This window comes from Argiope bruennichi, chromosome 2, assembly GCF_947563725.1.
Source record: "Argiope bruennichi chromosome 2, qqArgBrue1.1, whole genome shotgun sequence".
Lineage (NCBI taxonomy): Eukaryota > Metazoa > Arthropoda > Arachnida > Araneae > Araneidae > Argiope > Argiope bruennichi.
Genome location: NC_079152.1, coordinates 109,575,762 through 109,647,850, shown reverse-complemented (window position 1 = coordinate 109,647,850; position 72,089 = coordinate 109,575,762). Strand labels below are relative to the sequence as shown.

The 72,089-nt window shown below is 28.6% G+C and overlaps 2 protein-coding genes across 2 annotated transcripts in view; both read left to right on the top strand.

The window, feature by feature from the left end:
• The first annotated feature begins 20,129 nt into the window (after window positions 1-20,129).
• Window positions 20,130-30,677, top strand: LOC129962106 (nucleolar protein 3-like). Its single transcript, XM_056075833.1, has 4 exons — window positions 20,130-20,243; window positions 22,707-22,824; window positions 26,352-26,470; window positions 30,252-30,677. The coding sequence occupies exons 1-4, from the start codon at window positions 20,202-20,204 to the stop codon at window positions 30,447-30,449; spliced, it is 477 nt and encodes a 158-aa protein (XP_055931808.1). The 5' UTR covers window positions 20,130-20,201; the 3' UTR covers window positions 30,450-30,677.
• A 31,692-nt stretch (window positions 30,678-62,369) lies between these two features.
• The window catches only part of LOC129961869 (venom protein 164-like), a 9,767-nt gene continuing 47 nt past the window's right edge, over window positions 62,370-72,089 (top strand). Inside the window, exons 1-4 of the mRNA XM_056075479.1 lie at window positions 62,370-62,508; window positions 65,776-65,893; window positions 69,553-69,656; window positions 71,837-72,089. The exon at window positions 71,837-72,089 is cut by the window's right edge and continues 47 nt beyond it. Of these exons, the coding sequence (XP_055931454.1) occupies window positions 62,467-62,508; window positions 65,776-65,893; window positions 69,553-69,656; window positions 71,837-72,040 (468 nt within the window). The 5' untranslated portion in view covers window positions 62,370-62,466 and the 3' untranslated portion in view covers window positions 72,041-72,089. The remainder of the gene's footprint in view (window positions 62,509-65,775; window positions 65,894-69,552; window positions 69,657-71,836) is intronic.

The following is a 72,089-nucleotide window of genomic DNA, read 5'->3' as shown; positions in this document are numbered from 1 at the left end:
TCCTATTATGAAGCAGTACTCCAGACACTTTTAAATGAAGAATAAAGTGATTTTAGTGATAAGGATAATTGTACAGAAGAGTTGTTCGATGAAAGTTCGCATTCAACTGATTTTGATATGTATGTTCAAACATAATTAATTTTTCTAATGATAATGTATTTTAAAAAATTTATAAAATATATTAATATACCAAGTAATACAAATACAAAATTTATAGGTTGATTTTTATACTAGTTCTTAACCTGTATATTTAAAATGCCCTAGAAAACCGTGCTATGAAAATCACACAAGCCAATTAAAAAAGGGCCAATTTTACCCATTGTCATTTTTTTATTTTTCATATAATTGTAGAATTTTACATTATATTGTCATCTATATACCTTCATATACTGTAAAAATAAATATGATTTAAAAAGTAAAAAGTAATATGCTTTTTCAAGAATATCATTTATTGTAACCTGTAATTTGAGAAGAAAATGTATGTTCCAACGCATTTACTTTTTTCAATGATAATATATTTTGGAAAATTTCTAAAACATATCTATATGTCAAGAAAAATTTCTGCAAAATATATTGGCAGTTTTTCATACTAATACATTCATTAGAAAATTTAATTTGAGTGTAAATGAAATGCGGTCTCGTAGACCGCACCACCCCAGTTAAGTCCTAAAATTTAACCTCCCCAGTTAAGGGTTAATTGAGAGCTTCACTATTATTTCTATTAAATTATATTTTCATACTATTTATTACATTGGATTAAATCGATCGTAATCGTGATTTTCATATAATCAACCTAAATTCCAAGCTTCAATATCTTCAGTTATATAAATGATTGGAAGAAAATATTTAATCTCGAATAGGATGACTGAAACCTTATTATTATTAAAACGATGCCTAATACCTATTTAGGTATCATTTAACTAGTTAGGTATTAGATAATTCTTATTGATTCTTTTAATTCTTAACGTAAATCAATACATTTTCCTTTAAGCTGAAATAAGAAATTATGTGGAGTTCTAAAACTATGATGTAGATTCATTATTCTGAAAGTAATTGATAAACACTCTCTATCTGTCTTTGATATTAAGAAATAAAAATGAAGAATTTAAACACATCGAAATGATTAATCAATGAGAACATTGTGGCATTTGGTAAATATTCATTAACTAATCAAAATTATGAGTTTAAAATCAATTCTTTATAAAATTACAAACGAACGGTTTTTTTAAACATTATGCTCTAAAGTTATTTGTGGTCCATCAGTGATATATATATATACATATATATATATATATATATATATATATATATATATATATATATATATATATATATATATATATATATATATATATATATATATATATATATATATATATATATATTCATTTGCTGTCGTATAGCCAGGTCTACACCTAAGTTAAGATTTCATTCTTCCACTGAAATGACTCCTTCGATAGATAATTTATCACATTTTTGGCCACTTCGGGACTTTGATGTTTTAGTGTTTCGCCTGTCAGGATTATCACGTATTATTGATTACCAGGCTGATAAGCAATACAATTGGGTTTCACCTATTTTCCTTCACCATTCACCTATTTCAGCTCTCAAAATTGAATTACATTAAATTTGGCAATAATAATAACTCCAAATAAAAAATATTCAAGCAATTTTTGGGATTAAACTTTTAAATTTTAAATTTTTTTCTAAAATATAAAATTTAACTAACCTGTTTTTTAAAAAACGAAATCTCTGAAAGAGAAGCAAAATTTAGAAAATAAAAAAAAAAGAAATTAATTTTGTTTATTCAAACTCATTGCTTGCTCGTTACTCATTCATTGCCATTTGTTTGGTGCAGTATAACCAGAAGTGGTTTTTAGAAAAAAAAAAACGAATTTATTTATTAATAAAAATATTATTACTACTCGAACTATAATAGTATGAAGATGGAAACCGTCAGTTTTAGAAATGATATTTTTACATATTTTTACAAAACTGTTGATTGGTAGGTTCTTATAGAACAGCGGCCTTCAACTCCTGAAGAGCGAGAATGATGCAATCTCTGATAATTGTATACTTCTTTCGAAGTATGAGGCATCTATTTTAAAGATTTTATTGTAATAGGACGCGAAATAACTAATTCGTTTTTATTTCTTAATCCTCTCATTTCAAAGAACTTTCGAGTTCAAATATCTCCGAATGCTAGACCGGCCTAATTCCATGCTCACTTATAAGAAAAATCCTCTGCCTTCTCAAAACCTGTGTTTTTAAAGATTGATAAGCAATAGAGGACGCTTCTGCCCCTTCCCCGTGCTTAGTTGGTGACTATTAAATAAATACTTGCTGGTATATATTTTTTAGAGTTCTCAGAAAACTTGACTTTTCCTCAAAACCATCTGAATGAGCATCTTTAACTAATAAAGCATGCGCCACGAGCATTCAATCAATCACACTTAATGAAGCAGGGAGAAATTTCACAGGGATGTTCAGGCTTCTCAGCTGTTCATCGTAATTTCGTTGAATGTTAGTTTGTAGCCTGTCAGTATTGATAGATTTAAAGAAAATTTCCCCTTTCTTTTCTTCTAAAATAATACTATCCCGTAGCTCCTGATCTTAACTTCTTTGTTATTTGAGGAAATATGGAATACATTTTAATTTACGATAAAGTAATTACAAACAATTTGTTTCGAGAAAATGCGAATATTGATTTTAACTATTTGACTGTTTTGGTTTATCTTTTAACTTATCAAATAGCATCTTTCCTCTCAAGAATCATTTCCCCAATTAATTCAATAAGACAAAAACCACAGAGCAAATCTATAGAACAATTGATTTTCACATTTTCTCAGGACGATATATTTTTGTTGATTAACGTATATGAAATTTAGTTCTTAATATTTTTAATAATTTTCATATTTTTAAATAATTAAAATAAAATAAATAAATAAAAATTTATACCTTATAACATATAAGGAAATCGAGTTATTGATATTGATCCATGTTTCTTCCGATCTCAAAAAATGTGTGATAAAATTATCCTTTGGAGTAAAAAAGGTCATATTGATCCAAAAAAAATTAATCATATAAACATTCAGAAAGATGTTCAGCTCTATGTCTTATTTTTTTTTCTAAACAAATTTTTTAACAGCGAAATTTTAGTTCTTTATTTAATTAAGTTCACATTATATGTACGAAGTAAACAAAATTCAATTGATACATTGTAAAAGTTAATCTTGTTTTTTCACAGTAAAAAGATACATTTTTACAAATTTATAATGATAATTCCCAGCAATGGTATCATAAGGAAGATAATTTTACGAACAACTCTTATGTATACTGAACGGATAATGAATTGATCACTCTGGCTTGAATTTATGAATTGATGCTTTGCAAGAAACGTGGCGACAGTTTTGGCGAATTTTCCGACAATATGGTTCCAGAGTCTCCAGAAATTTTGGCGATTGGTCCATTAGGATGTGATTGAGAACCTTCTCTGCCCCTTCTCGGAAGCTATATAAATCTAAGAGACCTATCTGTTGTCAATCAGTTGAGTGGAGCACAAGCAATGAGTCAGTTGAGTTTAAGAGATTAGTGTATCGAGTATTGTAGTCGTGTGCTGACTCTTGTAGTCAAGTATTGACGTAGCAACGAGTCGTGTTCTGAATAGACAATCGTATAATCGAGTTCCGGTCAATCGAGTAGACAGTGGTAATCAACAGACATTTGAGGGACGTGAATAATATTTAAAAGCTCCTTTTTCTGTGGAGGACTCTGACCGCTCTGAGCTGTTACAGATGTTTACTACCGATTTGGTGCTTGTGTGCTGCTGCATACTGGAAGTGCGTTTTTTGTGTACACTTGGCTTTGTTTTACTTTTTCTGTGTTCTTGTCTCGAATTGAATAAACGTTTTTAATTGTTATTGAGCCTATTGCATTGTTTCTTCGTACATCAACAAAAACGGATTGATTATCATTGACTTTGTTTTTTGGAGAATTTTTTTGAAAAAAAATGTATATATTACAGTTTTTGAAAATCATAAATAAATAATTTTTATTATGATAATGGAATAAATGAATACTCATGTGATACACACTAAAAGCACTATACCTTAAGAATTTTTTCATTCAAGATGTTATGACTAGGCAAATATCAAAACACAGGCAATCTAATTTCATGTTATCTTCAATATAACAACCTTTTTCCTTTAAAAATGCACAATTGATTGAAAATTATATTTACTGACGTCCATTATCGTGAATTACATAAATATTTCGTATATTTAATCCATTATGCATTTTTTAAAGGAAAAAATTATTTGCACCTTCATAAATTAAGAAAAAAAAACTTAGATGCTGAACGATTATCTCTGTTACTTTTAACAAATTTGATAGTGATAGTATGCAAGTTGCTTATTTTTTTTAAGGATTACAGAAAGCATGAAATAGTCCAATGGGAAAAATATTATATAATTCTCAAGAAATAAATAAAAAAAGTTGAGTGTTTTGCTTCATGTAAAATTTAAATACTGTTCTAGATGGTAATCAAAACTTTATGAGAATAGTATAGATATTATTTAAATAGCCTATCATCCTTAACGGAATTTTAATAATTTTTACTTTCTTTCCTATACATAGTATAAAACAAGTATAGTACTAGTAAAAAAAATCGTACTCGAGATTTTTGGAAAATGTGCGTCTGTATATTTATTTGTCTGTGACAAAGATGACTGAGAAACGATTTGACCTAGGCAGTTGAAATTTGGTATACGGTCTTTAAAACAAATTTTCAGATTTCCTTCAAGTTTTGAATAAAATCTGTTCAGAGGAAGTCCGTCTATCCGGCTGTTCGAATATAAATTAACACGATGGTACGAATCACGATAAAACGAAAAGAGCAAAGCAGATAAAATTTGGTGCACTAATTTAACACCTAACATGTAGCCATCTGACAAATTTTGAGCTAAATGCAACTACGGATTGACTGTTTGTTGGTGCGTACGTTCAAAAACATGTAAACGCGATAATTCAAAAACGCAATGGCTTAAATATATCATATTTGGTATGCGAATTTGCAACTACAAGTGCAGTTTTTTGTGTCAAATGCTTTTTTCAATCGAATGAGACAAATGCTTCTAGAACCCATATTCGAAATTTCGATACTATTAACGCATGTAAGATTAATCGCTAAATAACTAATAATAAATAATAGCTAAACAATATGACTCAATTGAATCAGTAAAAATTATGACTTTACGAAAACAGTTAATATTTCGTAACTATTGTATTCCAGTTTCACGACAACTGTATTAGAGGGCATGCGAGAAAGTTTTTGGGAGACTACTTCCGCTGGTTTTAGATAGCCATTTTTTATAATTTTTTTTCAGTTTTTTTTTCTTTTCAATACGATGATTCTTCTCTAAAAGATTAAAAAGATTAAAGAGGCACATAGCAAAAAAATCCTTTGTTCTGAGAAACAAACCATCATCTACTATTTTGTAAATTCAAGAATGGTTTCTCATTTGTATTCTTCTCGTTCTTGCCGATGTGATCAAGCACATAAAGGAAACGGAAAGCAAATAATCCGAACTACACGATCTGTATCTTAGTGGGTGGATAATTTCTCCGCCAAAGGAGATTGTGCTGTCTTGAGAAGAGTTGGATCATCGATAGAAAATAATTTGTAGAAGGATTTGAATTTTTTGAAAGTCTAACATTGAAAATTTGGAAGTGAATTGATTTAACCGAATTCAAACAAACCTGAAAACTAATTTGTAAAATTTTATATACAACGGTTGACAGTCTTATGAACATATATATATCATCAATCATTTGAAATGTTTTCAAATATATAATCAATTTAATTTATTTTTATTTTAGAAGTAATTTTTTTCTAATGAAGGCTTTAAATAATTAATATATATGTTTTCATATTATAATAATTCATATTTAATAAATATTGTTCCATTTCTTTATTAAGCCAGTTCTTAACATCCCATTCTTTTTGGGGCAGATTAAAACAATTTTTTAAACAAAATCTAAGAAAAAAAGCATCAAAAATTCAGAATTGTTGAAATTAGAAGGGTTAAGCATGTGATAGCCACAATATCCTCACAAAATACTGATAACGTATTTAAGAAGTTTGTATTTAGTTCCAATCTGTTGACACTCAGTTTGGTGTTCTATTATTTCTTATTTCTAGCTTATTTTAGCACAAAATGGAAAATATATGGCTGTATAAGGTAATTCTACACTTCTTATACATGACAGCAATTTTATATTTATAAGCAAGAGTTTTAATTATTTGTATATAGATTCGTTATAAGAATAAAGATATAAGCTTGGAAAATATTCACTGTTAAAATTGTTCGTTAATTAACTGTTAGTTAATAGATCCCTCAGCCTGTTTATGTAAAGATGTATGAGTATAGCATGGATTACCAAAATAAATAAATAAAATGATTTGCTAGAATTTTACACTTATATTGTATATGCATTTGTTTGTTTATAGACGTTTTAGAAATAACAAAACGCTTTAAACTTGTTATTTCTAATTTCAAAAAAAAAATATCCGAGTGATCTCTTTGGTAACTAGATTAAAACGTAGCAATGAACAATATATAAAATGCATTAATATTAAGAATAATATTAAAATAAATTAATATTGGATATAATAACAAAATAAATTATAATTGCATGATCTCTGACTACAATAAGGATCTGCTTTCCTAACAGAGAATATTATGTGCTATTTTTAAAGATAACGAACAAAATCCCTGTGATAGAAATAATATTTTGATTTAGTGTTTTGATGTGATAGGTCATTCAAACACAGATTTCGTTGCAAATTTATCAGTACTACTATGGGTAAAATAGCCAAAAGCCAATAAATAGAAAAAATGTGAAGAATAATATATTAGAAAAAAATGTACATTAGTCAGGAAGCTGAAAGATACTTTTTTCTTGCAGTTTACATATGCTTTGCAAATTAAAGCTTTATCTATCATTAATACATATTAAAATTAATTAAAGCAAAATAAATTCAGGGGCTTATCACTATATTTAATAAGTATGCTTCTAAATGAAGTTTCAGGGAATAATATATGAAAAATAAATGCATTTTAAATCAATAAATTCCCGATTACTTCCAAAACCATCATGCAATTATTTTTCCTTCCTAAAGCATGCCAAATTTTCTGTAATCTTTTTCTCACGTTAATGATACTGTGACAGCTTCGACGCTTTCCGTTTCGTTAAATGATTACTGCTTTTTTGGAGATATCCTTTCTGCTAAGAGAAAAAAAAAGATCTTACCTCTTTTCGGGTTCTTCTTATTTCCACCTCATTTATAAACCATTAGCAGAAGATAGCATTTGCTGAAGGTAGAGTCATTTGAGTGGAAAGTAGAACTACCCTTCTTTTGGGCTCAATATTTAGAGCTCTTACAGAAAAATACCACCATTTCAAGAGTACTCAAGTAGATATACTATAGATTTTCTGAAAGAAAAATTCAGGTACATAACGATATTTAATAAGTAAAGAGAAATATTGTTTTTCTGTTATACTGTGTACATACAAATAATTTTTAAAAAATTTAGATTGGCATAATGTTACAGAAAATCAGCTTTTCAACTTCAAAACAGAAATAACCATCAGAACTTTTATAAGTTACTGAGTACATTCTTTCAGATCCTAATAATGACAATTCATATAGAGAAGAGGCTCTTAAGAAATATCATTATCAGATTCATCTTTATTTATTGTGTCATTATTATTTATTGTGTGTTCTTTTTTCATTTTTTTCTGAGTGTTTATGATGACTATTCTCAAAAAATAGATGTTCTCACGAAGTTATATAGTATGGTTTAATTGGTGTTTACTCATCATGTAGAAAATAATAATGTAATGTAATATAAATAATCCATATCAAAAAATATTAAGGTCATTTTGCAACTAAATAACACATCTCTACTACTTAAAATGTGTTATATCTATGTTTATTGACATTCTACAGTGCTAAACTTTAAAAGTAGGAAATTTGATATAGATATAATTTGAGGGTGTAGAAATGTGCACATAGATGCAACTTTTTCAAAATTTTATTAAGAAACATATATTAAATGTATATTAAATAATTAATATTTTAATTAATTAATAATTAACAACATTTTGGAATTTTTTGCTGATGACTACAAAAATTATTATAATACAAAAATTTGTTATTTCATCTTTTAATAAAAATCTATTTGATGATGTCAATTTAATAACTTTGAAAAATTTCTCTGGAAGTTTTACAATTTTTTAAAAAAATATTTAGACATTGTTGCTCTGAAATGAAAGCCGTTTTCATTGTTTCATCAAATATTTAATCGCATCTTCTTCCTCTCTTGTAGAAAGTTAAAGAAAGCGGGATTAGTTTAATATCTTTGTAGTTTGCGTAACAAGTAAGAAAGTGAAGTTACAGTACCATGAAATTTAGAATATAAATGAACCAGTTAATTTCCTTTGTTAGGACTAAAGTGTTATGGGAATTGACTTTAGTCGAATGGTTTACTCACATACCGGACAAAAGAAGGATTAAACTTTTAAGCTAAAACAGTTTAAATTTCTAAAAATTTAATCGCCCCAATTTAATACTTATAAATATTTTTTGAGGTTATCATGAATATTAAATTACGCACGAGAGATTTAATTGAAATTAAAAACAACCAAAATTCTAAACCAACTAAATGGGCACCAAAGGCATCTGGTAGAAAATAAATCTCAATAGAAAAGAGAACTTGGTGAAACTTTTATTCCATTTTTCAGAAACTGGAGGTATGATTTTAAGATGTATCCTCAAATGATCCATGTTCTTTTAGAATTTTAAATCTGCGAAATCAGGAAATCTAAGGTGGGATATTTTTCTTTTGATATGGGCATTTAAAACGTCTTTCTAAAGATATTAACCTTTTTCAGGTCGCAAGAACAAAAAAAATCTTCCCCTTAACTGTGTACTCATCACCTTAATGTTCTGTTCTGTTTTATTCTAAGAGATAACCCGTTGTATAGGTAACAAAGTAATATACACAAAGCGGAACTTGCGATAAACCGTAGTAAAAAAGCAACAAGTCCGTACGCTGTTACAGTAGCTTATTAGCTACTGCAACAACGTATGAAATTCTCAGATTAATACAACAAAGAAAGACAGCACAAATACTGGTTTGAGCTCAATACAGCATAGATAATTCTCAGATTAATACAACAAAGAAAGACACGTTCACATACTGGCTTGAGATCAAAACAACTACAGACTACTCAATACTGACAAATTCTAGTCTATATAGTACTGTCTTTATAGTTCTCGAGACAAGACATCGAATGTTCTACTCTTATCCTGATGGAGCTATCACCATGAATGACGAATAGTTTGTATTTTTCCCTTTTCTCATAAATTCTTCAGATGATTGCCAAGTTTATCGCCAAAGCTAGTGATCATCACTTGGTATTTATTTAACAGCCATTACTTATCTATAAAGCTATATTCCTTACTAAAAAAACTTACTGTGCATGGTAAAATTACAAATTCATGACAATATTTACCAGAGAACATTTCATAGAAAGAGAGCTCATAAAATGTGATTTCTTTTTGTGATTCACAAAAAGAAATCACACCTTCAAAGACATTTATATAGGCTACTCATTTGAGACGGGAAAATTGAAAGATTTGACAGTATAACAATTTCATTTGACTGTTTTTTAAAAGCAACGGTTATATTTCAAGGCAAAATGTTCATGTGAATTCCGCCTTACTAAAAAATTCTAATATATAGTAAAAGAGAAGCCACATCGAATTAAAAATAGTTTTGAAATAACCCTTCAATGGAATTTAAATCGAATTTTGAAGATAGCACAATTTTTCGTTATTTTCTTAATTTTCTCGAGAAGTATGGAATTCGTTTCTAATCGTACACAAACGGAAGTAATTGAGATTCAATGCTGTTAAGTACTACAGTTTTCTTCCTACTTCCCAGATTCGAAGATAGAGTTCAGCATTTCAGCCTAAATATCAGCAATATTTACAAACCAGATTTGGTGACCTTCGGGACTTGACATACAAAATGATTTCGAAGTTGGTATATACTTATCGGCATATTGAACAGTTTTCAGTTATGAAACAAAATAAGTCGTTAATCAGATTCACAAAACTTGGTATTTTTCTTGAGTTAGCATTTAAGGCAATCATTGGGAACAGTTCTTCGAAGTGGAAAAGTGAGTACCACTGAAAGATATTAATTATTATGAAAAAAAAACTTTATTGATTTTCTTATTATAAGGTGTTTTAAAAAATAAATTTATTAAATTTTATTAAAATTTAAATATATTTATATAAAAAAATTAGTTTTTTTTTCTGCTGTCTATGTAAGTTAAGACATTGTTTACTTGGATTTTCATAGAATTTGAATGATTTATATAGAGTTCTTGACATTCTATCAAAAGGATTTTCTTTAAATAATAAGTATTTTGTGCAAATTAGGGAAGCAATTCTTATTTGTTTTTGAAATTTCAGAAATTATATATATATATATATATATATATATATATATATATATATATATATATATATATATATATATATATATATATAAGGTGTTTTAAAGGTGACCCTTGAAAAAGTCTTCAGGCCGGATTCTTTTTTAATATTTTTTTAATAATTTTTTTGGTTTGATTTTTGTTTTTCCTATTAACTTGATTCTAATACTTTAGTGTATATATATATATATATATATATATATATATATATATATATATATATATATATATATATATATATATATATATATATATATATATATATATATATATATATATATATATATATATATATATATATATATATATATATATATATATATATAATATTTAGCAAAATTTAACCTTTAAGAAACAATACAACTAAAATATGCATGTTTTTTCACACATTTTATAATTATTTTTCAAAGTGTTATTTTATAAAAATTTAGTTAACTATTCTATGTATCGTTAGCTACTATAATAAATTAATTTACAGTATCTGAATTTCATTAATTTTTTTATATAATATAAAAATAAAAAATAGTTTTTCCGTTTTGATGGTATAAAAATTTATTAAATCTTCACTGAACGAAACAGTTATGAATATATTAGATAATTTAAATGAAAAATAGCGATATTATTCTATTATCAAAATTATAGGGGAATTGTTTTTCAGATAAATTTATTATCATTATCAATCTGTTTGATTTTTATAATTCGAAAATGACAAAAATGAAATGACAAAACCTAAACTATCTGAAAGATTATTTAGAAACAATTTTTCAAAATCTGCTGAAATTTTGCGAATTTTAGTTGTAGATTTTCTTAGATAAAAAGCAAATGTAACCCTTGCGTAAAGAAAAAACATTAATGAAGATATAAAATAAATACGAAATCCTCAACTTTTGATAGAAAATGCTGTAATCTTCAAGATTACAAGATTAGTGACATTAGATGATAAATTCGATAATTATTTATTTATGTAAGATAAATTTCATTAGAAAAAAGAACATAATAGTATCTATTTATTCAGCTGAAGTCGTTCTCATAGATTAGATCATATTTGCGACAATAGTCACTGCATTACGGTAAAAAGCAATATCATCTTTCTTTCTTTCAATTTAAGGATACCTACGAAGAAAAAAATATGTGCAGCTTTTGAAAATTTATCTTTTTTCTCCAAATAAGAAAATAATATAAATTAAATGAATGCAATTTGAACAGGATATTAATTAATACCAAATTATGGGACCTATTTATTATTGAAACTGGCATTTTGGTCTTTAGATAACTTTGATCCAGAAAAATGTTCAATTGCTCTCAATACCAAGCTTATTTTGCATTTTAAATAATTTTTCATTGTTGATACGAGATTTTCAGAAGATGTTAGTTCATTCAGATGGCATATAATATTTATATAAAGTAATATAATAGCAAGTTCTACATGGCATATAATATACGTATTTTTAAATTTCTGTACTTTTCTAAAATAAAATTTAAATTTTTTGACGGTGCCGTGCAGACATTTTTAATATTTTGGTACAAATTTGAAGTTGGAGTATACAGAAACATTCCACTTCTGCAAAAGAACACGGGATTCCACCAAAGGACCCTGTAAATATGAACTTTGTTCAGATAATTCTCAACTACCAGTAGCATAACACCTTTATCTTGAACGTCAGATTAGCGTTCCCCAGATTCACATACAAGGGGATCGGTAAAGTCCTTTTACGCCATGTAAATTCAAAACGATGTCTCGTATGGACAGAAAAGTTACTATTGTTGCTTTTATTGAAATGAGATTACAGTTTCCTTAGAGATAAAAAAGAAAGTTAAAAATTACTACAAAAAAAAAGACGATCGCCAAAAAGTCCAGATAAAAATGTACGTTATGTCATGAAAAACACAAGAAAATATTTTATGAAGTTTAGTCATGAAATTGGCGAAGACATTTCAGCCTAAAATGATGAATTTTCCATGGCAAACAAAAGGGCCTGTCCCATATATATATATATATATATATATATATATATATATATATATATATATATATATATATATATATATATATATATATATATATATATATATATATATATATATATATATATATATATATATGTATATAAATTTAATTTAAATGTTAATTAATTTCCTAGTTTTTACTTCATTTTCCTGACCCGTATCCTATTTTTGTATTTAATTATTTCCAACACGCGCTCTAAACTAATAGGGATATAAATATCCTGCCCCTATATATATATATACATAAATAGAGCGTAATTATAAAAATGATAGCGCGACAACACCGCAATTATCATACGTTTCACAGGAACTGAATAAAATTTTAGTTCAAGGTATTTTGAGGTATGTGCTCAAGAATCATATGAAGAACAGCAGTTAAGCTCTGACAGTTACGGTTACAATGACAGAATTTCAAAATTTTCAAATGGCACCGTCAACTCTTTTTAAAGCAAAAAATAATAAATTGAGTTGGAACGATATCTGTAGCATGAAAATAACGAGCGCCAAAAAAACTAAAAGAACGAGAACTTTTTGTAGAAGTTGTACACTATATCTTCATAATTTTTATTTTAATAATACTGAGAGAAATTATAGAAAAAAAATTATAGAAAATTTGAAAATTAAGAATATAATTGGATTCAGATAATACATTCCATATATCTTCTTTGGTATGAGGTAAACTTCATAGAAAACCAATTAATTTCTAAAAATTAGTATTTGTTTACACAGCTGAAGTAATTCTCACGAAATAGAAATAGATAAACGTTACGTTGACCGCGTCGATATTATGAAAAATATGACATCCATGCACTTGTAATCAACCATAAATGGATCTAGAGGAACGGAAATTCATTACGTTGGATTGTTTTTTTAGAAAATAATCCATCATTTTTTTAATAAATGAAATCACACTTCTCCACGAAGCAATAAGAAAAAAATAACGTAAAAGGATTGTTGTAGTTCATTATTAACTAAGAAATAAAAATATTTATTCAATTTTGTTAATGCCAATTTATATATCTGCGGACGAAATTTTTTTTTATTAGAGATTTATTTTAGTAATTTTCAGTATAAAGTTATACTGCACTGCAACAATTAGTTAGTAATTGAAATGATACATTAAAAAAAGTTAGAGAATGTGCGCGCAACTTAAAATATATAAACTGAAAATTTATATTTCGCTTAGTTATATATATATATATATATATATTATCTAGTATAATATATATTATATATATTCATTTTTTTTATTGAATTTTAAAGAGTTTTCTTTTTTTATTTCTTGAAAATCTTTTTATCTCTTTAGAGTAAGAATAAATAAAACCGTGTCTAAATAACAGTAAATTACAAATACTTTTACTACGGAAGAACCAAAACATAAGTTTTAAACAAGTGTTTTTATAGTCATAAGGAAAAAAACTCATATATTTAAATGTATATAAAGTGAATGTCATTATTAAATTTTAGAATTTTTATGTTTAAGTAAAACTATAAAAAATCAATTCACTTTACTTAGAAATAGAGTAGAAGACACGCATCCAATTGATACAGAATATATTTACAAATTATACGAATGATGCTTCAGAAATATAATGAATGAATAGAATATGATTTTTTTTTCATAATTCGGAATTTAATGCATGCTCAGTTTAGAATTTCGGAAATGCAGACGACAGAAATTTTATTGATACATATAATTTTTTTTTCTTTGCATATTTAAATATTACAATTTATTTGCGCTTTATTTCTTTTTAATATAGCTATATTTATTCATAAAAAAGTAATTTTTTAATTTGTTGGATATTACTAATTGGTATCACTTAATAAATAAGCAATAAATTGTTTCACGACAACCAAAATAGGAATTACTTGAATTTTATTTTTTTTACTAAGAAGGAATAAGTATCCAATTGACTAGAAACTATTTCAATCTTATATTTAGGTGTAAGCAGCCATTTTAAATGTATTTATCATATTAATAAATGGCTGAGATTTCACAAAGTCACCCCTTAAATAATGTTATTTTAATTCACAGTATCGTGATTTAAAAAACTATAAAAAGGAAATGAAGTGTAAGAAATTCTAACTTCTCATTTTGCATTAGAATTTATCATTTTTATCGTTTTTTATAAACATATCATTCTTTACGAATTTTTTTCAATATTTTGTGCATTAAAGACTATCTAAATATGAACGCATTGTTCAGCAAGAATTATCAGAGATATTTCTATTTCATACAAATCAAACGGAAATAAATTTTTAATATGTTGTGCATCTACAGATAAACACCATTAATTTCAATATTCTTTTAATATTCATATATTATATATAAGAATATATATAGTAATATTCTCTTTTATGCTTGTGAGATGATGACTCGTTCTGAATAGTACGAACCGATTGCGCTATTTAAAAGGAACAACGATCGTGCTCATAAGATTAAAAATTTTGATCAATTTAAATGTTTGAACTCAGTCGGTAGATTAAAAGAATTTCAAAATGGATATTATATTCGGTTTGCAGCATAATAAAACAAAATGCAATCGTTACAATATTATGCACGGGGAAATACTTCCAAAGCCTAGATATATTATCAGCATTCTGCGTAAGTAAATATGTTGTTATATACTATCACACAGCTCATACTGGGAATTAACTTTATGTATTATATATCACTATCGCGAACAAGAAATAAATCATAATTTATGTTACAGATCATAATAAATAGGTAAATCATAATGATAATTTATCAAATTAAAATAATTATTAGAAATAAATATTAAGTTTACAACCAAAGAATCAAAAAGAAATACATAATGAATCCGGCCTGAAGACTTTCTAAAGGGTCACCCTCAGGCCAGGATTCCAACCAGAGATTTTTTGTTTGAGGGGTCTGACTTTCGTCCAACAAACTGACCCCTCGTGACCCGAAAATCCCAGGAAATTGAGGTTTTGGTTAAATATAGTATCACAAAATTAAAAATTATTATAGAATAACAAGCAAAATCATTTCCAATTTTTTTAATCCAAATAAGAACACAACAAAACCAAACAACAAAAGACCATAAAAATAGAACCAAATTCATTAAAATATTAAAGCAAAACACTTACCAATTGAAAGTATAATTCCAAAAGACAGTGTGAGGAAAAAACAACCTACACTTCGTTACATTAAACTAAATTTAATTTTTCCGCGTATACACCTACCATGTTTCATCATAATGCATCGTCATCATAAGGAATAAATGAAACGCCATATATTGAGTTAAAATTCAAAATGAATAAACTGGAGGAGGTCAGAAATTAGATAAACTTTCTCTTATTAAAACTTCTATATTGCAGAAGATTTTGGGAAATTCATTAGTAGTCAAGTTTTTAATGAGATTGTTTGTTGCTTCAATATAACAAATTTTATTATTACAATCCTGTTAATTTGTGAGAATATCAAATTTTTGAAAATTTTTTGAGTTTAAATTAGAATGGTAATTGCTAAGTTTACTTATTTTAAAGTTAAATTCATCCTTTTTATCATAAATACTTATTAAAGTTTTTCCATTAGAAATTTCTATATTTAAATCTAAATAGGTAGCTTTAAATTGATTTTCATTTGTTTGAAAACTATATCTTTTGGGTAACAATTAATAACAACAATAGTATTATCCAAGTTTAACAAAATTAAGTCATCAATATATCTTCAGCCTTTTATTAAGTTGTGTTTAATTATTTCTTTCTCATAATAATGTTCGAAAATATTGGTTAAAGCACTTGAAAAAGCTGTTCCCATTGGAATTCCCTTTACTTGTTTATAAAAATTAATTCCGTTAAAAACGTAGTTTTCTTTATATTAAATTTACATAACTTTAGTCAATTACTTTTTGTATATTTAATAATATTTAAACGAATATTGTATATTTAATAATATTTAACGAATATTTAAATCTCTATTTAAATATTCGTCATACATAATAATACAAATATCTATTAATTTTTCAGGAGGTAGATTAGTGTACAAATTTTTAAAATCATAAGTATTAAGCTTATTAATATTGTTATCTTTTAGAAAATGCAAAAAATCTTTGTTACTATTGATTATAAAGTTATCTTCATCTTTAATTTTATCTAGGATAATTTTCAAGTATTTTAAGAAATGTTTCCCCGTATAGTGCTTCAAGTTACTAATCTAAATTTTATTGGTTTTTTTTATGAAATTTTACTGTTGGGAAGAAGTAAGGATAGTTTAAAGAGCAAGTCTTAATTTTAGTTTTTTTTGGCGAAAGATAGCATCCTTTTATCCAACTCCCTTTTTCCGGTGCTTTTTAATTTGTAAGTCGAATTAGAGTTATATTCATTAATTAAAAGTTCTTTATAATAATATTTATAAATTAAACCGAAATTATTTGCCGATTTATCTATTGCTGCAATAATGAACCTCTCTTTTAAGTTTTTTATTTCTTTTTTCAATGATTTTTTAAAATAAATTCCCCGTTCATTAGTTCTGACGTTATCTGCATTAAATTTTGTTTTAATTTCTTCCAAAATCCTTACTTTCCATTCTTTGAAACCCTCTGGGTACCAATGGTATTCTCTAGATAATTTAGAAATAAAAATATCCAAATCTTGTCCGGTAGAAATTAAGATTTTTTTAATATTTACTTTTTCTCTCAATCTAAGTTTTGTTCCCCTTTCCATTAGATTTCTTAAAGAGTTGGAATCTATAATTTTCAAATTCCCTCTTATAATATGTCCTTAGTTAGCATCTACATAATCTTTATAAATTTTTTGTTACAATTACAATCTGTTTTGTTTATCTTATTTAAATTTTGGCTATAGTAATTATAGTCACAATTTCTTTTCCTTAAAGTTGCTGAATAACTAAATGCTATTGAATTATCCTTTAAAGGAAACCATTCTTTACTGTTGTGCATAATTTAGGTAACTTGTGGTTTTCGAAGCAAATATCCAAAAATCTTACCACACAGTACTCTTTATTTAAATTAAATCCGACCTGAGAAAATCTTCAGGTCGGATTCATTATATCGTTCTTTTTGATTCTTTGGCTGTAAACTTAATATTTAGTTCTAATAATTATTCTAATTTGACTAAGTTCATTTGTGTTTTAGTTGCAGCAGCATTAGTGCTTTCTAAATACAATGTACGTTTTATTATATAGATTCAGGAAATATTTTATAGGTGAATTTTCATATTGATTGTTTTTGGATTAATAGTTTCTTAATGGTAATTTACGTTGTTTCAGTGGATAAATGTACTTCTAAACAAATCACAAAGTCTAAATTTTTAAATAATTCCATAAATCTATTAGTCATATTTATAAAAAATGCTGTTAAAAATTAACATTTTAAATGAAAAAAGTTCTTTCAGTTGTTTGGCGGATATTCATCAAGGAGGCCACTTTGTGCTTGAGATTGAAATAAAAAAATTAATATTAGTGAGGAAATAAGTGGAGCTCAACTATTCATAAAAGGGGAAAATAAAGGGAAAAAAAACGAAAATATTTGTGATTTTAAATGCAAACGATAATTATGTCTAGTTAATCATCATTAAACTGTCAATGAGCAAACGAGAATTTATTCTATTTTTGTAGAATTGCTGCTTGGGACAATATGTTATTATTATTGTTTTTTTCTTTAAAATAAAGAACATAATTTCCATTTGAGCTTGCTAATTTAAAAATTTAAGGCTTTATTTTTATTTTTAACACTTTTTTAAGTTAAAAGGTGTCTGTGTGTTAACAGTTTTGTTACTGTTATTTGCATTTTGTCTGCTTGGCCATATACTTAGCTAAAATTAATTATAGAACTTAAATGATCTTAAATTTAAACAATTCTTAATGATTTAAAAATTACTTTTATTTTATGTCTTTCAAATCATTAATTATAATTATATTTTAAATATCACTTTACTTTGTAAGAAAGGATTTAATTTTTCAACATATTTTTTATAGAACAAAACGCACATAAATAATAATAAAACATAATACTTTTTATTTAATATATGAATCAATAAAATTAAAAAATGGCATTTTTAATTTGATCAAGATTTTTCTTTTTCAAATTTTCCTTAAAACAAATTTGTAAATGATCCTTTTTTGGTTAAGCAAATATGGCTTACTTAGTTTTAGTCATAAAAAAACGATAGTTTATCTTTGAATCTATGTTTGGAACTGTCAACAATTTCTTACTTAACATGAATTATAGTTCAAAGGTGCAATGTTTTTATAAATATATTTATTGATTTCAACAATCTAAAATATTATTCTGCCCATTATTTAAAACATTTCTCCTACTTGAGTTATTTCAATCTCTAACGATGGGTCAAAATCATCTAATCATGTCTCTTTCGCTGTTGTCTTACCAGATACAGTCATTTCTTTTACACTTCATTCCTTTTGTTCAATTTTTACGGCAGAAATAACTGCGGTTTTATATGCATTAGAAGAAATTTCAGAGAGACAGACAAAAAAGTTTATTATTTATACCGACTGTCTAGGTGTGTTACAATCGCTAAAATCATTTTATCTTCGTCGTCATAATCATCCTTTGGTTTTCAAAATTCTAGATATTTTTAACAAACTGACTTCTCGGGATTTTATTATTTTATTCTGTTGGGTACCCTCTCATGTAGGAATTCTGGGCAATGAAGAGGCAAACAAGGCTGCTAAATTGGCAAGTATTCCAGCGTTCACATCTATTCCTGTAAGCGACTTAAATAAGCACACTAAAAGGCTTCTTTATTCCAAATGGCAAGCTCAATGGGACCTTGAAACTAACAATAAACTACATACTATTAAACCTCATGTACAACCGTGGCCTTCATTACCTAATCGAAAAGCAGACACAGTATTAACCCGTTTACGTATTGCACATACGAGATTCACCCATCGCCACTTGTTACTAGGTGAACAACCACCTCTATGTTCCCAGTGTGACTGTCAAATGTCTGTTAAACATATATTGTGAGAATGTCCAAATTTCAATGCTCAACGTATGCACTTCTTTCAAAATACGAATACTCCATTACCTTTCTTACTTGGTAAGACACCACATGTTCAAATTTTTGCATTTTTGAAATCAATAGGTTTTTATCCACATATTTAAGTTTTCTTCATCTTTCTCAAAAGTTTTCATTTTTAATAGCTGAAATTTTATAATTTAATCCTGAAAAACACAGTTTGGCGCAGCATAGCCAATATCATGGCTCTTGTGCCAATAAAATCCACAAAATCCACAAATTCCTCTAACGATGTAGAAATTTGCTATTGGGTGATGATTAAAATGGATGATTAGACTGCATATTGCTTCAAAATTAGAAATAGGTAATATTTTTAATATTGTTTTTTATTATTTTCCAAACGTCCGGGTTAAAAGATTACAATAATCTCATTCATGTATGCTTCTATCTTTTTTGTAGTTTTATTGTTTTGGATTAAAAAATTTCCCACGTGTCTTCAGATAGATGAAGTTCAAACGTCAGCTTACGTAAATGCTATTTAATCTACAGGTGAAAATATTCCCATGAAAATGGATGATGCTATAAAAGAATTTTACATATATAAGGCAAAATGTTTTTGATATACGTAGACTCCAACTTTGGTTAGAAAGTTAAAGATGAAGCTCTTGGTTTTTGTCGCCGTATTTGCTATTTTTTTGGTAAGAGTTCTAATTAATTTATCATGAATTACATTAAATATTAACAAAGATAACATTTATTTTTAGATTAAAAATAGTTCATTATGATTAATTTCGATTGTAATTCCATATTCAATAAAGTATGCGATAACATTGAAATAATACTTCTATTTCTTATAAATATTATGAAGATTTATCTTAAAAAAATAGAATTAATTATATATTCATAAAAGAACATCTTTGTTTCAAATTTGCCTCTAACCTTTTTGAATTCTAACTAGGAGAATTGAAGCATAAGAATTAATGTCATAAGACATTGTGCTTTCTCAGGTAAATATTAAAAATATCATTGGAATAATATTTGATTGAATCTCCCCTTTAAAATTTTATACATAAATATTTTTAAATAGTTAATCTTCCATTTATTGATTCATTTTGAGTATTGTTCGAATTCGCATAGATTTTTCAATTCAAGTTGGAGTCCATACTGGAATATTTCTAAAATAAATAATTAAGAAGTTCTTTTAATACTTATAATTTACTTAATGACAATAATATTTATTAAATATAAGTTTCAAGACATCATCAAATTATTCAAGAAATCATAAAATCTAATCTACAAAAAGTTTTTTCGTAAAACTAAAATGAGTGGTTTCAATTTTTCAAAATCTTATAGTGATGTGATTAAACCGTATTGTATTACATTTGAGTCAACGGAAAATACATGTACGTAAAATAGGAAAATGAATCATTATGTACTTCATTATAAACCTAATTATTCAGAATTTTCTGAAAAGCTTTAATTCTTAATATATAGGAAAGTCAAAATATCTATGTCAAAATTCTTATAGAAAAATATTATTTTCTGTTCTGACATTCTATTAAATTTATTTTCCAAAATGCAGTGCTTATTAATCCACTAATGTTTATTTATATATATATTTATTTTATAAATTATTTAATAAATTCTTTAAAACGTTGAAAATGTTCAGCAAATGAGGAATTAATATTAATCCTATCTTTTTTTGATAAAATTCCTAAAATCATTTAAATTTTTTTCGAGGATTTGAATTCTTATTTATAAAATAGTAAATGATAAGATATGTATCTGCATACATATCCAGCTCTATTTCTGTTTTGTAACAAAAAAAACTCAATCTAAATTTGAAGAGAAAAAGACTTTATTATATTATTTTGGGTATGGAATATATTTCTTTTCTTTGAATAATGCATGTTATTTTAAGGTAACTGCAAAAAATTTAATAAAATGTATTATAGCTTTAAGCAGTAGCTTGTAGTATATTGTAGCTTTTTTTTTATAAAATTTACTGTAGCTATTTTCAGTGAAAATTGAAGAAATATTCTAGTTTCTCTCCTACTAAAACATGTTTTCTTAAATGAATATTTGAAATATTGATGACTATACTGATAAAAAAATATTTTCCTTTAATAAGCAAGTAAAATAAGCCCTCGTGATAAGTTTACTTCAAAAAGGCATACTATCGCTTCATTATTTAGGAAATTTAACTACTTTTTGTATTTACTTTTAAATATAAATAGTTTTTGTTTTTCAAAATATAAAAAATGTTCCTATCAGTTTAATTTATACTTAAAACGGGAGGAAATAGTCTCCCAAAACATTTTTGCCTACTCTCTAATAAGGGTATTAAACACATAGATTGCATTGGTGTACAATAATTATGAGACATTAAGGTTTAACGTGAATTTAGACATTTCATTGGACATATCGTGTGATCCTTCGTGAAAATTTTGGTTATTAATTTCTGGTATGCAGATATAAGTATACAAAAATCAAATTTGGGCTTTAGACAAATTAGACCGATTGCAATTTGTGACAAAACTACACTTGTAATCCCAAAAATATCATATCAATTTGATATATTTAAACCATTGCGTTTCTGAATTAACGCGTTTATATGTTTCTGAAAATACAAACAGACAAACGGTTAACTCTTGTTGTATTTATCTCAAACTTTGATAAATCTATACATTATAGAAGTAAAATCTGGTTACTGAATTTTATCTAATTATCTTCGTTTTCTCGTTATTGTGTTAGTGTATATTCGAACAGCCGAACAGGGAAAGACTTCCTCTGAATGGAATTTGTTCAAAATTTGACAGAAATCTACAATTTGGGTGTAAAAACCATATACCAAATTACATCAGTCTAGTTAAAAGTATTTTTGAGTTATCTTCGTCAGAGACAGACAGACATACGTACATTTTCCGAAAATGTGTTTTTCGAACTCAGGAACGTCCAAAATGTAGAAATTCATCTAAATCTTGTGTTCGAATTTTTTTTTTTTACAATAACAATACTTTCTATACATTTAGTATATGAGAAAATAAAAACTGAACCTGAGTTTTTTAGTTTCTTAGCCTTCATTTATAAAACTATTATTTGAATTCTAATATAATTCTACACTTTTAAAATACATTTTATAAAATGGAACGTTGTTTCAGGCTTTCAGTGAAGCCAAGCGCTGCCGCTCAGGAGAGGACTGCAAAGAAGACGAGTGTTGTATTGTCAAGGGATTTATATTTCTTAGAAGAGGCGAATGCCAAAAGCTAGCACAGAAAGGTAAGAATGTATTTGCTGCAATAATTTTTTGGAAAATAAATTCATTTGCATTCCTCATTTGAAAATATGATTTACAATTTTACTGTTCTCCATTTGGAACATATATTTAACGATTTTTTATGTTTTAAATTCATTGTAACAATTTTATGGCTAGCTAGATTGCTTTTAATCTCACGAAGACCAGTTTTGGAGTCGATATGTATAAATATGCGTATAATACATGCATAACCTAAATACATGTATATACATAATTGATTTCGAATTCTTTTTTACAAGTGAAGTAGTTGAAGTTCGCACAAAATTATGCAGCATAAATTTATTCAGTAAAAACATCCAAGAAATTAACAATGAGTATTGGATATAGAATCTATTATACCCAAATTAGAAACCAGAATATGAAAAATCTAATATACCACATTAAAATTTGCTTCCCGCGTTATATTTTTCTGCATTACGTAATATCTTCAAATAACTTCATACAAAGTTTGAAGCAGGAGTGTCTTCAGAAAGGGCTAGCTCCTCCACGGGCGGGAGAAATTGTAATTCGTTGTGGAGGGGAGAAAAATGATGGACCCCGCAAAAATTTCCCAAATTTTTATTTATCTTCTAACTGAGTAAACCGTTGGTGAATAGGATTTAAAACATTGATAAAATCTGTAGCTGATTATTTCCCCATGCAGCTTATTATTCCTTTTGTACACTTTTCAAATAAAATACTTATCCCAAACGCTGAAAAAATTAGCCTCAAATCACATATGCCGATTTCCAAAAATTAGAACAAATATCGAGGCAATTCAGATTCAAATAAAATAATGAAATGACGGTCATTTTATAAATATTTAAATTTGATAAAAAAAAATATTTAATTACGATAACATGCTTTATTTGCAATCAATGACACGAGAAATTATAATATTTTAACATTTATTTTTTCTTGCTTTGTTCATTACAAGGCTTTTTTATGTAAGAAAATCAAAACATCTGTCATACATTTAAAATGAGTAAAGTGCTTGAATATTTACTAATAGATAATGCAATTTTGAATCTACTCCCAGATATCCAATAGAACATTTCGCATTAACCCTTAACTGGGGAGGTGAAATTTTAGGACTTAACTGGGGAGGTGCGGTCTAAGAGATCGCATTTCATTTACACTCAAATTAAATTTTCTAATAAATGTATTAGTATGAAAAACTTCCAATATATTTTGCAGATATTTTTCTTAATATATTGATATGTTTTAGAAATGTTTCAAATTACAAATTTTTATTATCATTGAAAAAAGTAAATGCGTAGGAACGTATTTTCTTCTCAAATTACATGTTACAATAAATAATATTCATGAAAAAATATATTACTTTTTACTTTTTAAATAATATTTATTTTTACAGTATATGAAGGTATATAGAAGACAATATAATGTAAAATTAAACAATTATATAAAAAAATTGGCAATGGGTAAAATTGGTCCTTTTTTATCGGCTTGTGTGGCTTTCACAGCACGGTTTTCTAGGGCATTTTAAACATACGGGTTAAGAATTACTATAAAAATCAACCTATAAATAATATATATATATATATATATATATATATATATATATATATATATATATATATATATATATATATATGGTATATTAATATATTTTATAAATTTTTCAAAATACATTATGATTAGAAAAATTAATTATGTTTGAACATACATATCAAAATCAGTTTGCGAACTTTCAGCGAAAACCTCTTCTGTACAGTTATACTTATCACTAAAATCACTTTCTGCTTCATTTAAAAGTGTCTGTAGCACTGCTTCATAATAGGATCATTAAATTGGATGATATTTCGGGGCTCCAGTTTTAGCGCCATTTGCAAAGCCTTGTTTATCACTGGGACACTAAGAGGGAGGTGCGGTCCTAGAGCCCGCGCTCAAAGAAATAACTGAATTATTTTAAAAAGCATCCGCTGAAATCGGTTGAAAAAGTGCACGGGCATTGAAGGTTACAAAACAGGAAGCTACAGGGTCAATCCATTCAATTGAGCTAAAAATAGAAAAAGGATGACCGAAAATCCATCGCTAGCGGTCTCACAGACCGTATGACCCCAGTTAAGAGTTAAGAAATCAATTTTTAAATTATAGTAAATCAATTTATATTGTAAAACACACATAATAACCAAAACATATGTAAGACGGATATAATATAATAAGTGGCCAGCAAAGAAGGAAATAAATTTGAAGAGCCAATGTTTCATGTTTCGGCTAGATCAGACAAGGACCAGAAGTTATTTTCCAAAATTCTTTTATGCTGAAACGATGAATGAAACTATTGAATGCATTTTTAGAAGTTCCTTATAAATTACTACAAATTCGGATGCATTAATTTTACTATCATTCTAAATTAATTCAGTTTTAATTTGAAATCTATTTTAGCAGTAATGGAACATTTGATCGGGTCGCATCCGGTCTGCTGGCCATACTTTGCACATTATTGACTCAAATGATTTAGTTTTATTAAACATAGAAGTTCATATATTTGAATTTTAAAGGAATCTAATTTAAAACATAATATTTGCTGGTGTTAACAAGATAATTTTTTTAGACTGAAAGTATTACGTTTACAGAATTTTAAACGATGGCAAATTAATTTCAAATTTCAAATGACCCTTTTAAGTTACTTTTCCTAAATTTATGTTAAATACCCAATAGATATCTTTTGTTATTGTTGAACTTTACGGGTTGAATTTTCCACTAATTAAATAACATTATAAATATAATTGGCAGTATTTTTTTATCATTATATAGCTCTGCAATTTCATCATACAATTTTTTTTATTCACTAAATGCATAGCTTTATCATTCAAAATTGCTTACTTTTTAAAATGTCTTTAAAAATTCATTATTTTTACAATTTAGGAGTTTTCCTTCCAAAACATTAACGCGTTAAACAGTAATAAAGCTCTTATATATAGAATTAAGTGAGTGATAAAAACAAAGGATATCTTGCTCTATTGCTTGAATGGCTTAAACATTACTTGCCATAAAATGTAAAAGTTTTTTCTCAAATTATATTTTGAGTGCTTCTTAAATAGAAAAAAAAAGTACAATTAAATTTATTATCTCACATTTAAACTATTTTTATTTTTTGGCTAAGGAGGGGCTTATAAAAATCATCGCTCTAATAATCCTTTTGTTTTGCAGGAAGTGGTGCTTTTTTGTTGTAATACAAATGCACTGTATAATATATAATAAAAAAATGTTCTGACATAAATATCCTTTTTTAATGGATTTCTACATCTTCTTTTTATGGATTTCCATTCCTTTGCACTCACAAAGAACAATAAATGAAATTTGTATTCTTAAGCATTAAGTTGAATACCGCTCCAGGAATGAAAACGACATTTGAAATTCTATAAGAAATTCAATGCAAATATGTAACAAACTATTAAACTTCACTTCAATAGCACTCAATTCTTGCATGTTTATCGGTAATTCATAGTATTTACAACTAATCAAGAAATATAACATTCTGCAGGTGAAAGATGTAGCGAAGAGGAAGATACCGAAGGCTTTCTGGATCAGAAATACAGAAACCACTGCCCATGCGCCGGTGGTTTATCTTGTGAGCCTACAGAAGTCAAAGATTTGCCATTCGTAAGTATAAATTTCATACATGTTTATGCCGATGTAACAAGCTTTAGTTATGAAATATTCCATATAAATGGCCTAACCAACTTTGATTTTAAGAAACAAAATGTATGAATACTTATTATAAGAAGCAAAATATTTTATTATTAGTCCTAACTCAAAAACCCATATTACCACAGCTCTTACGCCACGCAACATATTATCATTTCAGCCTGCAATGATGAATATCACTTATTATTAAGATAATCGTGTAGATATCGTGCTACGCTCTTTGGCAATAAATTATTTCATGTAAAGAGATTAATATAAGTATTCATTGCCAGAAGTAAAATGTAGAAAATATTCATTATAAAAACTAGTTGGAATGGTCTCCCCAAAACGTTCTTGCATACTCTCTAACAACGATGCTATCCCAACGAACACTTTGCATGGCTTTGGCGTACAATAGTTACCTTTAATAACCTTTGGCATGAAATTAGCATTTTTCCTAGCTCTTGGCGAGTTTTTTTCCGGATTAATCTCTGTCATGCAGTCAATAATATTAGAAAATCAAATTTGTGCTTTAAACACGCATTTCCCAATCAATTGAAACAAAAATTTGACACAAAACTTCACTTGTAGTCAGAAATTTCCAAATATTTAAGTCATAGAAGTTGTGAGTTACCGTATTTACATGTTTATGAAAGCACATGCTGACACATGGTCAATCCCTTCTAAGATTCAGCTAAAAATTTAGTAAGTCTCTAAACTAGAGCTGTTAAATTTATCTATCTAGCTCTCTAGGTTTTGCAGTTAACATGTTAAGGCATATTTGGACAGCCGGACAGACAGATTTCCTCTGAACGGAATTTGCACAAAATTTAACAGGAAACTACAAATTTCATGTAAATACATTTCATCTATCCAGCTCAAAGCTCTTCTGAGTTCCAGTCAGACAGACGGATAGACATTTCACAGAAACACGCTTTTCGAACTTAGAGAGGTTTGAAACGTGCAGATCATATCACATTGAAATCTAATATAGGTCTAGTAGATCATGCTCAAAAAATTATTGATTCTATGTTGAATTTTTCATATAAAGAATTTGGAAATAGTGAAAAAGTGTCAAAAGATGAATGAGTGGAAGAAAAAAGGAAGACGTCCCCCGTTTTTGGAAATGTCTTCTTGCTTTGTGTTTAATTGCCACTTGTCCTTTTAATTAGATACTTGTATGGTGGCTATGCGCATGTTATATTTCACATATCTTCCAGGACAACTGGACCAAATTCAATCAAATTTCGCTTACTTATTTTTAAGAAATTTTTTTATTATCTTGAAATTTTTTAAGTATAAAAATTAACTGAACGCTCATTTAATTAGAAAATAACAAAAATATTGCTTTTATTTCAACAGTAATTTCAGAAAAAATTGTCACAGAAAAATTATTTCTCCACCGTCTGAAAATTTAGAATTTTACCGTCTCTGTGTCATGTTACGAATGTTATTAGTTTTTTAAAAGTGCAAAGGAGAATGATTTTTAAATGAGCAAATATGTAAATACTCCTTTGGTAGGCTACAGTAAGATGTTGAACTTACCCAACTATATATTTTGAAATTATCTACTACTTAAATTCTTAATGTTTGATAATGTGTTATTGATAGTTGCATTTTTTGTTATTGATAAATCACGCCAAAAGTTCCAACCCACAAATTCAAATGAAGGACAACAAATTCCTCTCAGCAAACTGGAAGGCAAAAGTAGATTCCTTTACATCTGAGTTACTATCTGGCAATACAAATTGTTGATATTAGAAACAGGCAAAATTAGGGCATGAAAATCACTTTTTAGCCCCTAATTTATAAAATATTGAAATTATTGAAATATTTTTAAATACAAATTTCTAAATCTTAATAGGGCGCTAATTTGGCTAATTGAATTTAATTTTCTATTTTTAATATTAAGAAACTTATAGCGAAATGAAAACTTCAATCCCCCCCCCCCAATTTCCACTTGCTTTAAACTAGATGGGTCATTTACAAACTCTCACACACAAATGTAACCACACACACATATGTGTATATATTCCTATATATTAACATATAAACAATGTTATTAGTTTTCATATATATTATTTTCATATATATTAAACATATAAATAATATTATTAAACTTTTGAGCGAAGGATCGAAGCGTGGTTTTGGGTTTTAGGTACCATTTTCGGTGAAGAACTGACGAAATTTTTCCCAAGTCTTGTCATGAGAACCATTGCAATAGGTAGTCTTCTTATAAGAATCTACCTCAAAGTAGTTTTCGAAAGCAAATGATTTTTTTTATTGTTATTGAAGAATCAAATATATACGAAGATCTCTACAATTTAAATTATTTTCATGTTATTTAATTAATTATCTCAAAAACATTTTGTACTGCAATGCTATTTCTATGCCAATTAATTTTTGATTACAGTAACCGTGCTTCTACAATGAGTATAAAACTGCTCATTTCTTTGTTAATACAATGACATGTGGTTTGAACCATCATGTGATCCTCTACTTGCTTTTCATTTCCTTTGGAATACAATATTATACTATAATAATTTATACAAAAGTAGTTTTTAAGTTAAAAAATATTTCATGTGAGCGGAGTTTAATCCCCAGAAACTTTAGGTATATCAATTAATAATATAAATAAATAGCATGTTGATATTTATTCATTAATTTTACTTTTATTGACTTCTCTTTCCTACCCAAAATGGTATAGGCCACATGAAAGGAAATAAGATGATACGCAAAATTTCCCCACGATGTGTTAGAAAAAGGCAGAGAAAAACGGAAATGCATAAACACTATTTTATACTATTCAAATAATATCAACATTACGTAGTTTGTATTGTTGAGTCACATTTTCGAACATCATTTATAGAGCGAAAAATAATTATTCGTGGGAATAAAAACTTCTCTTTTATATTTTATAATAGTTGAAAAGCTCCTAAAAGTGCCTGGGGCCGGGATAACCTGGTTGGTAGAGCGTTGGATTCGCCTCCCTTAGCTTGCGAGTTCGAACCGAAGATTCCCCGTGTGCTTGGCGGCTGACGCGCGTATAAATCTGTTGTGGTCACAAACTCCTCTATGTCGAGAGTAATACCACTGGGGGTACTGGATCAGGGATGATCGCTTTCTGATTCAGGTCTAAATTACGATCTGTGGATGTGTGAAAGAAGTCCTCCCCGTAAAAAGAATTGTGACGTGTGTGTAGCTAAGTTGTTCTCTTGGCACTAGATGACGCCACTATAAAAACAAGAGACGCTTCCCCACCGGCTTAAAATTGCTGTCTTTGTAACAGCGGGCTTCTCCATGGCAAGTGCCATAAAAAACAACACGTTTCGACATAGCCTGTGAAACTTGTTTTTGTGTGGTTAAGTAAACCAAAGAGTGTTAAATAAATATGACCTAGTATTTATTTATTTATATTATTAGTTTCAGGATAGTCAAGGTATTAAGTTCATCCCTCTTGTTATTCTTCGAAGTATTTTCACAAGCGCATATAATTATTTGTATAACTGTTCTTTCATATAGTGACGACGATAGATAAACAAGTTCAGTCTTAACACCAATCCTGGAATATTTCGATATTTCGGAGTTGACGATAAGCTGAAGCATGTGTTTCTTTTCCAAGAACTGATAAACAAACATTATCTTGGATATATTTTTCCGCAGATGGTGATAAATGATAACGGATTATTTTACTTGGGAATTCAAATATATTAAAAACTTTTTCTGTAATTAAAAGATATATTTTTTTTTCTTAAAGGGTATAACACTCAAGTACGATGAGAGATGTGTTGGAGATGTTACTGTGCCTACGCCAACTGAACCCGAACCTGAACCAGAAACTGAAGAACCCAAAACCGAAGAACCAGAACCTGAGCCCGAAACCGAAGAACCAGAACCGGAACCGGAAACTGAAGAGCCTGAGCCAGAACCTGAAGATCCTGAGCCAGAACAATAGAAAAAAAATACTTCTGTGAACCAAATGTTTTCATGAATTACCTACATATTAACATTAATTAAAAATGTATAAAGACACTTCATCTACATGTTAACACATTGTTTTGTCTTTTGCTATTCTTTGATTAACTATTTTAATTTTAAGGCAACTTTGATTTCTAATGTTCCTATTGAAATTAATTATTTGTAATTACGCACTGCTCTTATTAAATTCATTATTTTAAGCATACTTCAAATAAAAACATGATTTTATTTTATAAATGCATGAAAGACTGTAATTGAAAGCTTCTCCTTTTTTTTTAATTTATTGCACCAGTTAATGCATAATTTTCGCACCGTTTAATAAATCTTTTTCGCTGTTCTTTGATATAATTCACTCATAAATTAAATGAGTTTTGAGCTTCAGAAGAATTTGAATTTTATAATACTTTATTTTTACAAAAAGAGTAGCTAAGATTATTCAATTTTTTTTTTCAAATTGCGATAATAAAATATAGAATTAAAATATAGAAATATAAATAATGTAAATAAAAATTCATCTTATTACAAACCGACATAGATAGACAAGTAAAAAAGTTCTCCTTTCCTTCCTTTTCTTTGAGTCAATATATATACCACCGAAAACTTTACGAAAATTAATTTTTCATACAAAATCTTTTTAGCTATATTTTATTAAAAAAACAACCTTCTTGATACATTAACATTTTTAAACAGAAAATATCATCTCTTTTGCTATTGCAATTAAAATACGAAACATAGAATTTCATTATTTTAGACTATTTGAATGAACGCTTCAAGGAAGCTTTTACTGGCAAGAATCAATTGAAATTATTTATAAATGTGCAAACTTGGTGTTAAATTACTTTCGATTATTTACTAGAATGCTTTGAAAAGATTCTATCTATTTATTTGCTTGAATTCATTTATTTGAATGTTTATTATACGTTAATTAATTTCGATTTTCTTTAAAAAATGTTGTAAATGAAAGAGGATCCATGTATATAGCATGCTTAGCAAAATGTATCATCAGGGCATGAAAATATATCAGGCCAACTTTTTTCCGTGACGTCCAAAAATAATTAGTTTTATGAGTGCATTTCTGTATTTCTGATGAAGTAAGTCTCACAAGCACTATTATTGTAAAAGGGTTTTAATCATTTTCTTCAGATTTTAAATTGTATATATATTTTTAGAAAGTCATTTTATAATTAAGTCTCTGAATTTAAAAATATTCGAATTAAAGCAGCATAATTTATATAATTTGTTTTAATTTTCATTTAATTGTTATTTCTCGTTTACGATGTACACTAAGAGAAATTATTGTAATCTTTAACAAATTCTAATACGATATTTTTTCCCCTGAATACAAAAAACGCATTTTTGGATTCATGCGCATTAATTTTTCTGTGAATACGATAATTCAAACACGTTTTGAGATAAACGTAATCTGATTTAATATCGTAGCACTAAATTTGTGGGTTTCTATCAAATTTTGAAAGAAATCCATTCAGTGAAAGTCTATTTGTCTGCCTGACTAAGTCAAATAAATATGATAAATTCAAAGCTATGGAAAAATAAAATTTCGTACACAGACTTAACATCTAAAATATATATCCGTAACAAATTATAACTAAATTCGTCAAGAGATGAACCTTTGACGGACTGTTCTTTTGCACGCATATAAAGGAATTAATTCAAGGCAAAAACGACTTTAAGGTAGCTGACTACATTAGAATTTTTTTTTTTTTTTTTTTTTTTTTTTTTTTTTGCGAAATTGTGAATTTTTTTTTATTTAATATTTTTAATGTATGAACAGGTTTCTTCATCGAACCTTGAAAATCTTTAGTTTCTAAGTCTGTTTTTTGGGAAGTTGCACTGACTTTTACATTTTCATTTACTTACAGTTTAATATTATTTTATATCTTTAGATAGTATTTTCTTAAATTTTAATCTTTGATAGAATTGCTTTGCAAAAAATTCATTAATTAAAATATAATGTGTAATTTTTGTTCAAATTTGGTTGAATATTTTCTCAATATATATACTGCAGTTTCTGAACTAGAGAATAAGTAATCTATTCATTTTGAAATATTTTATAATTGTTTTAATATTTCATAATATGAAAAAAAATTGAAAAATCTTTATTATTTATCAGTTTAACTGCAATATTTACAGAATGGTTAGAAATACGGCTTATATTTTATGTTTATGAACTATATAATATATATTTCTTAAATTATCTACAATATTTTAAGCAAATAATTTGATAATATCTAAACTAGAAGATTTTTTCTTTATACTTCTTTTTCGCTAAAAAAGGCTCTCTTTTCCAATTTTTAATTAACTTTTGCCACTCAACTGGTATATTTTGATTTCATAGATGTTTTTTTACTCTTTTTCAATGCAAATATTTAAAAAAATATAGCTATTTTTGAGCGTTTTTTCAAGTTATTCATCTCGAATGTAGTCATATATCTTAATGAAAAGACAGAAGTTGTTTTTAGGTTTTCTGAATGGATATCATTCTTTTAAAACTTTCATCAAGTAGTGAAACTTCACTATATAGTGGTATTATTATAATTCCATCAGAAGGCTGTTAGTGTTTAAAATTAAAAGGACTTTCGTTATTTGCAATTAAACATCACTAGACATATTTTAATAAATTAAGTTTATATTCAAGTCCATATAATCCATAAAAATAAAACAAGAGCATATTATGATTGTCACTTATGATAGTATGTGCAGGAAAATATGAAACAAACATTGCAAGACTGAAAAAAAAGATGGGTCAATAGGGATAATGCGCCATTCTTAGAGTTATACAACTTTCATAATTGAATTCATGCTTAAAATGTAACAGTTTATGAGGCTCTGTGACTACCATTTCTCCAATATTTCAGTTTACAATACATTCAATATATTATAATATATATGAATATATTTAGTTCAGTACTGCAGTTTTCAGTACTGCATTTGGATGATTCTGTGAAAGGAATTGAGATTTATAATTAGTCTCCTGAGAATGCTGTATAAATACACTGTAGTGTTGAAGACTGTCAAATCCATATTCCAGATATCTTCACTTTCCAGAAATTTCACAAAAAATGATCTCTCTTTAAACAATTGAAACCACCTTAAAAATACAAATTATGTGCTACTACTCACTTGAAATGGCGAATTGAATCTTCAAGATCACATTCCTACATCTAATAGCAATCAGAGAAAATCTCTTTAAACTTATGAACATCTCTGCCGTACCGTTCACTCTGAGACATCATTTTTCTTTCACGTCCGACTTTGATACGTACCTAAAAGGTCATAAATTTTCAACCATAACAGGATTTTAATCGCATGTGAGCTCTCAGAAAAAGGTTTATGACTATTGTTATGAGAAATTAAGTCGAGAATCAATGATTGTATTAATTGTGGACTGGAGTGTAAATTGAATGGCATTATGTTTCTTCCTGTTACAAATATTCTCCGAAACAAGCTAAACAAGCTTTCATGTCGGATAAGATCCTCCTGCATGCATTTGTGATATTTCCGCTACGAATGAATCCTAATAGTCTTGTTTCAACACTTTCCAGTGCGTAGTTTCTATTATTTCATTTTTAATGGCAACAACGATCGTCCATATAAATTTTCTTTGCCCACAGAATTGCTAAAAGTTTAGGAGTCTTTCTCATACATATTAGCGCCATAGAACTACGGATACTAGATTTTAGCGCCATAGAATATTTTCAAGTTGCTATTGAGGAGGACAATTGGAATACATCCGTTTCTTCTGAGAACAATACAAGACTTGAAAATGCTTTGTTGACTGGAAATGACTGCCAAAATGATTAATAAAATATCTAATTTCCGGAATGCATTCATTTTGTGAAAACTCTATAACAATAATAGGGGACTGTACATCTTATAAACTCATTTTTCTCTCTGCAACATCTGTTTCATACTTTCTGGAAACATCTGGAAAAATTGCTGATTTGGAAAGGTCTGGAGAGATTGATGATCTAGATTATATGGGCCAGTGTAAGGAATTGCTCATTCTGTTGTTTGTTTATGCCTAATTTCAGAGAAACCTACCTTAGATATAAATGAATTGAACGAAAGTTAAAGTTTTCTTAAATATGACACTAGCGTGCATTTGATGATTCAAACAGAATAATTATAAGAAAACAATTCTTTACTGAACCAGGTGCACATTTCCAATGTGAGGCATATTATTGTCTTTTTTCCTAAAGAAATCACGTATGATAATGGTGGAAATTGTGCATACGTCTTTGTAAAGAAATTTATAGAAAAAAATTAAATGTTATTGAAATTTCAATACTGAAAATACAAAAGGATCATAAAGTCTTTCCTGTGTTGCAAAAAGTTGTCAGGAAATTACTGTCAATGCAAAAACTTATAATTGCATACCCCTTCACTCAAGGTTATTTCTCTCTTCAAATAGGTTGCACATTCAGTCTCTACAAGTAAGTATTGGATAATCGGAATTAATATTTAACAAGCATAAAATAATCATAAGCAAGCATAAAATAAGATGTTGATGACCTTCCAATGAGAAACAGGCCTCGGTTCAGTGATGAAGACATGAACTTTATACATTATTTATGTTTACATGAAAGTAATTACCCTCGCAGTACAAAATTTGCAACGGAAATTTTCAATGCCTTAAGTGGCATCAACGATTACATAAATCATGTTTATTTCTTGGATGAACCAATTTTTTATGCGTTCGATAAAAACCGAAAAATATTTAGTGAAACATTTTCAGTCAATATGTAGAACAGCATCAATATTTAGGCAAATTTGTGCCTTCCCAGAATCCTTTATTTCTGTCTCAAATTAGATTTCTTTTAGTGAACTTCAATAGAATTCTTTTAGTGAATCAGAAAACAGGGCCGAAAGTGAGTTCTAAATGTAAAGTATTTTTTAAACCTTTGGAAACTCTAAAAATCTATCTATTTCGATCAATTTAGAAGAAAGGTACAGAATTACAAAATGTCGACAAACTAGTAAAGAACAAACTAGTGTCAACAAACTAGTGACTCGTTTATTCAAATCTTTGTAAAGCACTTAAAGGCAATAATGTCACAACTTCACATTTATTAGGTGCATTTACTATCAACTTAACATTTAAAAGAAGCTGATTAAGTGCTCCTGTGATTTCTTTGAAATTGAACGATTCTATTGATTCTGAAAAAGCTTTATAATTTACGTTTTAACGAAAATGGGTTCCTTGAAAGGAAAGGTCTCTTAAAATTATTTACTCAAAGTAACAACAAATCAACTGTCACTGTTTGAAAAATCCAGACACAAAATAGTCATGGATCGATATCTGACTGTGATGTTCCTAAAAAGATTTAAAAAATTGCGAACACCTCCCTATTAAAACGATAATATACATATCTTTATAATATTGTTGAATATCCTGAAATCCTCACAATATTGTGAAGATATCGTAACAATGTTGCAGAACATCTTATGAGCTAATGAGGACGAGCAATTTAAACGAGCAATTCTTATATATATATATATATATATATATATATATATATATATATATATATATATATATATATATATATAAATTTATTTCATGTATCTTGGAAACGGCTCTAAAGAATTGGATCAAATTTTATATTTAGATTAGGTTTTGCTTTTAAAGATTATAAGTGACTTACCTAAAAAGAAAACGCGATTTTACACACACACACGCATAAAAAACACATTTTTTTTAAAAGTAATCATTAGAGCATTTTTCTATCTGCTCTCAAGCTGACAATGTCAGATAGCGCCATCTCGTATATTTTTGTGATACTTGCATTGCTGCAATAGGACGATAACCTACTGGTACCTTAAAAGTTTGTGAGATGGCGCTTTATAACATTATCCAGATACGAATACGTTCGGCTCAAATAGCAACAATGCAATTATTGTGTTTACCTATTTGAATAAACTAAGTGCATTCATGATGTCGTTATTTAAATGACATTTCATGTGTAGGTAAGATTGAAAAACATTCACATGTAATTAGTATGTATTTTGTATCTAAATATTTTCTAAAAAAAACAAAAAAAAACACGAATTTACAATTTAAAAGAAAAAAAAATGCCTCTCGAAGCTTGATCTTCTAGATCCCAGGTACTATTTATCTTAAAATGCGAAAATATTTGTACGTAAATATCTATGAGCGTACAAAAATTCACAGGTGTTAAATTATATAACGTCAAGCCTAACTTGTATACTGTTTAACTCTTTCGGGTTAGATGGGTTAAAAATTGTCCCACTTTTTGATATTTTTATGTATGCTGGGATACATTTTCACTCACATCAAAATAAGAAAATTACTCATATTCATACAGCTTAATATTTAATTTAAATAATTTTATTATGTTGGCTATGAACTAATGGTAGATAATAAGTTAAATAAGTTAGATAATAAGTTAAAAAATTATATATATCAAAATGCAGTAGTAAGTTGCGTGTGCTGCTGTGATTAATATAGGCAGATGGTGTGATGCAGTGCATTTCTGTCGTTCATAACGGTAAGTGTTGTTTTTATTGTGATTGAAAAAATTGATTTGTATTACCATAAGCAAATTATTTGATGTTTTATATTAATTTTGAAGCTGTGAAGCGATGCAATTGCGTATTCCCTATCCTGTAAAGAAGGGCTTAAAATGTTTTTGTTTTTTTAATTTGAATAATGATTTACACGATGGAAATAAAAGCAATACTAGTAGATATTTTTTCTTTCTCGTTCACGAAGTATAGAGTAAGTATTGTAGTTGTCAAAAATTCGAACTGGAGTCGAATCTCTACATTTCAGATAGTCTTGAGTTCTAAAAATACATTTTTCGAAAATGTGCGTCTTTTTGTCTATCTCTGACAAACATACCTGAAAACCACTTTGAGAATCTAGAAGGATGAAATTTGGCATACGATTTTTACACCCAATTTGTAGATTTTTATTAAATTTTGAGTACAATCCGTTCAGAGGCAGTCTGCCTCTCCTGTTGTTTGAATATAAACACAATAACTACAAAAGGAAAAGAGTTCGAGTGATAAAATTCGGTAAGCAGATTTCTACTTCTATGGTGTAGGCACCTTGCAAAGTTTGAGTCGAATACGACAAGATGCTGACTGTTTGTCTATTCTGTATTCCGTCTGTCTATTCGGTTTGCACTTTCAGAAACATGTAAACGCGATAACTCAAAAATGTATAGACTTAAATATATCAATTTTAGTATAGAATTTTGTGATACAATTGCAATTATGTGTCCCATTTTTATTTCATTCGATTGAGAAAAATGCATCTCAAATTCGAGTCTCGTATACTATTAACCGCATGCCAGAGATGAATCGCCAAAACAATGACCAAGGATCACACGTAAAATTCAGCAAAAGAGCTAAAATCTCGTCGAAGTTAAATATTTCTTAATGCATACCAGTATAAAGCAATACATTTTCTAAGATAACTCCTTTATTTGAGAGTATGCGATAGACGTTTGGAGAAAAAATTTCCCGCTGGCTTATAGTAAGAATTATTTTGTGTAACTTATTTTTTCCTTCAAGTTTAGTTTAGTTATATTAACGTCCCGTTGTAAAGCAACACTAGGGCTATTTTGGGACGGACCTCGTAATTTTAAACCTCCTTCAGATAACGAGGAAGACACCTGATCTGGCACCCCCTCTCCACGCCACACCAGCGGGAGGACGTTTGGCATGACGGATTTAACGTGCAACAGACCCCCTTACACAACGGTTCTTCGGTGGAATCGGGTCTCGAACTTGAAACCCTACGGCTCACAGACCGAGACCTTACCACCAGGCAACCGCGGTGCATTTTTTTCTATTAAAATCACACACCTCAAAGAGTTTTAGTTTCTTAAAGTCATAAAGCTTTTGATGAATGAAACCGCAAACACTAAGTATGAAAGAAGCATCAAAACATTAATCCAGCAATAACCAAGAATAGGGAAACATATTAGGCAATTAACAGCCACATAGCTATTTTCCTGTTACAAATATTCTCCGCAACAAGCTAAACAAGTTTTCATGTGGGATAAGATCCTCCTGCATGCATTTGTGATATTTCCGCTACGAATGAATCCTAATAGTCCTGTTTCCACACTTTCCAGTGCGTAGTTTCTATTATTTCATTTTTAATGGCAACAACGATCGTCCATATAAACTTCCTTTGCCCACAGAATTGCTAAAAGTTTGAGTCTTTTTCATACGTATTAGGGCCATAGAACTACGAACACTAGATTTTAGTGCCATAGAATATTTTCGTTGTTATTGAGGAGGACTATTGGAACACATCCGTTTCTTCTGAGAACAATACAAGACTTGAAAATGCTTTGATGACTGGGAATGACTGCCAAAACGATTAATAAAATGTTTAATTTCCGGAATGCATTCATTTTGTGAAAACTCTATAACAATAAAAGGAGACTGTACATCTTATAACTCATTTTTTCTCTTTGCTACATCTGTTTCATACTTTCTGGAAACATCTGGAAAAATTGCTGATTTGGAAAGGTCTGGAAAGATTGATGATCTAGATTATATGGACCGGTGTAAGGAATTGCTCATTCTGTTTTGTTTGTTTTTACCTAATTTCAGAGAAACCTACCTTAGATATAAATCAATTGAACAAAAGTTACAGTTTTCTTAAATTTGATACCAGCGTACATTTGTTGATTCAAACAGAATAATGATAAGAAAACAATTCTTTACTGAACCAGGAGCACTTTTCCAAGGGGAGACATATTATTGTCTTTTTTTCCTTAAGAAATCACGTATGATAATGGTGGAAATTGCGCATACGTCTTTGTAAAGAAATTTTTAGAAAAAATTAAATGTTATTGAAATTTCAATACTGAAAATACAAAAGGATCATAAAGTCTTTCCTGTGTTGCAAAAAGTTGTCAGGAAATTACTGTCAATGCAAAAACTTATAATTGCATACCCCTTCACTCAAGGTTATTTCTCTCTTCAAATAGGTTGCACATTCAGGTTCTAGAAGTAAGTATTGGATAATCAGAATTAATATTTAACAAAATGGCGTCGGCGAGTGAAAGAATACACTGAGTTTTGTGCTCTAAGAAATCTATTAGATCATTTTTGTTCATCTGTAGTTTAAGCCTTTTTTTGATTCGTTAACCTTCAAATTTCAAAACCATAAAATAAGATGTTGATGACCTTCCAATGAGAAACAGGCCTAGGTTCAGTGATGAAGACATGAACTTTATACATTGTTTATGTTTACATGAAAGTAATTACCCTCGCAGTACAGAATTTGCAACTGCAATTTTCAATGCAAGAAGTGGCATCAACAATTACATAAATCATGTTTATTTCTTGGATGAACCAACTTTTTATGCGTTCGATAAAAACCGAAAAATATTTAGTGAAACATTTTCAGTCAATATGTAGGACAGCATCAATATTTAGGCAAATTTGTGCCTTCGTAGAATTTTTTATTTCTGTCTCAAATTAGATTTCTTTTAGTGAATTTCATTAGAATTCTTTTAGTGAATCAGAAAATGGAGCCGAAAGTGAGTTCTAAATGTAAAGTATTTTTTTAAACCTTTGGAAACTCTAAAAATCTATCTATTTCGATCAATTTAGAAGAAAAGCACAGAATTACACAATGTCGACAAACTAGTAAAGAACAAACTAGTGACTCGTTTATTCAAATCTTTGTAAAGCACTTAAAGGCAATAATGTCACAACTTCACATTTCTTAGGTGCATTTAGTGTCAACTTAACATTTAAAAGAAGCTGATTAAGTGCTCCTGTGATTTCTTTGAAATTGAACGATTCTATTGATTCTGAAAAAGCTTTATAATTTACGTTTTAACGAAAATAGTTTCCTTGAAAGAAAAGGTCTCGTAAAATTATTTACTCAAAGTAACAACAAATCAACAGTCATTGTTTGAAAACTCCAGACACAAAAAAAGTCATGGATCGATATCTGACTGTGATGTTCCTAAAAAGATTTAAAAAATTGCGAACACCTCCCTATTAAAACGATAATGTACACAACTTTATAATATTGTTGAATATCCTGAAATTCTCACAATATTGTGAAGATATCGTAACAATGTTGCAGAACATCTTATGAGCTAATGAGGAAGGAGATCCGATATATCTTATAACTTTAAACGAGCAATTCTTATATATATATATATATATATATATATATATATATATATATATATATATATATATATATATATATATATATATATATATATATATATATAACCAATCTTAAGTAAGAAAAAGTTTGAAAACGAAACTAAAATGAAAACGAAACAAAACAGTTTCGAAATCGCAACTAAAATTTATAACCTATTTAAACTAAAACCAAAAAGGAACTTCATAGTATTTAGAGAGCCCGATTGCAGCTACTTCTAAAACACAGATGAATTGATACAAAAGTATTAGAATCAAGTTAATAGGAAAAACAAAAAATAAAATAAAAATTAAACCAAAAAAATTATAAAAAATATAAAAAAAAAAGAATCCGGCCTGAAGACTTTTTCAAGGGTCACCCTCAGGCAGGGATTCAAAGAAAGGGATTTTTTCTGTGAGGAAAAACAGACATTGTCTAATAATGATTCCTCGTGAAATAAATATGTTGTTTTATATTTCCTTTCTGTTAAAATGGTATATCTCTCGAGCATAATTTCAGGGGATTTTCGGGTCACGAGGAATCATTATTAGACAATGTCTGTTTTTCCTCACAGAAAAAATCCCTTTCTTTGAATCCCTGCCTGAGGGTGACCCTTGAAAAAGTCTTCAGGCCGGATTCTTTTTTTTATATTTTTTATAATTTTTTTGGTTTAATTTTTATTTTATTTTTTGTTTTTCCTATTAACTTGATTCTAATACTTTTGTATATATATATATATATACACATAAATTTATTTCATGTAAACGGCTCTAAAGAATTGGATCAAATTTTATATTTAGATTAGGTTTTGCTTTTAAAGATTATAAGTGACTTCCCTAAAAAGAAAACGCGATTTTACACACACAGGCATGAAAAACACATTTTTTTAAAAGTAATTATTAAAGCCTTTTTCTATCTGCTCTCATGCTGACAATGTCAGATAGCGCCATCTCGTATATTTTTGTGGTACTTGCATTGCTGCAATAGGACGATAACCTACTGGTACCTTAAAAGTTTGTGAGATGGCGCTTTATAACATTATCCAGATACGAATACGTTCGGCTCAAATAGCAACAATGCAATTATTGTGTTTACCTATTCGAATAACTAAGTGCATTCATGATGTCGTTATTTAAATGACAGTTTATGTGTAGGTAAGATTGAAAAACATTCACATGTAATTAGTATGTATTTCGTATCTAAATATTTTCTCAACCCCCCCCCCCCCCCAAAAAAAAAAAACACACGAATTTACAATTTAAAAGAAAAAAAAATGCTTCTCGAAGCTTGATCTTCTAGATCCCAGGTACTATTTATCTTAAAATGCGAAAATATTTGTACGTAAATATCTATGAGCGTACAAAAATTCACAGGTGTTAAATTATATAACGTCAAGCCTAAATTGTATACTGTTTAACTCTTTCGGGTTAGATGTGTTAAAAATTGTCCCACTTTTTGATATTTTTATGTATGCTGGGATACATTTTCACTCACATCAAAATAAGAAAATTACTCATATTCATACAGCTTAATATTTAATTTAAATATTTTTATTATGTTGGCTATGAACTAATGGTAGATAATAAGTTAAATAAGTTAGATAATAAGTTAAAAAATTATATATATCAAAATGCAGTAGTAAGTTGCGTGTGCTGCTGTGATTAAGATAGGCAGATGGTGTGATGCAGTGCATTTCTGTCGTTCATAACGGTAAGTGTTGTTTTTATTGTGATTGAAAAAATTGATTTGTATTACCATAAGCAAATTATTTGATGTTTTATATTAATTTTGAAGCTGTGAAGCGATGCAATTGCGTATTCCCTATCCTGTAAAGAAGGGCTTAAAATGTTTTTGTTTTTTTAATTTGAATATTGATTTACACGATGGAAATAAAAGCAATACTAGTAGATATTTTTGCTTTCTCGTTCACGAAGTATAGAGTAAGTATTGTAGTTGTCAAAAATTCGAACTGGAGTCGAATCTCTACATTTCAGATAGTCTTGAGTTCTAAAAATACATTTTTCGAAAATGTGCGTCTTTTTGTCTATCTCTGACAAACATACCTCAAAACCACTTTGAGAATCTAGAAGGATGAAATTTGGCATACGATTTTTACACCCAATTTGTAGATTTTTATTAAATTTTGAGTACAATCCGTTCAGAGGCAGCCTGCCTCTCCTGTTGTTTGAATATAAACACAATAACTACAAAAGGAAAAGAGTTCGAGTGATAAAATTCGGTAAGCAGATTTCTACTTCTATGGTGTAGGCACCTTGCAAAGTTTGAGTCGAATACGACAAGATGCTGACTGTTTGTCTATTCTGTATTCCGTCTGTCTATTCGGTTTGCACTTTCAGAAACATGTAAACGCGATAACTCAAAAATGTATAGACTTAAATATATCAATTTTAGTATAGAATTTTGTGATACAATTGCAATTATGTGTCCCATTTTTATTTCATTCGATTGAGAAAAATGCATCTCAAATTCGAGTCTCGTATACTATTAACCGCATGCCAGAGATGAATCGCCAAAACAATGACCAAGGATCACACGTAAAATTCAGCAAAAGAGCTAAAATCTCGTCGAAGTTAAATATTTCTTAATGCATACCAGTATAAAGCAATACATTTTCTAAGATAACTCCTTTATTTGAGAGTATGCGATAGACGTTTGGAGAAAAAATTTCCCGCTGGCTTATAGTAAGAATTATTTTGTGTAACTTATTTTTTCCTTCAAGTTTAGTTTAGTTATATTAACGTCCCGTTGTAAAGCAACACTAGGGCTATTTTGGGACGGACCTCGTAATTTTAAACCTCCTTCAGATAACGAGGAAGACACCTGATCTGGCACCCCCTCTCCACGCCACACCAGCGGGAGGACGTTTGGCATGACGGATTTAACGTGCAACAGACCCCCTTACACAACGGTTCTTCGGTGGAATCGGGTCTCGAACTTGAAACCCTACGGCTCACAGACCGAGACCTTACCACCAGGCAACCGCGGTGCATTTTTTTCTATTAAAATCACACACCTCAAAGAGTTTTAGTTTCTTAAAGTCATAAAGCTTTTGATGAATGAAACCGCAAACACTAAGTATGAAAGAAGCATCAAAACATTAATCCAGCAATAACCAAGAATAGGGAAACATATTAGGCAATTAACAGCCACATAGCTATTAATACGGCAATTAATGGTTATGATGCTATTAATTGCAGCATTAATGTGTTTCTGATTATCATTTGAGGTTGTAGGTGATTGTTCAATATACTTTATACATGCCAAAAAAATGACCAACAAATTAATTTGTTGTTAATGTCTCAGGAATGTACCTAATTCATTTAATGATAGACTGCTTAATGGAAAAACAGACATGCAATTACTATTCAATAATTGAGCTGAAAAGCTATTTTTTAAAGTAGTATTTTAATAACCATTAGGTTTATGAAAACTTAAAGTGAAAGTCTCTATTCGAATTTAATCAAGAAAGTCGAATTAAGATTTCATTTAACTAAGCTGTATTTGGGGGCCATTTTTTAACAATATGAGAATTCTGGAAGTTGGAAGTTAGTTCTGGAAGTTGGAAGTTAGTTCTGGAAGTTGGAAGTTAGTTCTGGAAGATTGTATAATTCTGAATCTCGTAGATGGTGTGAGAGATATTTAAGCGAGCATTAACCCATCTTTAAACATTTTTGTTATGACAATGGGATTAATCCCATTGTCATAATGGGATTAATCCCATTGTCATAATTGGATTAATCCCAATGCACAATTAATATTTGTCAGATCGACTTACACAGTGCATTTTTGGTTTAGTAGAGATTGCAAATAAGTAAACAAATTCCAAAAGGGTGAACCTACAATGAAGCCAAAGTAGTAGTTGAAAATTTAAAAGAAAGAAAAGTGCAATTAATTTTTAATGGCGACCAAAAAGCTCCAAGAAAACATTTCGCCAAATTATAAAAATACACTGAAGTGCATAAATATATATACATACGTGCGAATCACATGCTATATCGTTTGACGACTGAAATCACCAAATTGGGGATATTTTTCTTTGCCCATTTTAGTCACTGTTACAACCGACCAGTACCGAAAGAAATCAAGAAGTTAAAATTTATTAAAGAAATTATTTTAGAGCAATAAACTAATCGAATTTTAATTTATCTTGATAGCGTATGACGTTTTGAACTTAGAAAAGAAAGATAAATTTTACTACTTCGCAAATGGAAAATTCATCATCTAGAAAATTTTAATAAACTGAATTCGATATTCAAGAAAAAGCAGGAATATTCGCTTTTTGTTCTATTTTTCGATAGATTTGTGTTTGATTTGTCGGTATGAAGAAACGTAACAACTACATATTTACTATTATACTGCGATGGAGATATTTTATTTGAAGTTTAACAATACTCAGCAATTTGAAAATGCCACAGAATTAATTCAAGGATTGTTGTATTATCTCTCTTGATAATATATATACTAATAAAATTATCACCCTTTGAGAAAAGAAAAATATATGCCGAATTTCATCTATCTAGATCATTGAAGTTTCGGGTTACTGTTTGAATGCGGATGGAAAAAGAGCTGTTACTTTCATCGATTCCCCACCTCCGAACTCTGAATGTAATAGATAATTTCTAATTAAATTTATAGTTAAATTTATCATTAAATTAAATTTATCGTTTCTATCTTGTATCGACTTCTTTGTTTGTACTTGTAGACAGATTTATATTTAAAAGGGCGTTTACCTGAAAGGTAAATTCTAAAAAAAATATAGATCTATCAAATCCTTGGGACTGAAGTTATTACAATAGTTTCCATATTTCCAGTAGAAAATAATATCAAAATGTAAAAAAAAAAAAAAATTATTAGAACTTTAAATGAAATTACCAAGAATAACCCTAGACAATATATTGTCCTTTATATATATATTTTAATATATTCTAGATGAATTAATGTAATGGGATTTTGTGTTCGCCTTACTTTTTAACACTTTATCGTCCTTGTAACGGCTGAACAATGCTCCTAAGCTCTTATCAATATCTGATGACAAGTGAGATGTGGAGGGGGAAAATTTCTTTACCTTTTTGCAATAAACACATAGTGAATAATTAGATACAAACCTCGGAAAATGCAAAAAGGGAATGTACTTTCTTTAGGCAATTTAATACAAAAAAGGCAATCTGTATACACTTATTCATATGTCCAACATTTCTAAACACGAATTCAAGTGAAATTCTGAACTGCAGAGAGCATTCCAGTTACACGAGATAACTCGTCCGTAGCGAAGATTGTTTTAAATTCTTGTTAGAGTTAAAACAATAATTAAAATGAATGCCAGTCAAAATGCATGGACCATATCCAAAAGATATTTCTAGAACTTCATAGCCTATGTAATATTAAAAATATAATCATATGTAAAGAATTCCATAAACAAAAGTAATAGACAAAAGTAAAGTTATAAATCTATTTTGAACTAGAGATATATCAAAACTATTCTATGTTTTCTGTATTATTCTGAATTTTTATTCATAAGAATTGCAAAAATAGAAAATTTTAAATGGAGAATTTTTAGAATGAGATTTTCGAAAACTGTAAATATTTTTTACATTCTCTTTTCTTTCATGGTTATAACTAATTTATATCATTCTAATGAATAAATGTACTTTGCATGTAGTTTACCATTCATATTTTTAAATTATAAATTCTCTGTGCTCACTGTAAGCATTCAAAGTCGTGAAAATTAAAATTTCTTATGAAAAATTTAATAATAAAATTGACACTCTTATCTGAATTTATTAACGACAAATATCTGGATTTTATTTTTTTATCCACCTGTAAAAATTATTACGGTGACAAAAAAAAAAAAAAAAAAAAAGCAGAATCTTTTTTTTTATATTTATAGCTACAACTTTCCAATTTTATGACTAGAGCCTTGTAAAAAAAGACATGTCTAATTTCTAACAGAAACATCATATTTTGTCTTGGGAAAAAAAAGGTAAGAATTTTAAAATGCATATACCCAAGGAGGCCCTTATTAATAAAATCAATTCTAAGCTGACTTTCTTAATATTATACTTTAATATTGATATGTCATTAGAATATCAATGACGTGAATTGATTATATTAAATGAAAGTTATAGCAAAAATCACATTCACATACATCTGGAATTCAAACATCATTTTTTTTAAATGCTTAAAATGCTCAAATATTTTAAAGATATTATTTGTTTATTCAACTAAATAAATAAATAGAATTAAAGAAAATAAAAACACATACAGTCATTTCATTTATTCCGTTTAATAATCCCAATGTATATTAAATTTTTAAGAATTTCATACTTTTATCTCGCCGTCAGATCATTAGAAGAATGTCAGCATTTCTTGGAGTTTTTTTTAAAATATCTAATTTTCACCCTACAAAAGAAATCGTAATTCTCTCTTTCTAATTAATTATAAATAGTGACGTATCTATGCTAAGAACAAAGAGAAAGAAAATTATTAATAATTGTTTGCCAGGCTGTATTTCCATATTTTAAAAAATTGAAAGTTCATACAAAAGTATATCTATAGATTTTTAGAATGAATTTCTTTTTTGTTTTGAAGCCTACTTTCTCATTATTATCGAAATATAAATGCTTGTATTTGATTTTTGTATATTTATTCAAAATATTTTGTGAATTTGTATATTTATATCTCTCATATTTGAATTTTGCTTAGTATGTGATTGTGGGATATATACTGTTTCTAATATCCAAAAGAAAAGTTTATAATAACTTTTCTGTCTTGTACTCCCACAAATATTTATGATAAGATAACTCTAATTTTTGTTGAAATAATTATATTTGTGAATGAAGTCAATTTGAAGAAATAAAAAGCTGCTAGAAAACGTTATTAAAAGTCCCTAAACTTATACCAAAAAGTAGTAGTTTTCCATGATAAAATGTACATTGGAAAATAGTTTGATATTTTCATTTTGCAATGAGAATGAAATATTTTAACTGAAGCTTAATTCTTTTAAAATAGCCGAAAAAAAGAATTGGTTCTCTGATCTGTGGGCCACGTTGGTCTAGTCGTAAAGTCTCAGCTTTGGGGCACTAAGGATCCAGATTCGAGATCCAATTCCACTAAAAAAAACGTAGTGTAAGCAGGTCTGGTGCACCTTAAAGCCGTCGAGGCCAAGTCTCCTCTAGCTAATATGGCCCAAAAACTTGGAGATGGAGGGTGTCCTGATCGTGATTCAAAATTAGAGGTCCGTCCCAAAATGGCCCTAGTGGCACTATAAAACGGGACGTTAATATAGCTAAAACATAATGCCTGTATGATTTATTCTCTTTAATGTATCTTGATCAGCATTCGATAGATGTAATAAATCAGCAACCTATGTATACATGATAAGCTGCTTCAACAATATAACTGAAGTTATCATGTCCCATTTGAGTCAACAGGAATCGATCATTTCCTCCGGCACTTTTGAACATTTTGTATCTGGAGTATAAATCAGTCTTTTCTTTCGGTATACTTCAATCAACGTAAAGTCGGAGGCGTTTGGAAAATAAGAGGTTCCACGCACAGTAAATCTATAATCAGGGTATTCATTGTGCTATTTAGTAATGGAAATATTAGTAAGTAGGAAATTTTTCTGTTATTTCTGAGAAATACTTTTTCGACAGGACCTCTCTCTATATACCCTGAAAGATTTTGAGTACATTCTTCAATATCTATTGTTTTATCCGGAAATCCTATGGGGAAGACCAGAACCAATCGGGAGTTTTGAAGAATTAACATGCACAAAAAGAAGAAAGAAAAATTCAAAGAAATTCTATTACCTTATCAACTGGCAGTTGAATGCACTTACTTATTTCACATCTTCTGTTTATAGACTGATTGTCAAGATCCAATTTCTGTAGATGATAAATTTTCTTTTATTTCTTTTCTTACTTTTATTTTGAAAAAGTGATTTACACAAATGTACATGAATCCGACCAAGTGCATAATGGCTTGTTTTTATCAGTCCGTCAAATAAGTTCACTGCTGTTTCTGACAGCTGTTTGATATCCCACTTTAATTTATATTGATTTATCTTTTGGATGTACCGTCATATAAATATAAAATTATGTTCTATATATCTTGTCCATAGCGTAACTTTTTATTTTTATCACGAACAGTTTTACATGAACTTTTTATAATAAAAAAAAATCTGAATATGTATTTGCTGGCTGAACATAAAAAACATCCTAGAAGGAGTTTTTTTTTTTCGTAGTAACAAAATGTTGATTTAACGATTATTCAACATATTTTTGTGTAAATATACTATACTTTGATGACCAAAAATCATTTTAGTAGAATTTGAATCCTATCTTCTGTGCCCTTTATTTGCTTCTAGATGCCTTAAATTACTTAATAAAATATTTTTTAAAAATGTTGAAATGACAACAATTGCAAATAATTAGAATAACTTGTTTTGTTTAATGCAGTTTAAATCGAGAAGCTTTTGTAACATTACTCATATAATAGAGATTAGTTTAAGAATTACTTAAATATGGTATTGTGCATTACTTCAAAAAGTAATTGTGTTATCATAATATGGTTTATATATAAAGACATTTGGAAAATATATAACCATACCACGCTTTCTGCTTAAGTATCCAGATTTCTGAATAAACATAAGCTATATCAACTTATTATGAAAAAAAATAAACATTTAATCTAAGAGAAAAAAATTAAGCTAAATCTTTTCTTTCTTCAGTTTTTCACAAAGAAGGATTTTTATTTAAAATGAAACGCATAGTAATAAAATCGAAAAAAAAATGTCACAAACATTATTCTGTCATTAAATGTCCTTTTCTACTTTTCTTTAAATGAGATGACATCAGAACAGGAATATCTTTCAAAATTTTTATTTTCGAAGTAAAATAATATAAATATTTAAGCTCTTATATTAAAGCGAAATAATTAAAATAAAAATTCCAATAAAGCGATGATACATTTTTAAGGAAAGTTGAAGATTTTATATATTATGATATTTATCATTACTTAATTTCTAGACTGTATTTTTACTGTTGTAAAAGGTTATAACAGATTTTTACTGACTTTGATATTCTAGTTCAAAAATCAATTTTTAATTTTTGAACGTTGATATCATTTCTATAATAAATACTATTATCAAAATATGCTATCGATTTTATTCAATATCAGTTTTTATTTCTCATATAGAATGGCATTTAATTAAAATTTATGGACTAATTGTTAGCCGCGTTTAGAAAACATAAAAAAATTGTAGTGCCGTTAAAAACGCATAAATGACAAAAACGTATAACTTTTATTACATGGAGCAATGACTTCAATATTCATTAATTGTTGTCCAGTCTCATGTACTTTATACTGATCATATTCTTCATTTTTTTATTTTAAGTAATTAAATTTTTAAGCTGGCAATAACTAAGAAAGATTACTATATTCAGGAGTTGCGAATTGTCTTTCACAACATGCTCACTGCTTAAATAACCTTAAGGTACGATTGGAGAAGCATGGAGTGGCGTTATGTAATATTACAAACATAAAATATAAATTAATAATACTTAATAAATTATAATAAATATTGAATGCAAATTTTTAATTTAATAATGACATTTTCTTTAATCATTTATAGAAGGTAATTCTTTTAAATTTTTATTGTTTTATAATTTTTATTTTCGAAATTAAGGAATAGTGTTTACAAAAAATTCAATAAAATTTAAAAGAAGTACTAAAACCATTTGCATTCTCAAATATGTTAAATTTGATATTCTTTGTTAGTAATGAAAACTTTATTATAATTTTCTATCATATGCAAATTCTTTAAATTATTGAAATAATGCATTCTTTATCTTTATCAATAGATTAAGTGTGCAAAGCTATAAATTTCTTGAAATATCAGTGATAAAGAGAAAAATTGATTATACATTTTTATGTTACAAAAAACATAAATAAAATTACTTAAAATTATGTGACAGAAGTTAAAATTAATTCCATTGAAATAATTCCTGTCATAACTGACAGTTTTATTTCAATACACAATTAAATTTATAATAATTATTGTCAAATCTAATGTGAAAATAAATTATTGCAATTACCTTCACCCCCGGAATATTGTCGAACTTTGAGAAATTGGAAATCTTGAAATGTTGATGTAATTATCATGATAATATATAACAAAGTCTTAGAAAAAAATATCCAAAATGCATAAGTTTAATCAACGAGTGGTACAAATATGTAAAATTATTTGAATTCCAAAAAAAACCGAAGTAAATAAATTGTAGTCAGTGATATTTGACATGTTTTGCATTTTTTCTTTCTTTAAGTGCTCAAACATTTTAGGGAGAATATAATTTATTATATGCTATTAAATGTAACACATGAATTAACAATTGGCAAAGGCATCAAAAGTTTCCTGTTCTTGTATAAAACGGTGCTAAAAATGTAATTTTTATACATATTAAGTATAGTATTCATGAAAAAAATTAACATAATCTTAATTTTTTCCGTTAGCAATTCTATTAACAGAATCAGACAGGGAAAATAAAATTTATTAAAACTGAAGACTTTTAATATTAAATGATGAGTGCAGTTCCTCCATTGTGTCTTCATATATACAGTACGGCCATTAAACAAGATTCATTGTTCGAAGATAGGTTAGGATAGTGAAAAGAATGATATTAAATTTCATTTGCAGACTGCAGAAGGAAGGGGAAGATGAATTCAAATAATAATCAGTGTAAATGGTCTGTCCAAATCTTTCTCCCATGCTCTCTAATAAACTTATCATGCCAGAGAGCACTGTACATGGTATTGGCATACAATAATTACGAAATATAACTTTTGGCTTGTATTTATCATTTTTACTGAATCTTTCGTGTCATACTTGGTGAGTTTTTTGTGATTAATCACTGGCATATGATTAATAGTATCGGAAAACGAATTTGTGCTTTAGACGCGTTTTTTACAACCTATTGAAACAAAAATTTTTTACTAAACTGTACTTGTAGTCAGAAATTAACATAAGGAATGTGATGTTTTTAAGTCGTTGCGTTTTTTATAATTATTGCTTTTACATATTGCTGAAAGTACAGAAAAACAAATGGTCAATTTTCAATTTGGATTTGGCTTAAAATTATACAGTGTCTACATTAAATATTATGAAACTAGGTAATTTATATTCGAACAGCAGGGCAGACAGTCTCCTCTGATAAGAGTTTGCTTAAAATTTGATAAAATCTGGACATTTCATGTAAAGACCGTGTCCCAAATTTCATAGCCTGGATAAACGCTTTTTTGAGTTATCTGTATCACAGATAGTTTCCAAAAACATGTATTTGTTTTTTCGAACTCAGAGAACACGGAGATTCGTCAAAATCTCAAGTACGAGTTTTTGACGATTACTATACTTTATCTATACTACGTATAAGAGAATGTAAAAAATTGTTTATGCAACACTTTATATACAAAAATAAGATCAAAATGTATTGAAATATGAACTTAATATTGAATGATAGAGGAATACTTTCTTGACTTTCATATTGCATGTGTTTTATTTCTCTGTGTGCATTTTTCACCGCTCTAAGATGAATGAAATTTTGTATAATCCATCTTACGTGCTTTCATTTTCGATATTAATGTTTTCGCTTCTATAGCACTAACAATGGAAAGGTAAAATAATTTTTCTCTGTGATTTTTGGAACTTTTGGACACAACCTTAATACATCCAGCCAATCCACATCAATACATACATTTTATTTCTTCTCGTAATTATTTTGTGTATTCTATTAAATTTCATGAATGCGTGGAAAACAACTCTTTTTCGCGAATGGTTTTACTTTAAACCGGTCATCAATCAATAGTCTCGGAAAATTTCATTATTCGCAATTAATTTACAACATTTTTCGCTTGGTCATTGGCGAAAATCATTTCCGAATAAGAGTCAGTCATATACTAAAGAGTCTGTTTGCAAATTGAATAATTGATTATTTTTCTATTATAAAAACATAAAAATTTCGTTTTCCTATTGGGCAGTATTGGCTTATATCTAAGCCAAGTTAGTAAATGTATTGAAGATGGTAGAAGCTCTGCAACACATCGTCCCAAAAACCACAACTGAAGAGGCAGAAACTGAACCTGAGAACGAAACGCCAGAGTTCTATCTGGCTAAAATTCTATAGTTCTAAATTCTATCCACGTTATCAGAAGAGTAGAAACATTAGCTCTTCTGAGAACAAAATGCCCTTAATAAATGCTTGATTTAATATGTGTATAAATACATTTTTTCCCATTTTGAATTTCAATTTTGTACTTTTTAGCGATATTCTAATTAATCATTTTAATGTACAAAGAATCTCAACTTGTAACATGTACATGTAAAGGGAAAAAGGGAAACAGACAGACCATTTTCCGTTAACGTATTTAGTCAAAATTAGAACAAATCTGCAATATGGATGGATGGATGGAAAGGTAATTGCCTCGAATCATCATATTTAGATAGTCATGTTAATACATTATTGTGCTCGTATACATTGGAAAGACGGACAGATGGAAAGCCACTCTTGTTAAAAGCAAAGTTTATTTTATTAGGCAATTCTAATAATAAAACAATTTACTTAACTTTATGTTCAGCTAATTGAAATTCTGATTTGTATTGACTTCATACAAACACAAATACATAGGATCGTTTGATTCAAAAAGATTGACAAGTTTATTCTTACACATGCATGAATTGAAATTAAAAAAAATGAGAACGGAAAAAATTCTATATTATTTATTTTTCATATTCTGAGGAAACATTTATATATATATATATTGCGTTAGTTAAAAGACCATCGTCATGGCATCACACAGTATAACTATTTCACAGGTAATTAAAGTTGATTACTAAAGACTAAAGTATATCAGTTCGGAGGCTTTTCTTCAGTGTGTAGCAAGTTTCAGCATAAAAGTGGGCATAACTCGAACTCAAAAATTTAATGTTCCCATCCAAGAAAAGAGAAACAGCTATTATAGTCGAAGATTCTACATCCCACATCTGAGATATTACAACTAACAGTATACAACTAATAGTTCATAAAAATTGTTTTTCCATGCGCATAAAAATTTTTAGTAAATATGTACAATCAAAAGATAAAAACTATGTTGGCAATTGCGAAATGCCATAAAAATTTTCCATTAGAACTAGAATTCTATAAAAATTTTCTATAAGAATTAAATTAAGTACCAAAATAAGTTCAACTTAATTAACTTGTTATAAAAAATTCAGTTCATGTTTACTCGAAATTAAATTTTTGATTCCCATCAAAACAAGGAAATATAATAGAAAGAATAGCGTAAAGTTTCACAAATCGAAGCTGGGTCACAGATGTTTTTTTTCCTTTCTTCTTGCAAATTCGGGCTTTCCTACTTCATTATGAAACTCTCAAATGTCGACCAATATTTGAATCATTCAAAGGCTTACACAGTTGGAAAAATAACTCAAATCCATTACAGAGAAGTAATTATAAGTTTTAAGAAAATGGAATAGCTTGTAAAGCAGCAATGCAAGAATTCTAGTTTTATAAAATTCTTAAAAAAAAAATGGTCAACACCACTTTCACAAGCGAAATGAGATCGCATCGCCTTCAAATCCCCCAAGACAAACTGTCAGACTTGGAGTCTTTGAAATTCATAGACATCAATTTTTTTTTTTCCATTTGGACCTTAGGTTTGGATCTAGTGATCATCGAAATTGGATAATCGCTGAGCAGCTATGTGCGCAATATGCGACTTGACTTGATAGAGAATTAACTAGAAATTCATTAAATGTAATTTTGGTCTCTTTATTCTTTGAGATGGTCGAGAAATAATATTCCTTGTTAATTTAATTTCAATGTGAAGGAAAATCTAAGAATTCCCTGCAGTAACTTCAGTATAATTCATTATTCAGTTTGTAGCCTAACATAGTAAATCATCGCTTATTGTCTACATTCAGAATATTTTTAAAGGATTTCCTTTCACTAACGTTTTCTAAATATATAATATGTAAATAAAAAAATAGCAGCTCTAATTTAAAGTAAGACAAAATTTTACTGCAATAATGGCTGCTATATATATCGAAGCGGGCTACCATCTTTCTCTTTTTAGAGGTATATTTCTACGAGAAATGACGCCCATATTTCGACGTGTCAGAAAAGTCTCCGATGTGGATGTTGTGGTTTAGATCGAAATCTATATTCCAATTTCCTGAACAAATTTTAAAGAAATGGACTCGTGCATGAGAATCTTGATCTCAATACCCTGCAATTATAATGCTTTCACAAATAATGTGAATAATGTAATAAAATCGCAACTATTATCATATCTAATTTAATCCTTATATTATATGCTTACATTATAAAAATATAGGGGCATTAAGCACATTTTGAACATTTATACAATTAAATATAAGATTTCGGTTTTCAAAGTAAAAAATATATAGATTTGTCGGTAACCACTCAACATTTAATTTTCCTTAAAGAGCAACTTCCAGTTAATTAGGAAATTATCTTTCTGAATCTCAAAAGTATTGAAATGAAATTTTTATATAATTCAGAGTTGTATATTCAATAAATGTAGCTGAACTTAATGAATAGTGTTTACAAACAGTAGAATGACGTGCTAAATTATATAACTGGATACAAATGCTAGTTATAGTTTATTACATGGATTTAAAACAATCTGTAACTTTGCAATTCCAAGCGGACAACTTTTGGAAGAAATATAAGAAAGTCAGCCTAAAGAATTGTAGAAATTTAAAGAAACGCATTCCAAAAAATTATTCCAATAAAAAACACCATCAAGAATTTCATTAATTAAGCATTTATTATTTCTGTTTCCATCATTAATTTCTTTAGGATTAATTAATTAAGCATTTGTAATTTTTGATTCCAACATTAATTTTCTTAATTAATTAATTAATTAAGCATTTGTTATTTCTGATTCCATCATTAATTGTCTTAAGGATTAATTAATTTTCTGCCTCCATTATTAATTTTCTTAAGAATTAATTCAGCAAAAAATAACAAATAAATAAAATGAACTGCTGAAAAGCAAAATTATTACATTTATTTTATATAATAAATAAATATCAATCATATTAAATATATTAATCTTCAGGCACTTGCTCAAATAACGACAGTTCATAGGAAAATGATTTTTAATTTTCAAACATTCAGGATTTAGACTTTTTAGAAAGCGATAAAAATACATCTGGCTTAAAAGACGCCGAAAAGACCATAATTTTTTAAATAAAAATTATTTTAATATAGTAAATAAGATTTTTAGGTAAATAAATTTTATCACATAAAACAAACAATAAATAAATTTCATATTTTCTTGCAATATGATTCATAATAAATAGAGATTTTTATCAATTTTTGTAGTACGAAAGTTTTAGCGAACTAGAATCCGAAACTAACTACTGTGCTCTGTACAGTAATTTCTTTAGCAATACATATAACAGCAATTTCATTTATACAGGTGAAGAATTCTCAAGAATTAGATAATTATTTCATAATACTTTGGCAATGGTTATCTTTGATCTTTATTGGAATGAATTGAACTAAAAATTCACCATAAGGTTTTTAAGATAAAAATTATCTACTTCCTTTGCCTGATAAGGCGTATTATTAACATGAAAGCAATGAAAATACCAAAAGAAATTAAGTAAAAATAAATTTTTGATGGACCTTGCAAGCTATAACTTATGCAATTTTTCCAGTAAATGTCAGCAGTATTATTTACTAGCCGCTGTTGGCGATCAGTTAGTTAGCTGAGATTAATAATTGCAAAAAAGTCCAGTTAAATATTTTTATTGTAACTTGGTCTTAATAATTTCAAACAAAATTCATTTCTATTTCAAATTTGACCGACATTTAGATCATACTGTTTTAGAAGTCTGACAACATTCTTTTCAATGAATTATGCCTTCCTCTAATTTTCGGTCCATCCTCTTACAGTTATCACCCTGGGGTGTCTTAAAAATGGAGATGTGAAGCATGGTGGTTGGTTCTCGTTACCCTTAAAGAAATGGTGCGGAGTTGACTACTCACTATAGATGTCGGATGTAACCAATACGGAAAAGGTAGTATCGTGACTGGTGGTAAATGGTTCTTAGGACTCAACCAAAGTTCCCGCAAATGCTGTCATGGTGTTTCCGTGATTCAGATCTAAAATACCTTTTTATTCTGGTTTTCTACTTTTTATTCTTTAAATTGCAATTAATTATTTCTAACTCTCTCAATTAATATTTATTTTATCAACATTTAATTTATTAATACTTAATTTATTCGAATGCCTTCGGGTGGGGTGGAATGGCATTTTGTGGTTTTACTTACAATTATATCAGAGGAAAGAGCAGCAGAGTTTAAACAGACGTGAAATAGAAATCTTTAATTGATTGAAATATTCCGGGTACAAATTTACACCTGTTAAATTATATATGCTAAAAGTTCGGTCGCTCTAGGTCAAATAGTCTCCCAGAATATCCGTATAGCACACATATTCATCTTTATTATTAACTAGCCGCCTTTGGCGACCAGCCGGTTCGCCAATCTTAATGTTCGTTAAAATTTTAATCATTAAATATTTTACGCAATTCCTACTTTAATAACTTCTTCATCAAAATATTTTAAAACTTCAAATTTTGATTGTCATATAATTCATTCATAATATTATAAAGGCCTTCAGTCATAACGTAATATGTATCTCTCTAATTTTCTGTTAGCACCCGTAGAATTTATGCTTTAAATTAAAGTGGAAAGAATTAATCTTCAATTAATATAATAATATTTTTTACTGAAACAAAGCATTTTTTTTATAATCTGATTACTGAAAATAGAGTCACTCAGCGTTTTAACTTTATGGGCACTAAAGAATATCTTTTTTAATTTATTTAATATCTCAAGAATTTGTCAACAAAATTTTCTTAGATTCATTATGAGCAGATCGATTAATTAACAATGTTTAATTTTAAATGCATCAAACACTAAGAAAATAAAACGAATCGTTTAAAATAAACGGTTGAAAACAGGTTTAAAAAAAACTACTTAAAAAAACGATGTACTTAAAACTATAAGCATATACAAAAAATATATAACTAACATAAATACATTTTAATTACAAAACATACAACGAACCTAAAAATAATTTAAATCACTGAAAACAGGTTTTAAAAAAACTACTTAAAAAACGATGTATAAATACATTTTAATTACAAAAGCATACAACGAACCTAAAAATAATTTAAATCCAGTCCGCATCCGTTGATAATAATTGTCAACACAATGCGGAATTCAGAACACAATGCGCATGCGTGAATTTTCAACGCCAGTTACGAAACGCAAATACGTGATTTTTTCTACGCCAGTTGGGGTAACGTTATGCGGATTAGAAATTTTTAATTTCCTTTATTCTGTTTTATTTTAATTCAAAAGTACTTCAGAATGAATCTGAAAGATCGATTAATTAACAATGTTTAATTTTAAATGCATCAAACATTAAGAAAATAAACAGAATCGTTTGAAATAATCCGCCGAAAAATGTTAACCCTAGCCTCATTACTGTTGGGAGAAAAAAAAACTGAAGCCTTATTCATTTGCTGGCGGGGAAAATGGAAGATTTTTTAGCGAGAATGTTAGTTTTTAATTATTAATTAAAATTCTAATTAAAAATTCGAAAAAAGGAACCCCAGGTTCACATTCCCAACCTCCAAGGTATACATGTACCAAATTTGGTAGCTGTAGGTCAAACGGTCTGTTCTGTAGAGTGCCAACACACATACACACATTGAGCTTTATTATAAGTATAGATAGATATAGATAAAAATTAATCTCCACATGTTACCTGCTGGTTGTATTGGTTGTATTTAATTCCAGATAAATTGTCTATAATTCTTTCAAATTATCTGACAAAAATGCCGCCTTTTTTAATTGCCTTACTTCTGTTTATTGCGCACATGAACATTTCTAATGGAGACCAGTCCTATGACATCAAGAGGCTATTAAATATATAATTGTGCGATTGGTCGATTTTATAAATTTAGGAGAATCCTGTAAACTTGCTTTTCTTATCATTATCGATAATACAGAGATATTAAGAAAAATCCATCTTCCTTAACTTTCAAAAATGGAAAAAAATCACATGATCAGATAGTTGTTGGAACAACAAAAACGGTTTTAATGTCAGTTCAAAAATGTAATTTATTATTAGAAATTAGTTAAAAAATATTTAAAAAAAACTGCAGAAATTCCCACCATTATTATTTTGGTATCATTAAAAAGGCATTTTTTAAAATTTTGAAATGGTACAATATCCATTTTTCTGCAATAATATTTTTGGAAGTCGTTAATGGGAAACGCTACAATTCAGGTTCATTTTTAATTAATTATAATTTTAATTAAAAATTAAGAAACATCTCTCCGAGGAGTACATATTTGATTTTTCAATATAGGTATGTTCCAAATCTGGCAACTCTAGGTGAAACGGTCGGACCTATAGAGGACCACTCCCTCCTTCTCTCTCTCTCTCACACACACACACATCTTTATCATAAGTAAACATTGTACGAGCATTAATATTATTTTCAAATTTGAGTTTAATGTAAATTTAATTTATTTGCTAGTTTTACTTTTAAAGTCTCGTTACTCTTCGAAGAATAAACGTCACGTACGACTAATACCAACAACTTTATTTTATCAACATCACATACTTTTTTGATTTAACCATACCCATTTTAACTGTTTTAGTTTAATCATTATTATATATAAAAGGCTAAAGTCACAAGAAATATTTTCTAAGTATATGGGTTAAAGCGCCTTTCTTTTTCTTAATCTCTGGAGTTTTCAACATTTCGAAACAATATCAGTTTATTAAGGTAAGCAGTGAAATGGTTGTATGTGCTGTATTGATAATAGCAGTTTATGGGAGGGACTGAACTCTAGTAGTCTTATCTGTAAAATAAATCATTAATGCATTCGTCGATAAATATTATCTTAGAAATTTTTTATACGAGTTTATGCAAAGGATACTTTGCACGTGCATTTCTAGAGTTTAATTCTCATCACACTTTAGGATTTAGTTAATTCATATAACAGTACATCTTTTTCAAAGTTAATTACATTTTAAACGCAAAAGTAAGCTTTATTGGAATGGTGATTGATTAGCTTGATTTAGCTTGATTGCCATCTGAATTGTTTAGATTTGCTCAAAATTTTTTTCCATGGATTTCCTTTTCTGCCATATAAAAATATAGAAAAATGTCTTAAGAATTTCATTAAAATTTTGTATATATTCTTTAAACAGAAATGCAAAGTGTATCTTGATTACAAATGACTGTATAAACATCAGTACTGTATTTATAAGCTATCATGAACAAAGCATAAAAAATGGCATCAAACCGCATTAACTATCTAAATATGTAGCCAAATTTGTTTAAAAAGCTTTAAATTAGTTCCGGTTTGTAAAAAAAAACTAACCGAATTAACTTTGTTTAAAAGCTTTAAAATAGTTTTCAAAAACTGAGTAATTCAAAATCACTGCACTGATATATTGCTGCAGTTAAAGTTCTTTCAAACTTATTGCCACTGTACCTGACAAATATTTTATTTAAATGAAAAACAAAATTTATTATCGAGCTGAACTTAATGCTTGTCTTCGAATCTATAAAATTTAAAAAACAAAAGTACGTCAATATTAGTCAAATTGTAAGTTAAAAAAAAATAATAATTTAAGGAATACTTAAACGCGTCACGCTGTATACATAAAATCATTCGGTCATAAATGGAATGTACCACCACCAGAGAATTTGTCACGACTGTGCAATAGCAGAAAGAACTGGATAGCAAATTTTATAGAACTTGTAATGAATGCTTATTGTCGTTTAATTTAAAGAAATCTTCCTATACGAATAACCATGAGGGTTTTCCATTTAACTGCAGTAAATGCTCCCCAATGACAGTTAAAAAAAAATGCTAAATTCTTTTCTTTGATGATCTTGAATTATCTGATTCTCCAATGAGGCAAACTATGCATAACACTTACCTCGTACCTTGATTATGAAGATGCTGTGTCCGCGTTCCATGGAAAGGGGTGACAGTAGCTTCTGAGGGTAAAGACCCTTGACCACCAGAGGACAGAAGTCTGACTTCTAGCTTATATGCAGATGGCACTCACACACTCGCTTGCCTTTTTACAGAGGTGGGGGGGGGACTTTTACGCACCTCGCAGATAGAACACAGGGTGGAGAACAACCAAACCAGAACCAGGACTCGAGCCCGGGACGCCCAGATCATTGGGAAGACTACGCTACCCCTAGGCCAGGACACCGGCACCTCATTCCACGAATATTTATTTTTGCCGGCGGAAGACCATTCAGTCGAAGAATAGCTTAAACTGCATCTTGTTGGCTGTATGTCACAGAAACCCTTTTCTTGAAATGCTGTTTTTGACTATGCAATAAATACATTAAAAAAAAAAAAATCTTTGATTTCTTTTTTTTTTTTTTACTTCTTAAAACTTATCTAAAATGTTTTAATTTAATCTTTATACATTCATCATTTAATAGTGTATGGTTAACGATGTTATGTTAATATGGTAGATTTTAACGATTATAGTTATATTTTTCCCCCTTCAAATGAAACCTTGTTCATCATTTTAGAGATTAAGTACTTTAATTTTCTTTATAGTAATACATTTTTTTCTTAGAAATGGGTATTTAGAGTATTTTAGAAGAAATTAAAGTCAAATTCCATTGAATTTATAAAATATTCGTTTTATAAATTGGATTACATATCACCTTGCAAGAAATGAAATTCGATTTTCATTTCTAAATCCGATTGTTTTATTGAATATTCTTTCATTTCATTACTATAATAACAGAATTTTCATAGTTTTTATTAATTTATCGTATGCATTCCATCATTTCAATTTTAAATTTATTTGCAACATTCTCAGTATAGAAGGAAATATTTATAATCTAAAGAAAACTTAAAATTAAAATTAAAATTATGAATTTGAAATTTATTTTAAACTCGTATTCTTCATAAATTTGATTTTTATAGTTTATGCATAATTATAATTTTTTAAAAATGCTATGTAATATGAAATGCAATAAATAAATTACTCATGTACGAATCAGTAATAGTGAGTACGAATGAGTATTCAATAAATTACTTATCATACAAAATGCAATAAATTACTCATATACAAAACTTAGAGAAAAAAAAACCAAGGAATTCTTCTGCGTTATGATTATTAAAAATATAGTTATTGGACATTAAAATTCCAGATTTAACTAACTTGCAAGTATCCTTTAGACATATTTCAAAGGCTTTATATATTATATTTTCTATTATATATTATTCTTATTATATTTTTATATTATTTGACATAATATTTTCATAGATATTTTTCACACACACACACACAAAACGCCATCATACTATTTTATAAGTTAAAATATAATGGAATAAAATTAGAATTTTTTTATAGAAGCCGCCTTAGCTTATTTTGCTTATGTGGCTCAATAAAATACTATCCCATTCTCATGATTAATCTTATTAAGATCATGCTCTTTTCTTTAAATAATCTTATTTGATCTCAAAAAGAGAAATTTTCTCACACGACTTGAGATAATTCATGATTAAAGAGTCAAGTTCCTCAAAGTAATTCTTTTTACAGGTGGAACCATTTCCATGATGATGCAAGGTAATACAATTAGGCATTTTTTTGCATATAAAAAGAACCTGTTTGACATTTTATACTTGAGTACTGAAAGGAAGAAATGAAACTTCTACTTGCTGCCGCCTTGTTCACTGTCTTCTTGGTAAGAGCTTTAATTAATTCATTTTTTAAACAATGAAAATAATAATTTAGAAACTTTATTAAAAGTGTAAAAGTGATTGCTTATTATTTTCCACATATCATCTTTCACATTGAAAATCAAATTGCCACCTAATTTCGTATCTTTGATATTCTTCAAAGAATTACTTTAAGATAACAATCAGTAAGATAACCATTACGTTTGTCATGTGTATGGGGCATCAGACGAAATTATATTCACTACAAATAAAGGAAAATATGCAATTATGGAAACTGTATTTCAGAGGAATTGATATACTTTGTTATAATATGAAAAGGATATTTATATACTGACTTTTTAAAGTGAAGTTAAAAGCTATTTTTTTGTTTAATATGCTAACAAATTAACATAAAATAATATGCTAACAATTAAATAATTATGGAATAACTGGGCCGTAAACATTTATTTATGGAATTTAATCTAATTTTATCATCAGTTTCACACTTTAAAAATATACAAGGATAATTCATAATTAAATTATCACGTCTTTTTTTAAATTCAATAAAAATAATTAATTAAAATAAATACATGAATTGTATAAAGAATTGAATTCTCCCTTTGCTATAATGTTTTGGCAGTGGCCATTTTTCATACTACACTCAAGTTGTTATAAGCGGTAATGAAACAAAGACTATTCAGGAAGCAGTGCTTCTTTGTGTTTTTTCTAAAGATTTTAGAAAGCTATTTAATACGGTCGCTGTATTTCGATGTCGTCCTCAAAATGATCTATTGGATTTAGGCCAATTGATTGAGTTGGTCTTTCATTCATTTCAAACATTGTTATATTCAAACATTGTTACATTCTTAGAATCTTTCAATAATTTTGAATCTTATTATCAGGTAGGATAAGTTTTCTCACAAATATCCCGAACATCTGGAGATATATATGAATCGTGGATATATTTTTTGATATACAAATGTATAACCGCTTAATCATGGAGCATATGGTGATTTTCCTGTGATCACTCAGAAATATTCTAGTCCAACTATATATATATAACTATATATATATATAAAATTATGTGTGTGCGTGTGTATACAAACTATATATATATAATTATGTGTGTGTGTGTGTGTGTGTGTGTGTGTGTCTTGGTTATGTTGTTAATACAAAAATTTTCGTTTTACTTATGCCGTTATACTTTGCATACTTATGCAGCCTCCAACCATATTTGATAAACAGTTAAATACACTGAATTTTATTTAAAATTGCGATAATTGATTAGAGAGTTCAGTTGAGATAAGTTAAAAGCTTTGTTATAATAATTTTTAATTCATTGTTTTTCCAAATAGTTATATTAGACATAAAAATAAAATAAAGAAAGTCATATTTTTTAGCCTAGTTTTGAATGATGTTATAGTAATAGATTCCGTTTAAAAGTGTTTCGCTAATACCTTTGTTATTTTATATGAATGCCATAAAAATATTCCTGAAGCAGATGCTTTTAATTGTATAAATGATTGAAAGCGTTAATTTATAATGCAAAAGCTATTTCGATGAGCATATTCTAATTTGAGATTAAGAAAAATTTCTTTCTAACACATGTTCCGTTTTTTTAAAGCCTTTTAAAAAATTAAAATAGAATCAGCAAGACATTACTTTATATCGAGATTTTTTATAGAATGTATACCTTTGATTAGTATTGTAGGAATAAATGTGATCACAGTTTGTATGTTTGTGAACTATTCATCAAACATTTTAAAATTTTCTCTCTTTTATTCCTTGCAATACTTGAAATAAGTACAAATGTAATTGTTGAATTTCTATTTAATAAGAGTGTTTAGTGACTTTTTTAAAGGAAAAAAAAACTCCTCTCCAAATCTTTTATAAGCAACTTCAAATTAAATGTAACAATTTATGACTAAAATATTTAATTAAAATTATTCAATTAAAATATTTAATTAATAATTATAATTATTTAATTACAATATTTAATTAAAAATATTTTAAAAAATATTTTATATCCTTTTATTTTATTAGTTTATAGGACAATCGTGTAAATATTAAAAAATAAGATTTAATTTAAGAATTTGCGTATATGATATTCATTCTTTTAATTCGAATAAAATTTCAAATACTCTTGAAATTATCTATTTCTTTCTTTTTGTACTAAAATTAAGAACAATATATGCCACGTATATGAAGAAATACCAATTATACCTTTTGTAATATATAATTGTTATTTCTTACCTCCCACAAAATTTAAATAAATTTTCCGCGGCATTACAAGGTAAAAATAAAAAGCAAATTTAAAAATCAGTGATTGGACGGAGATCACTAGAAAGAGAATTTTGCATAAAAAGGAAAGTAAAATAGGATTTTCTTTTCTTCCGAAAGAAAAGTTTTCTCTTTATACATATTTTACTCCAAATACTAGAGAGATACATCGAAAAAGACCAGACACCTCTTAGATTCAGTAAATACTATATTCAGCACTTCAGTTATCGGAATATAAGATAAATTTTTCATATCATTAAGCAACATTTTTGTATTTCATGCATTGTCGTGCCGTCGTAAATAATGCTTCAAAATTTGTCCCTTTCTTCAGAGCTGTTCTTCAGAAAAGAGAACATTATATTGAATATTTGTAAGGTGTTACTCATCTCAGTGTCTCATTCAGATGAGACATCATCTCAATAGCTCAGATGCACACTGTACTTGCAAGATTAAGGCTTGCGACTTTCTTCTCTTGAAACACTTTTCGCTTTTCACTTTACAAGTGGAGAAGTTCTTCTAAAATGTTCAACTGAATGACTGTACTGTTTGAATTATTGCTGCTTTATTCATTCATACAACGATTCAATTGATTGTTATGCAGCCTTCTCTGAGAGGCTTGGTAATATTTTATTAGAAAGTTTGGAGACGCTCTTTCCTGTATTTTGGATTGCTATAGAAAACAATTGAACTGGAGTTTTAATTTCATTTATGTTTATTGCGATATTTGAATAAATATATATTTTTTTATTATAACTTAATTTATATTTAAAAATTTAGCACTGAACTAGTACTTAAAAATCAATAATAAAATAAATTTTTATTGATTTGTCGATAAAACAATATTGTTGGATTATGCACAATTGTGTTTTAACAATATTGAATAATATTGTTTGAACAATATTGATGTTTGTCAGTCAATCAGTTCTGGTCAAAAAAATTATCACTTAAAAACCATAATAATTGACATGATGCCATCACTATAATACATTTTACAAAATTCATTATAATTCCAGGTCGCCGGGGAGGCCGGGCGCTGCCGTTCTCAAGACGAATGCAAATCTGACGAATGCTGCGTTTCGAGGGGAGTTCTTTTTTACAGACGAGGCGAATGTGAACCGTTGGGTCAGAAAGGTAAGAATTGTAAAGTGTTTTCGTTTAGCAAATCAAAAAATCTAAACATAAATAAGGACAGGATTAGACAAATAAGCCATAGAAATATACATTGAAAATACATTGACATACTAGAAAGCATAAAACTAAGAAATATAAGAAAAAAAATTGTTTTAAACCAATGGGATATTTTACCTTTATATGATTTGGTATATTGAAATAATACATCATAGTCCTTTCAGCTCTCATTATAGCAGATTGTATGTTTTATGCATACTAAAAGGAGATTATGTAAGAAGCGAAATCCTGAATGCCACAGTAAAGTGCCTTTGACTAGAGCGTGTAATTAACGCATTTAGTAATTCAGTACATTGTGAAAAGAGAAATCCCCCCCCCCCCCAAATACTGACTATGCATTTGAAATCCCTTTCTTTTGACATCGAAAAGTAAGATTCAGACATGTAATTTTTTCATAACATAACATAAGACTAAATTTCCACAATCTAGGGATTTGCGCTTTAAAATGAACTCTTTCACATACACGAAGGTTGGCAGATGTACAGGCAATGAGCTAACTAACGGATTATATTTCGCCACTCTATTGTTGATCTATAATTTTGATAAAATACAAATTCGTGAACAGAGCTAAAGAAGTATAGACATACATAATTCCAAAAATGTGCATTTCAAATTCATTGGAATCGAGAATATGAAGATTTATCAAAATCCGAGATCGATTTACTCCTCTGACGATTACAATACTCTTATAATTTTTATGCGAATATTTTATATTCGTGTATAAAATATGTATATGTTACAGTGAAAACCCAAAATCAGTCAAAACTCGGATTAACTAGGTAAAACGCGTTTTAACTGACAGCGCTAGGGAGAACCGGAATTAAATAGGGAAATTCATTCTGACAGCGCAGGAAAGATCGGTTTTCTCTATTTATTTCCAGTTTTGTTCAGTTTAAAACTGCATGAATCTAAATTTGTTGTTTGAGAAATTTTCAAAGCAAGTGCAGTCGTCTAGTTTTATTCTTATTGGAACGTGTTTGTGCTCGTTGATTTATTCACGATAAGTAAAAAAAATTTTAATGCTTTTCACCTTAAAAATTGGAAAAATAGATTTCTTGGACAATTACAATTGTTACGTAAAAAAAAAAAAAAAAAAAAAAAAAAAAAACAGAATAACTATAATGCTATAACACGTGATGGATTCAACACTCTTTTATCTGAGGTTGAAGAAGCAAAATCTGCCGTTAACAAAACTTCTGTTCAGTACCATAGATTAAAATGGTTTGACATTCTTGAAATCAGTGACGTAAAAAAACTGGTTTCTTCAAATAAGTCCATAAAATTGGATAGATACATTATATAACAAATCAATCAAAACACAAATAAAATGGGTCCTCCCTAGCGCTGTCAGTTAGAACGCGGTTTCCTTAGTTATTTGGTGCAGTGCAAATAAGTGCAGAACAAAAAAAAAAGCTTCAAAGAAAATAATAAATATTCTATTATTGTTGACTTCAAATTTCAATACACAGAACATCCATTAAGTATTTTGGTGTAGTGCGGATAAAATGGTTTTCTCATCTAGGGATGGAAATTTCCAAAATGGTTTGGCTGGTAATAATTGTCCACTTCATGAAGTCTACCCATAAATAGCTTTTTTTTGTATATTCCTCAATATCTATGTCGCTACCCACCTCAAGCATTTAGCCTTAAAAGCGCAACAACAACAATTCGATTTTCTCAAAATAGCTGGCAAATCCTGGGGAATAACACTTCGACACAGAAAAATCTTGTACAAGACAGTCATTGAAAGGATGTTTGCACACGGAGCAGGAGTTTGGTGCCTCCACCCAACGGTTAGATTAGCAAGAAAGCTCTCTTCCATCCAAAGAAGCTTTCTGCTAGCAATTACGGGAGCATACAAGACCACGCCTACTGCAGCACTTCAGGTTATCCTTGGCTTGCCACCACTTCATCTGCTGCTTCAGATGATGGCAAGAATGACTGAACTGTATAGACTTCGTGGAATCGTACATGATATGCCACACATCAGCCCATACGAGTATGAACATAGAGCTACGGGATGGACGTCACATCCTTCCAAACATCTCCAAGCACATCAAATTTCGTTGGAGGACGGTGGATCTCAGAATTTAGTACTCTGGATCTATACCGATGGATCAAAGTCCTCAGCAGGATTTGGGGCTGCATTTTGTGTTGTGCAGGATGAAGTGACTATACACCAGTGATCAACCAGCCTATTGAAAGAAAACACAGTCTTCCAAGCGGAATTACTAGCACTTAATAGAGCAATCAAATACGCAACCTCTCTTCCTACATCAGATCCCATCACAATTTACGTCGACAATAAAACAAGTATACAAGCCTCAAGTTCACCAAAATCCTATAGCCAATTAGCAAGAGATACATTCACCCTTCTTCTTGCAAATCCTCACATTAAAATTTCATGGATCAAGGCACATGTAGGCTATGAAGGGAATGAAGCGGCGGACAAACTAGCCAAAACAGCGGCTAATGCTAATCAAGATCGGAATGTAATGAAGCTTCCAAGATGTCATCTGAAGTACATCCTTTAAACCGATATGATGACAAGATGGCAAAAGGAATGGGAAGAAGGCGAAACAGGCCGCTCCACATTCAACATAATACCGAAAGTTTCTCTCTACGCGACCAACTGGAACAGAGCGGATGTTCTTTTCTTCACTGGACACGGCCCATTCCCGACATACCTACACAGATTCCACCTGGCCAACTCTCCTTACTGTAGCTGTGGGGAGATAGGATCCCCAATTCACTATGCCACCAAATGCTACTGACTCTCTCATGGCACATGAGGAAGCCAGAAACAAGTCTCGAGGAAGAATGGTACAGGAGAGTTGCATCGAATACCCTTTCACGCGGCAAGATCCACTCCATAGTAAACCATATTCATAAATACCAAGACCTCTTCAAGACTACACAATAGCTGAGACCAAAATGCCACTTATCAAAATCAGCCGAAATTATAACTTCGAAAGTCCCTCAGAAGTGCAGTTCTCACGAAGGAAATCAAAACCACAGGGCTCAGAAGGACGTTACAAATTTCTGACTCTTCAGTGATTATTTATATGCTTATACATGTCATACAGATGTTCTCAATGTAATTTATCAATTTTTTCAGTTAGTAATCTCGTTTCCCTGTAAGTTGAACCTATAGTGACCATTTGATTAAGTATCCTTGTCCCCTCCATTCGGTTATTACTTCACCAAAAAATTGAATACAGTCGTGTAGGATTTGACACCGATGGGATTCTCTCTGGAGAACCCTGGATGGTCTGTCGTCTCTTTCTTTCTACCAACAATTTCTTTCTTTCTTTCTTTCTTTTTTTGTTTTTCCTTCCATCTTGTGCTCATCCAACTGGTTAGATAACTTAGTGTTATAGGCACCGGGAACACGGGATGGCGTTATGTTATGTTATATCTATGTCGCTTTCCTATTCAAAAATAACTTTAAAATGTCGGTTAGGTTTTAAATTAAAAATTGATAAATAACTTAAAAACTATTTGATTTTTTTTATAACAATTAAAAATGCTCATGCAATACTAATTTTATTATATTTGTATGTGAGATTTCATACTGAATTCAATAATTTTATATTTTGCAGGACAAAAGTGTAGTGAAAATCTTGACGCTCGTGGTGAACGCTATGTATATCACTGCCCATGCGCCGCTGGACTTGCCTGTGAGCTAGAAACAAAAAATACTTGGGTAAATAATGATGCTAAATCAATTTAACATCAGTTCATTAATATCGAAAGATTCCAATTTAAACGTTAACATGAAAAATTATTATTATATATGCAATGTTGAACTTTAATACTAAAACAAATGTAATACTGAAACACACGTTATTTTCGAGCCCCCCCCCCCAAAAAAAAAATGAAAACATTTATTTTATTGATACTAAATTTAATTTCAACCTGTTAGATATTCTAGATTCGAATTCAAATTCGTTGTAGTGAAGTAGATTTTACCGTTTCTTTTTTTACACAAAAATTTCTTAAGTCATATAACAGTCATATAGAAATCCCCCCCCCCTCTAAAAGCCGGAGCAAACGCTTATTTGACTAAATATTGCATCTGTGCATATAATTAATGATATATAGTTTTTATAAGGGGGTAAAGTTTGCAAAAGCCTTCTGGAATCTGTGGAAACATACAATAAAAAAGTAAAAAAATAATTTTTGATACTTTCCTCGTAGAGAAAAAATTACTTTTTCTGAAATTCGTCTGTCCACACAAAAAAATTCTAGATTTCAAAATGTAAAGATATTGTTAGAAAATTCGATCAAGTAGAAATGTAAAACGAATGTAGTAGAAATGTAATTAGATATTTATTTGGCAGTAAAGCATTCAATCGTCTTTAAAGAAACTTGCTAATCATGCATACTGTTGATCGCATTCATTGGTCAACCGTTTCAACTTCAACTTTATGAAAGAGGCAATGAGAAACTGAGAAATTGAATATTTAAGGGATTTCTGAGAAGTAGGATAGCATCGAAAACGAAATAACATTACTTACTCACCCTTGGGTAAAGATTAATAAGATTTTCAAAAAAAAAAAAAAAAAAAAAAAACTCCACGTATTTCAGAATAATAGAATAATAGTTTGGAATGTTGATCATTTATGTGGTATGCAATTGCAATGTTGGCCGAGGTACAAAAGAATGCAAACTTCAATTTTTAAATTTCCAGCCTCCTCTTGTGAAGTGTAGTTATAAAAACTCTTAATGATTGCAAAGCGCAGGATTTGTGATTCCCTGGTATAAGAACTGGAAAAATATGCTTTGCAATTGATATACAAATTGATATTTTAGCTTTCAAATTACTCTATTGCTTTTCCAAGTTACTCTTCATTTAGTTTATGAAGAATTAGTTCAGAATTCAACATTTCCACATTATGGAATATATAATTCTTTAATAATATGCAATACTTCAGTGCATAATTGGCACATCCATGTAGCAATCATAGTCCATAAATGGCTACAATCAATTCATAACCATCACCTAAAGTTTTGCAATTGAGCAATACTTCAGGTAGAAAAAATATTTCTTTCTTTAAAAAAAAATTGAGCATCAATTATCAAAACAATCATTTTTGGACTGATGCAAATCTGCTCTTCATACGAGTGGCTCATCACCAGTAATAGTTCTTTATAAGTAAGTGAAGTAGAATTTTCTGAAACACGTTTAGATTATACTGAATGATGACCGATATATTTAGGTGCCTTTGAATGGTATAATATCTAAACTAAGTGATGAATGCATTTTGTAGTACTTCCCAACATATATTACATCAATATTGTGCCGGAAGATGATGAATGAATGATTAATTTAATGACTTATAGTAATCTGTTGAATTTCCTCCAAGATTATCTGATTCAACGTCTCTTGACTTTTAAATATGTAGTTGCTAAATTTCTTTTGTTATACCGCCTGTCTGCTGTGGACCAATAAGTCCAATTGCCAATAAATCCCAGAAGCTATTTTTTTGTCACGGATCATGAACTGAATTGGGCTTACGAAGTAATATTACAAGAATATAATACATATACATATATCAGTACATTTATATAAGTGTCAGAAATGTTAATTTCGAATAAATTTTGGAAACATTTTAATAAATGTATCATTAGGTAATTTTTCTAAGGAATTAATATGAGAAGGGGAGGAATTCCTAAGGAATTAATATTATTAGGTATTTAATATGAGTTAAATACACTAGTATTTTTTTGATTCCTCTATATGTTGTCCTAGATATTTATTTCTTTATTTCTCTAAAACTTTGTACCGCGAATTCTGTTTAATATTTAACAACTGAAGATTTTCTGTCTCTTCATATTGTATAAAATCTTCAGCATGGTACGTGAAAATTCATTTTCTTATAGTTTGGAACAGTAAAAGTTAATCCGAAATGTGTTGAGGACATTGCTCATACCACACCAGCTCAGACTGATAGAACTGAGCAGCCCGAGACCACTCTTGTGGAGAGAGAGACTACCAATGTGGATAGAGAGACTACCGATGTGGATAGAGAGACTACCATTGTACTCGAGTCAACAGTGGAAACTCAAGTTCCTGATGAGGTGTAGGAGAAAAAATTTCCTCTAGCAAAATGAATACAGTACAATTACATGGATG

Bases quoted from the DNA above. Each gene is read 5' to 3' on its own strand.
- LOC129962106 (XM_056075833.1), top strand. From the start codon at position 20,202: ATGAAGCTCTTGGTTTTTGTCGCCGTATTTGCTATTTTTTTG. The intron at 22,825-26,351 runs GTAAGAATGTAT...AACATTCTGCAG, and splicing joins CCAAAAGCTAGCACAGAAAG to GTGAAAGATGTAGCGAAGAG. The intron at 26,471-30,251 runs GTAAGTATAAAT...TTTTTCTTAAAG, and splicing joins AAGTCAAAGATTTGCCATTC to GGTATAACACTCAAGTACGA.